Consider the following 72,089-nt stretch of genomic DNA (forward strand, 5'->3'; position numbering starts at 1 on the left):
CACCCGCGACTTAACATTACTCATGTAAAAACACCAGGCAGGCTCCACAAATAACCCAGAGATGCATTTTAAATAAAAGGACACGTTCTACTCATGTAAAAACATGCTGATTCCTGGTCCATCCGTGGGCCGGATTTAGAAGATGATTGGGCCGCATCCGGCCCCCGGGCCTTAGTTTGGGGACCCCTGCTTTAAGAGAAACAGCTATGACCCAGGAGGCCAGCTCCTGGAAAAGCTGGCTCAGATGTTTGGCATTGCCTAAAAAAGAAGAAAGAAGACTGATCGCTGAAGAATTGATGCTTTTGAATTATGGTGCTGGAGGAGACTCTTGAGAGTCCCATGGACAGCAAAAGGATCAAACTTATCCATCCTTAAAGAAATCAGCCCTGAGTGCTCACTGGAAGGGCAGATCCTGAAGTTGAGGCTCCAGTACTTTGGCCACCTCATGAGAAGAGAAGACTCCCCGGAAAAGACCCTGATGTTGGGAAAGATGGAGGGCACAAGGAGAAGGGGACGGCAGAGGACGAGATGGTTGGACAGTGTTCTTGAAGCGACTGGCATGAGTTTGGCCAAACTGTGGGAGGCAGTAGAGGATAGGCGTGCCTGGCGTGCTCTGGTCCATGGGGTCACGAAGAGTCGGACACGACTGAACAGCAACAACAAAGTTATGTTAATACTCTGTGCGGACTCCCTCATCAGGGGGAAAAAACCTATTTTACCATTAGCTCAGCTCATAGTGCATTCAACACATAAACAGCAGGGGATAAGATGCAGGCTCCGTTCACATGGCAGTTTATTCCATTTCCACAACTTCCCCATGTTCTGTTCCGCTATTGCATTTCAGCTTTCACAGAGCATATAGCCCCTTCTGGAATGATAATGGAATATGGCAGGAAATTAGTACTCATTTGCTTACAGAAAAGAATCTGTTTGCAAACAATGCTAAACTTGCACGATATTCCACAGCAATCCCACTATAGTTCCAGAAGTGGCTTTTGCATAATTTGAAAGCTCAGCCATATTGTGGAAATTGGCAGGGGAATGTCATGCAGATGGAATTGACTGCCATGCAGCGTTAGACTCTGGCAATCAGATCTTCATGAAAATTCTGCTCAAGAATGCAGGAATACTAGGAGAGAGTCCTCCTCAGACACTTTTAATTTAGGGACACGGGTGGCACTGTGGTTTAAACCAGTGAGTCTAGCGCTTGCCAATCAGAAGGTCGGTGGTTCAAATCCCTGCGATGGGGTGAGCTCCCATTGCTCAGTCCCAGCTCCTGCCAACCTAGCAGTTCAAAAGCACGTCAAAGTGCAAGTAGATAAATAGGTACCGCTCCGGCGGGAAGGTAAACGGATGTAACGGTCAGGCGTCCCTTTACCTAGGTATCTAAAGCCATTTGCACATAACAAAATAAGTATTTTATCAAAGTAAATGTTGAACAGAAATACAATTAAGAAGAAGTATCCAGTTTTTCCCCTGTAATTTTTTGGGGGGCCCCCAAGAGAGTGGGGCCCTAAGCTATAGCTTGTTTAGCTTATACGTAAATCCGGCACTGCATGCATCCCTCTGAGAGACTCTACTCCAGATTTGTAGGGTTTACTCCTTAGCCTTTTCTCCCCCGAAGATGTCCCACAAGGCAGTGGATATGGATTGTTTACTGCTAAAACATTTCTCATGAATGAGTGTAGCCGCATGGGTGAGATTTGATCTCGTGTGTGGAAGCTGCAACTCTTCACAATTGCAGCCAGCTCTGTGCTCGGGGTATTGAGTGCGGCATGCAACATTGAATTACCGGTAGCAAGATTCTCTTTTCGATCCCGGCCTCCCCGAATGTTCCTTTGAGTCCGTGTTCCCTCTGCATCAGGCATCACTGAAGGGCTCCTCTCTTAAATGAGGGTTTATGACATGTATTAGAAACTGATTAGGCCTAATCAAGATCAGTGGCGGCTTTAGACCTGTTGCACTCCTTGACATCAAAGGAGAGACAGGAATATGCTGGGAGGGGAAACTAGGTGTTACCCCGCACAGGAAGGATTTAGACCATGTAAGGTCATATACCCCCTCCCTTTAATGGCACAGGGTATTGTGTATCTAATCTCTCCCATTTGGTCTTGGTAGTTGTTGGGGTTGGAAGTGGAAGTGTTCCCACAGGAGAGCAAACGATTTAGCTGGGATTCCTGCGTTGCCCTTGGCGTCGCTTCCAACTCTACAGTTCTATGATGCTACGAAAGTGATGGCCACAATCCGCGAGGAAGTCCTTAAAAAGCAAAGGAAGCGAACGAACAGGAGCTGCCCAAGAACTTCATGATGGATTGCGTCCAACATGTCATGAGCTGGCAGCAAAAGAATCTAGTAATAGACATCATAGTAGGTATCACAGCTGTGATGTGCTCATAGTGGCATCTTCAGTTAAGGAGTCCTCAGGCTGACTTTGCCCCACTCTTGTGCCATTGATCTGCACGACTGCTGTGTCTGCAAGACTTTTGCATGGCTGGAATGTAGCCTACTGAACAAGGTTAGTATCACATCCATTCCTTGTTCCATCCCTTGTTGCCTCGGGCCCTGCTGTCCGCTGGCATGTAGGCCACATAAGCTTGCCCATGAGATAACATGGTCCTTCATCTCAGAAAGATTCCTCACCAATTTCCAAAACAATTGGGATATCTGGGCAACTTTACAAGAGTGGAAGATCTCTGAGTGACAGACGACTCTTTTACAGGCAAAAATAGGAACCTAATCTATCGTAACGTCTTCAAATGAATTTTTATAGGGTAAACCTAGGCCCTTAAATACCCTAAGGCTGCAGCCCTCTGCAAGGTTGCTGTTGTTGTTTTTTAGTTGTTTAGTCGTGTCCGACTCTTCGTGACCCCATGGACCAGAGCACACCAGGCACTCCTGTCTTCCACTGCCTCCCGCAGTTTGGTCAGACTCATGTTGGTAGCTTTGAGAACACTGTCCAACCATCTCATCCTCTGTTGTCCCCTTCTCCTTGTGCCCTCCAGCTTTCCCAACATCAGGGTCTTTTCCAGGGAGTCTTCTCTTCTCATGAGGTGGCCAAAGTATTGGAGCCTCAACTTCAGGATCTGTCCTTCCAGTGAGCACTCAGGGCTGATTTCCTTCAGAATGGATAGGTTTGATCTTCTTGTAGTCCATGGGACTCTCAAGAGTCTCCTCCAGCACTGCAAAGTTACCTGGGAGTTAATCTCATGACTCCCTTCCCAGAAAACATGGATAAGACTGCATGGAACATTGTATTTTAGGTTCATCTGAATTCCAGGGCAGCCTGGAAATATTTTACTTCTGTCTGTCTTTCCTAAAAACCTCCTCCTCCTCCTCCTCCTCCTCCTCCTCCTCCTCCTCCTCCTCCTCCTTCTTCTTCTTCTATGAAGAAATACATTTCCTTGTGCTGGAAACTCCATGAATACAAATGTTTGGAATTGGCTCAACTGTCTCCAGTGACATAATTAGAAGGCTTTTGATATGCCAGATTGGCTGATCTCTGTTACTTCCCTCTGGTGCTGGGGAGTGTCAGCAAAAGGATTAGCCTCAAGCTACTTCCTGACACTCTGCTAAATCTCCCTTGCTTTGTTCTCCATCCAAGAAGTGGAAGGGAGTAGGAAAGGAAAGTAACTAAAGTAGATACTGAAGCTCGCCTGGATCCTTAAGTCCACAACTCGCCTTTCCATAACAAGACAAAGATCCGCTTACTGTCGATTGCAATTCTGTCACTGAGGTTGTTGTAATGTGAGAGAGCTGGATTTGGAGCATTTTAATGTGAACCCATCTAATTTGTACTTCCCGAAATAACATGCAAAATGCAGCTGTTCTACTGCTCCCCGCACCTCAAAAATTATTTTAATAGAACAAGTAAAAAAAAAAAAAAAGGTCCGTCACTTTCAGAATACAGCAACAAAAGTCATAATACATTTCATATTAGAGTTCAAAAGTCATTAGGAGAAACATCTCTCGAGAGCGAGGCAGAGGATAAAGGTGGTCTCGGATCCTGGTTGCCCTCAGTAGCAAAACAAATTAAAAGGTAAACCAGTTAAGACCAGTTGCAGACGACTCTGGGGCTGCAGCACTCATCTTGCTTTACTGGCCGAGGGAGCCAGCGTTTGTCCGCAGACAGCTTCCGAGTCATGGGACCAGCATAGCTAAGCCACTTCTGGCAAACCAGAGCAGCGCATGGAAATGCCGTTTACCTTCCCGCCAGAGTGGTACCTATTTATCTACTTGCACTTTGATGTGCTTTTGAACTGCTAGGTGGGCAGGAGCTGGGACGGAGCAATGGGAGCTCACCGTGTAATGGGGATTCGAACCGTTGACCTTCTGATCGGCAAGCCCAAGAGGCTCAGTGGTTTAGACCACAGCGCCACCCATGTGCCTAAATTAAAAGGTAAGGTAAAGATAAAGGGACCCCTGACCAATAGGTCCAGTCGCGGACGACTCTGGGGTTGCGACGCTCATCTTGCTTTACTGGCCGAGGGAGCCGGCATATAGCTTCCGGGTCATGTGGCCAGCATGACTAGGCCGCTTCTGGCGAACCAGAGCAGCGCACGGAAATGCCGCTTACCTTCCCGCCGGAGCGGTTCCTATTTATCTACTTGCACTTTGACATGCTTTCGAACTGCTAGGTGGGCAGGTGCAGGGACCGAGCAACCGGAGCTCAACCCGTCGCGGGGATTCGAACCGCCGACCTTGTGATCAGCAAGCCCTAGGTTCTATGGTTTAGGCCACAGCGCCACCCGATACCTATTAGCTCCATAAATTACCACATAGCATATATTCAACACAAAACAGTGACCATTTGTTGTTGACAAAGGACAGCTGGACATATCAAGGGCCCCATTACCTTCAGAAGAAGAAGAAGAAGAAGAGTTTGGATTTGATATCCCGCTTTTCACTACCCGAAGGAGTCTCAAAGCGGCTCACATTCTCTTTTCCCTTCCTCCCCCACAACAAACACTCTGTGAGGTGAGTGGGGCTGAGAGACTTCAGAGAAGTGTGACTAGCCCAAGGTCACCCAGCAGCTGCATGTGGAGGAGCGGAGACGCGAACCCGGTTCCGCAGATAATGAGTCTACCACTCTTAACCACTACACCACACTGGCTCAGGAACTTAGGGCCTCATCAAACCTCAATCCAGCACTGGTTGCGTGGTGTCTTGTATGTCTCCTTCTGGCAAGTCCTGTAGCCAATATGAAATACGCAAAACTCAACACATATCTATAAGTATTTCCTCAAAGACCTCTGCGGAACTTTGCTGTATACACCACATTTATGAGCATTCATTGCACAATCACTCATATGATTTATAAATTACCACATAGCATATGGAACTTTGCACTTTAAGAACTGATTATATTTGGAAAGTATGCTATAGGCTATGCCTTTGAGGAGATACTTATAGATATGTGTTAGTTACGCTATTTTCAGTCGATTTGTTTGGCATAATATATATTTTTATAGTTCACATTTCCGAGTTTTTCACGGTTTCGTGTATTTCATATTGGGTTATTACTTCCGTGGTTGTTTGTTGGTTTTTGTGCAAGTCCTGTAGACAAGCTGGTGCCAAACGTCTCGTTTCCTTTGGACCACATCAGCAAGGCTCATATCGTCTGGGCAGCCCAGGACCTCCAGACACACACTGCCCAAGCTTGTGCCCCAAGGAGGTCACTTTGGTGCGGCAAACACAGCAAAACTAACAGGGGATGCAGCAGTTACAATATTGTAAATCACTTTGAGGTGCTCCATAGGAAGCAATCAATAAATTAAGTAAGTTGTTGTTGTTACATAGAAGCTTACATGCTGTTTTGTGGCATTATAAAGTATTGCATTTTTCTAATAGGCCACTGTGATTCTTCCCCCCCCCCCCCGGCCAACACCTCACATGTCGTATAGGTTCTTTCCCTCAATGAAATCATGTAGGAAGCCCACAGCACACACTGGTCTCTGTCAGCCACAGTTCTGCCTGCTGGAATGCAAAGAAGTGGTACCTTGGTTCTCAAACTTAATCCGTTCCGGAAGTCTGTTCCAAAACCAAAGCGTTCCAAAACCAAGGCGCGCTTTCCCATAGAAAGTAATGCAAAATGGATTAATCCGTTCCAGACTTTTAAAAACAGCAATTTAACATGAATTGTATTATCTAACAAGGCCATTGGTCCATAAAATGAAAGCAATAATCAATGTACTGTACTATAAAATAAACAAGACAGTATTGTAGATGATAAAAATAAAAATTATTATTATTTTCTTACCTGCGCAGTCATTGTTTGGATGGGGGGGGGCTTTTATCCATTTCCGCAGTAACACAACCAACCAATCAGTAGCTGAACTGGGTTCCACGCAGTCACAAAAACAAATTAACCGAAAAAGCCTCAGAAACAAAAACGCCAAATAAATAGCAAAAACAAAAGCGCCAAACTTAATCCGTTCTGGAAGTCCGTTTGACTTCCAAAATGTTCAAAAACCAAGGCGCAGCTTCTGATTGGTGCAGGCGCCCCAGAAACAATAGTCGACAGCCGCATCAGACGTTCGGCTTCCGGAAAACATTCGAAAACCGGAACACTTACTTCCGGGGTTTTTGGTGTTTGGGAACAAAGTTGCCACTGTATTGAAGCAATATCATCTGTTCGTTAGAAATGCCATCTGTTGTTCTCTTGGTTTCCACATAGTACAACCCAGTATTTTCTGTGTTGTCACTTAATTCATGACAATCTTTAACATTAAAATGCAAACACTGCTGCAACCTGAAAAGTGCGGACTGGCAACACATTGTCGAAACTTTTCAGGGCTACTGTACCTTTGCTTAGAAACTTCCTCCTTGCTGCTACTACCTCTAATTGTTTCCTATTAGTGTTATTTAAATTTTTAAACATAAAGGAATTTTTAAATGGGAAAAAATAAAGAAGAAGAAAGAGTAATTAAAAAGAAGATGAAGCAGATTTTGGACCCTGTTGAAGGGGGATGATTAGCAGGCAGATAGGTACAACTCACAGGGTACATTTTACCGGAAGTTCTAGTCCTTGTGAAATAAACATGCAAGAGCACAATGCCTCTTAGGAACCTGTAGATGCAGCATAACCTTCAGCCTTTGTAGTTCAGCAATCAGTTACTTAGCCACAGAAAGAAACAGCACCATCTAATGGCTAGTTTAGCCCATGCCTTGAAAATCTGGCGACTCTGAGCTTTGGATGTTTTAACCAAAATCAAAGTTTTATTCACGTCAGTTTGATGACAAATAGAGAAGAGGCTGGGCTTGTAAATGTCAAAAGCAGGGAAGTTCCCCCCTCCTCAAAAAAGTATTACATCACATGTGTGATGGGGCAAAACTCATCATGAAGTTCCCATGCACAATAACTATTCAAGACTAACACTTTGCCTTCGTGTTTCGTTCCCATTCATACACACACCATACACACACACACACACATTGTTATTAAAGATTTCTTGCTTTACAAAAGTATGTGCAATGTCTCTTTTTTCAAGTTACGTTTTCTAGTGTTACATTAAGAAGAAAGGGGGGCAAGAGGTGGAGGGGGGCATCGTGAATGGGGTCGGGTGGCAATGCTTCTATTCTACTCAGTGTATGTGTGGGGTTTTTGTGTCAGCGTTGCTTGTGCAGGTTCTCTTTGCTGTTTGCTTGTATTCCTTTGGTGGTGTGAGAGGTTGTGGGTTGGCCACGGGCAGGCATAGGCAAACTCGGCCCTCCAGATATTTTGGGACTACAACTCCCATCATCCCTAGCTAACAGGACCAGTGGTCATGGATGATGGGAGTTGTAGTCCCAAAACATCTGGAGGGCCGAGTTTGCCTATGCCTGGCCTTGAGTGTGGTTGGCTGTCTTTGATTGGCTGTAGTGAACTTTGTTTCCGTGTGTGAGTGGTGTGTGTGTTTGGGTCAGGTTAGCCAGATTGATTCAAATGCTGTTGGTGGGTTCTTGTTGTTGTCTTGTTGGGCTGTGCATGTGATAAAGGGTTGTTGTTGTTGTCCAGTCGTTCAGTCGTGTTGGGCTGTGCATGTGATAAAGAGTTGTTGTTGTTGTTCAGTCGTTCAGTCTTCGTGACCCCATGGACCTGAGCACGCCAGGCACCCCTATCCTCCGCTGCCTCCCGCAGTTTGGCCAAACTCATGCCAGTCGCTTCGAGAACACAGTCCAACCATCTCGTCCTCTGTCGTCCCCTTCTCCTTGTGCCCTCAATCTTTCCCATCATCAGGGTGTTTTCTAGGGAGTCTTCTCTTCTCATGAGGTGTCCAAAGTACTGGAGCCTCAACTTCAGGATCTGCCCTTCCAGTGAGCACTCAGGGCTGATTTCCTTCAGAATGGATAAGTGATAAAGGGTAACCACTCACAACACAAAGATTTCATAACCCACCTACTATCAGCAGCCAGAAGAGTCATAGCCAGACACTGGAGAGACCTGTCAGGAGCATGCATAGTATGGGAAACAGCCTTACTGGAAAAACTAACCAACAAAATGAAACTGGCACGGGGACCAATAGAAGAAGATGCCTTCACCCCAGTTCTCATTCATTTAGATGGAGACAAAGTCTCAGGGGAATTTGTTCGTTGTTGTTCAGTCGTTCAGTCGTGTCCGACTCTTCGTGACCCCATGGACCAGAGCACGCCAGGCACGCCTATCCTTCACTGCCTCTCGCAGTTTGGCCAAACTCATGTTAGTAGCTTCGAGAACACTGTCCAACCATCTCATCCTCTGTCGTCCCCTTCTCCTTGTGCCCTCCATCTTTCCCAACATCAGGGTCTTTTCTAGGGAGTCTTCTCTTCCTAGGGGAATTTACCCCACGTTAAATTGGTGCCATTTGGATTTTTCACTTCAGGCACCAAAATGTCTCATGTTCATTTGATCAGGACACTTCTCAAGCTTGCTGTTGGTTTTTTTTATTATTTCTCAATACTGGCTACCTGTCAGAACAAGGTATTACTGCCTGGACCAGTAAGACAATCTAGTTTGTTGTTGTTGTTGTTGTTGTTGTTGTTGTTGTTGTTATAAAATTTATTTGCACATTTAACAAGAAAGGGGGAAGAGAAAAAGAACGAAATGAAAATGAAAAAGAGAGAGAATAGTAAAGAAAAACAAAAATGAATATACACAAATATTAATAATAACAGTAGGCCACTATACAGCGGATACAGTGATCAGTACACCAATCTTAAATGAAACATATAAGTTAATATAAGTCCTCCATATGTCCAGACATGTAATCACACAAAACCGATGTCTGTATGAAGCACCTTTGAGGTGGGGTTCTCAAGTCATTGTGTAATAGAGATTGCCTTCAGGATTAAGAAGCATATAAAACATTTTCATAGATGGTGTATTACAATTTTTCATACATTGTATATACTGTAGATTTTCCCATGTATAAGACTATATTTTTCCCATTTTTTAAAAAGTTTAAAACGAAATGTTTAAAATAATTATTTCCTAATTTGGGGCTCAAAAAAAAGAGGTCGTCTTATACATGGGGGCATCTTATACATGGAAAAATACGGTATATTGCGAATCCGGTTTCAAAGATGGAAAGTACATTTTCACCATACATATAAGACGTAGTTCAGCTGCTTCCTTGGGGTGTCTAGACATGCAGGCTGCAATCTTTACCTGGCAGTAATCCTCAATGAATTCAACAGGCCTTAATTCAGGTTTGGGTTGTGCTGTCAGTCTCTGAGTGCCTCTTAAATTTTGAGTTATTGTTGTGACATATTTGTATCCATTTAGGGCAGGCGTCCCCAAACTAAGGCCAGGGGGCCGGATGCAGCCCAATCTCCTTCTCAATCCGGCCCGTTGACGGTCCAGGAATCGGTGTGTTTTTACATGAGTAGAATGTGTGCTTTTATTTAAAATGCATCTCTGGGTTATTTGTGGGGCCTGCCTGGTGAGTTTACATGAGTAGAATGTGTGCTTTTATTTAAAATGAATCTCTGGGTTATTTGTGGGGCATAGGAATTCGTTCATTGTTTTTTTTCAAAATATAGTCCGGCCCCCCACACGGTCTGAGGGACAGTGGACCGGCCCCCTGCTGAAAAAGTTTGCTGACCCCTGATTTAGGTCTTAGGGCAGCTTGCAAATATGTAAACATTTCTAGAATGTATTGAAACACTGCAAATATCACCTTCAGACCTCCCCAAGTGCCTCTATATTCCAGGGACAGCCTTGGATTTACAGAAGCCATCCCGGTTTCTGATTTGATCCCGGAATATCTCGTTTATCCTTACGACGTCCCTATTTTCATCAGAAAAATGTTGGAGGGTATGAGGTTATTCGACCCCCCCCCCCAAACCAAGGAGATAAGTATACAACCTTTAGAAGACATCTGAAGGCAGCCCTATATAGGGAAGTTTCATAATGTTTCATGTTTTGTTACGGTTTTTATATATGTTGGGAACTTTGCAGAGTGGCTGGAGCAACCCAGTCAGATGGTTGTGGAATAATAATAATAATAATAATAATAATAATGGAATAAGGCATCCCTATTTTCATCAGAGATGAAAGCTTTGCTTTTAAAACTGTTATGTACTGAGTTGAATAGGATCCAAACTGCAGCAGGCTGATTGGTCCTAGAACAATAGGATTGAGATTGCAGCAGTCTGACTGGTCCCAGAACAATAGGATTGAGATTGCAGCAGTCTGACTGGTCCCAGAACAATAGGATTGAGATTGCAGCAGTCTGATTGGTCCGCAGGAGCCACCCAATCCAGCTCCAGGTGGAAGTGAATCTGCACTCTGATTGGCATACAGGAGTATCCCGGAATTAGCCAATCACGTGGGGCCCATTGTGTAAATAGTGTATATAAAGCAAACGTTTTGGGGGAACTACAGTCCTCACTACTATGAGCTGAATAAAGAGCATGAAATTCACACTCGACTCCGAGTATCTTTCAAAAACAGTGCAGACTTTGCAAATATTATACAATATATAGCAGGAGAGAGAGAGATATGAGTTGGAAACAGGACTGGCACTCATAGTTCTGTTGTGAACACGAGTGTCCTATTTTTACCTTTCATGTGTTGGGAAGTTTGGCTTGTTTTCTTGGAAGAGAAAAAGAGAGAGACTATAATTCTATAAATAGAAACTTGTTTTGGGCTAATGAAGCACACACCTTTTCTGAAAGTGAAAATGACAGCCAAGTGAAAGCAGTAACACATAGGCATTGTGGTTACTCTGTGCCAATAATGTAACCTGTTCCAATACGCAGAGACACCCAAGAAGCAATTTATTTTGCTTACCTTAATAGCAACTTCCCTGTTAAGGCTCTGGGGCTCCTGAACAACTGTGCTGGGATCACGAGCACACAAGCATGCATTTCCAACAGTTGTGAATGTACAAATACACATGTCATCAGTGCCAGATTTACGTATAAGCTAAACAAGCTATAGCTTAGGGCCCCACTCCCTTGGGGCCCCCAAACTGGATGTACATTTCCAAAATATAAGATTAAAAACAAATAAAATAAAACCTACATACAGCAACAGTGTTTTGTGTTGTGCAAGCTCCTATGATGTCAGTAATGGTAAGCCTGCTAGCCTGCTCCCTAAAATATCAGTGGTTTGCTCATTTCTATATACAGTGGAACCTTGGTTCTCAAACTCTGTAAATTGTGTTTCTTAAGGAACTTTTGTTATTGCCAAATGCCAATGTGTTTGCATTATCAACTTTGTTATGAAGAAAAAAATCATTTTGAGTTAGAGCTTCATAATTATTTCACTATCAACATACTTCTTCTTAATTGTATTTCAGTCCAGCAATTACTTTGATAAAATACATATTTTGTTATGTGCAAATGACTTTAGATACCTATTAGGTCCCTAAATTACCATATAGCATATATGCAACAACAAAAAACCAGCGACAATTTGTTGTTGACAAAGGACAGCTGGACATATAAAGGGCCCCATTACCTTCAGGAGCTTAGGGCCTCGTCAAACCCAAATCCGGATCTGCGTGTCATGTACCGTAGTTGAAGTTTTACAGGAACGACGGGAAAACTTCATTATTGAGAAGGAAGGACGATGATTATTTAATGAGAGTTTTAAGCAGTTTAGGGTTCCCAAGAGATGCTGCCAGTGGACCAGAGCTATTAAAGGGGGATTCTATTTTATCCCAGGAAAAGGGACTCACCCACATTTCTGTTTATCCCATGTTTTCATTTGTTTATCCCATGATTTCTGAGCATGGGTCTTGAGAGGTTTTCCATTTTGCCCTACCGCTTTCCCCAGGAAAACCCACTGTTTACCACCAAATATGAACAAACGTGAATCTTCAGAAAACACGTTTGACGTTTGCTCTCATTCGATGGGTTTTCCCAGGGAAAGTGGTGGGGGGAAATGAAAAAAGAAAAAGAAAAGCCTTTGTATAGAAATCAGTAGTGTGGGTGAGGGCAAAGTCAGATTTCCTAACCAAGACGTTGTTTCAGATTTGCTCCCACGAAACCGCATTCTGGGGAGACTCAAAAGCAAGAATTTGGATCTGGATAAGTGAATTGCCAGAAATCGGCGGGCAGGAACAAACAACAGGACTCACACAGCATGGAACATCCCTTGTCCGCAGGTAGATTTTCCAAAGCCAAAAGAAATGTACTTGTAATGTAATAATTTAAGGGATATATATATCTCCCATCTTTCTAGAAACAAATTTAAGGCACCTTACATAAATTAAGAACAGGGGAATAATTATAAATCCAGCAGCAATAAATAGAACACCATAACTAATAGCTTAAAACTACAGAAAAGAGCAGCGTAAGAACCGAAAATATCATTCGCAATCTGATGTGCCCACAGCTGTTGCCGCCCCGACCCACCCTGTTTTTTTTCAAAAGTGCTAATTAGCCAGCTGCAAGTCAATTACTTGCTTAGTTATTAGCAGGTATCTCGTTTCTAAAACCACCAAGGAATATTGCAGCTGGATTATGCAACAGCCTCTGTTTTGGGGAATCTGCAGCCATAGGGTACACACCTCACAATAGCATGCATTCCCCACCCCCAGGGCCGGCCCATTCATGAGGTAAGGTGAGGCGACCACCTCAGGTAGCAGGATCCACAGGGGCAGCAGATCTGACCTCCAAGGAATGCATCACTGCCGTTGCCAGCGCCACAGTTCCACGACAGCTGCAGCAAACTGCTTGGGGGCCAGATCTGCCATCTCCTTGGCAGTCGCCACCACCTCTGAGTCTACAGTGGCCTCTCAGTGAATAGGAGGCACTGCTGAGCTCCTCCCTCAAGTGGTGTAGCGTGGGTTGCCAGTGCCCGGGGCAAGGCGCAAAAGGGGGGTGGCATCACCATGGAGAAGGGGGCTAGTACGTCACTGTGGGTCCACCTCCTAGATGCCTGCTCTCCTGGGAGGTGCTGGACGTGGACTCCAACTGCCCAACTGGAGCCCCTCCAGAGAGCAGTCCCTCACCCTGCACCTGCCAATCTCGCGGCACCTTTGGGAGCACTGTGGCCCAGTGGCGTAGCTTGGGTTGCGCCTTTAATAAATCTGCCCCTGGGGCAACTCCCCACCCCCTGTGGCCTCCGTACACTACACCACTTCATCCTGCTTCAAGGGAAGAAATGGCAGGGGTTGCCCTCTGGGGGTTTCCTGGGCTCTGTGCCCACTCGACTTGCTTCAGAGCACCCCCCCCCCGTGACAACTGATTCCCCCTTCACCTGTTGGGTAAGGTTGATTTGATACTCCCCATTTTGTTCCCGATGTAAATCTTCGCTCACCCCTTCTTCCTTGGGAGAGGCCATTTTGTGATTTGCCTCAGGTGCCAAAATGTCTTGGACCGGCCCTGCCCACCCCAATAAAGCGTCATCCTCTCTTTCACACCTTGTGAATTAGGGTGGATGTTATTCATACAGGACAGGGAGCAAAAGAGAGCCGTAAGAAGGTTCCCAGCAGATTATCTAGTCCAGGAACTGAAGGCCTGGGCCACCCCCTGCCAGATGTTGAGGGACTACAACTCCCATCAGCCCCAGCAAGAATAGCCAATTGCTAAGGATTATGGGAGGTGTAGTTACCAGCACCCAGGAGATCAGAGGTTCCCAATTTTTGTTGTTCCATCCAGTGGAAATTAGAAGTATCAGTGAAAATAACATTTCACTTTATTTATCTATTCCAGGCACAGGCAAATTCGGCCCTCCAGATGTTTTGGGACTACAATTCCCATCATCCCTGACCACTGGTCCTGTTAGCTAGGGATGATGGGAGTTGTAGTCCCAAAACATCCGGAGGGCCGAGTTTGCCTGTGCCTGATCTAGTCTTTTCTCTATAAACCACTCAGAGATGATTGTAGTTAAGCAGTGTATAAGTTTAAATAAATAAGTATGTATTTATTAAATGATACATAATATTTCATTTCAGAAATATTTTTTTCTAAATCTCAAAGCAGTGTACAGTCTACCAAAACAAACAAACCAACAAACCAACATTGAAACAACAATACAACCTAAAACTAAGAAAGCAGCATAAAACCATTGAAACTAGTTGTGTAATCATATATATATCTGGGGGTACAATTTAACTTCCTTTACAGTTGAGTTAGTAATGAGCTATCAAAATTATACCGAGATGCTGCACACCTGTGTTTCTAATTTATTGATTCCAGTGTTTCCCAAACTTGGGTCTCAAACTGTTGTTGGACTACAACTCCCATCATCCCTAGTTAGCAGGACCAGTGGTCAGGGATGATGGGGGTTGTAGTCCAAAAACAGCTGGAGACCCAAATTAGGGAAACACTGTTTTAAACTTTTAAATGTGAATTTCATACACACACACACACACACACATACATGTGGGATTTTCACACACACACACACACACACACACACACACACATATATATATATATATGCTCTTGCTTTAACCAATACGTGGAGAACCTTGCAACTGAGAAACAGCCTTGGGAACAGATATAAAATGTAAATTCTGACACTCCATTTATTATTATAAGTCAAAACTGAAGGTTGGTTTAAAGAAAGTTATGTGGCCCATTGATTTATTGATGCTATTATTTCTCACCATAATGATGTTTCGTAACCCAGACGCCTTCATTATTCCTACCCTTTCGGACCGTCAAAGGGTTTTTTTAAACATAAATCTTAACACCTGCGTATTATCTCTAGATTTTTTTGAGAGAGAGGGGGGCCTCACTTGGGTGTTAGTAAGAGACTATATATAGCATCCAATGTCTTCAAAGAGTTCTGGGAACAATTAATTAAGAGCTGGCAATTAAAGGGCATTAAAATGTGCCCTTACAAGCATGGGAACGGAGCGATTCATTTGAAGTTTTACAAGATGTTCCCGGGCAGGGATATGTCTTCATCTAATATGAAATCTCCCCCCCCTTCACATCTTTTAGAAGTGGTTTGGGTAGCAGCTACCTGGTCAGCAGCACTTGCAATCCTGCTACCTTTCCTGACATGTATTCGGATGCTGCTGTGTGTCGAGAGCACAGGAAATAAAGTTTGAAGCTCACAGCCAGGAGCAGAGGCGAAAGCTGGAGGTTTAATGAAGCTGGGATGGTGTGTCTGGGGCAGCTCAGCCAAGCAGCAAATGCAAACACATTATCACCTGAAAACTCGCTCCAATTTCACACCAATTAACTAGGAATGAGAGGGGAGGGTCACTGCTGCTGCCCACTGAATAGTTGCCCAATAGTGCAGGAATGACTCACGGACAGATCTCCTCCTAAGACTGACAGGTGAAGTTTTGATAGGTCCCAAGAGAGGTTGTTGTTGCTTTACTTAAGCAACTGAGCGTAAGTACCTGAAGCCAGTGGCGGACCTACCGTATTTTTCGGTCCAAAGGGTGCACCGGACCATAGGGCGCACCCCGTTTTTAGAGGAGGAAACAAGGGGAAAAAATATTTTTCTGGTTTTCCTCCTCTAAAAGCCCTGGGGTGTTTTGGGGTTTTTTTTTGAGGATCAGCTAAAAGTTTTGCAGCTTTTTTTGCAAAGGGGGAAAAGCAAAGAGGAAAAGCCCCGTTTTTTATGGGGTTCAACTCACATTTCTGCAGCTTCTAAAGGAAAGGGAGCCTTTTCTACAGTTTCCAGACAGATAATCTAATCAGCCAGTCACACTCCCTCCCTCCTGCAGCCAATCGGAAGCCGTGGAAGCCCCATTGGACGTTCGGCTTCCAAAAATAGTTCCCAAACCGGAGCAGTCACTTCTGGGTTTGCGGCGTTCGGGAGCCAAAACGTTCGAGAACTAAGCTGTTCGAAAACCAAGGTACGACTGTATATAAAAACATAACAAAACATGAAACGTTTTAAAACTTCCCCTATACAGGGGTGCCGGAACACTCTAGCTATCCCTATGCGAAGGGTATTCCATTAAAGGACTCCAGGGACTCAATGGTTTGGTCAACCCTGAGAGGGGGACATCTGGGTGGGGGACTAGCCTGACCCCGGCTTTCCACTGTTCCAGGTGTCTTCCCTAGGCTGACCTATGCTGGTGCCCTGGGTCAGCGCTACCTGCAACGGTGCAGGGAGCTAGTCGAACCAGAGCCTATGCAGCCACTCACATGCTGTAATCAATAAAGTTGTGGCCTAAATTCTGCCAAAAACCAAACCAAAATTTGAGTCTTGTCTGAATTTATTTAAGGGGGAGGTTGAAGGTCTAAACACGCAAATAACACAGCTTATTTAAGAGCTGTTGGCCAGAAGATCAGGGTCTGTCTCATAAGCAATCTAAGGCTGCAAGTCTAAGCCCGTTTACCTGGGAGTAAGCCTCATGGAACTCGAAGGGCCTTACTTCTTATCTGAAGAAGTGGGCATGCACACGAAAGCTCATACCAAGAACAAACTTAGTTGGTCTCTAAGGTGCTACTGGAAGGAATTTTTTTATTTTTTATTTTGTTTTGGCCTTACTTCTGAGTAGGGACGAATCCCCCCCAAATTCAGTTTCTCATTTCCCCTCCCCCAGTCTTAAATTCACATTACATACACATATTTGCAAGCGGTCCCCCTGCATACAATGCATTTTTATATGGTTCTCTTCACTAATGTGTGCTTCTTCTTTTCTTTTTGCACACTTTCCCCTAATGTCGACATTTTATTTTTTTGGATGCATCATTTGTATTGAGAACTGCATTCCCAAACCCAGAGACGTTTGGATTCCGAGCGATGGCTGCGTTTTGGTTTGCGTATTTTGTGGGAAATGGGTAGACTTGCATTACAATCCGAACTGAGCCAAATTCCTCCTATTCCGTCCCTGCTCCTGAGTAGGCATGTTGAGAACTGCGCTGCGAGTGTCTGTGTGGCACAGTTCATCACACAGCATTTATAGCCTTACCTGGCTAGTTCTTGCATAGGAAGGGATTTAAGGTGAAAGGCCAGTTTGGCGGGGCAGAATAAAAAGGAAGGACTGGATTATTCTGGTCTAGTGAATCGAATTAAAGCGGGACTTCCACGGAGCATTCAGAGCTGGGAGCGAAGGAGGCCATAATTAAAACCACTGGCCCTCAGAGTAACCAGAGAAGCTATGTGGAAGGAAATTGTACCATGACCTTGCCGAAATAATGACCGGGAGAACTGAAGCACAGCGGACAGCGGCAGGAACCTTCTGACCAAGGGAAGATTGTCACAGAGGGACATGTCACCTTGGCTAATACAATGCCTTTCAGAGGGTCAAAGAAACCGCTTAGGATTTCCTAATGCGGGCCAAGGACTTGAGACAAAAGCTACTGGAAGATGGTTCCACACTAAAACATTATCCTCTCCCTCCACCCACCCACCCACCCCCGGTCTCCAGTACAGAGGGTTTTTCTTCATTCAGTTTCCATGGGGCCCCAGAGCTTTGGCACCCACATTTTGAAGTTGCCTTCCTTGCAAGATCATGCACAGCTCATAAAACGGAAAGGTAAAGGTAAAGGGGACTCCTGACCATTAGGTCCAGTCGCGGACGACTCTGGGGTTGTGGCGCTCGTCTCGCTTTACTGGCTGAGGGAGCTGGCGTACAGCTTCCGGGTCATGTGGCCAGCATGACTAAGCCGCTTCTGGAGAACCAGAGCAGCGCACGGAAATGCCGTTTACCTTCCCACTGGAGTGGTACCTATTTATCTACTTGCACTTTTGACGTGCTTTCGAACTGCTAGGTGGGCAGGAGCTGGGACCGAGCAACGGGAGCTCACCCCATGGCAGGGATTTGAACTGCCGACCTTCTGATCGACAAGCCCTAGGCTCTGTGGTTTAACCCACAGCGCCACCCGCGTTGTGGCAGGGTGAGAACAGGCAGGAGAGAGAACCTTATCATCTTAGAGAACTTACTGAATGCGTTGACACTGAGTGCACATTGATTTAGCATAGGGACACATCTTCTGATACATTAAGGGTGTTTCAGTGGCAGTGGTGTTTCAGCTTAAAGTTCCGAGGGTTGCAGGACGGCAAAACGGTTTGCATTCAGGAAAACTGCTGCTGGACTGTTACAAGGCTAAAAACTACAAACAGTTTAGAGATTTCATTTCTGTTATGTACTGGCTCTTACAGTTTACACTAGCCTCACCTGACGTGGGGTGCATCTACCCACAGGGGGAGAAATGCTATAAATAAGTCAGAAATTAAATCGTTATAGCAAACGGGGGGGGGGGGGGACCCTATGTAAAATGGATATAGACAGGTTTTGTGCTCACTGGTGCCACCTGGTGTTGCATGTTTATAACTATTCAAATATCTGGTTGTTGTTGTTTTTACTACTGTAGCTGAGTCCCTGGTTCCTGGTGGTTTGTTTGTTTGTTTGTTTGTTTGTTTGTTTGTTTGTTTGTTTGTTTGTTTTACTAAGGTAAGATCACATTCAAGGGATGCGGGTGGCGCTGTGGTCTAAACCACTGAGCCTACGGCTTGCCGATCAGAAGGTCGGGGGTTCGAATCCCCACAACAGGGTGAGCTCCCGTTGCTCGGTCCCTGCTCCTGCCAACCTAGCAGTTCGAAAGCACAAAGAGCAAGTAGATAAATAGGTTCCGATCCAGCGGGAAGGTGAACAGCATTTCCGTGTGCTGCTCTGGTTCGCCAGAAGCAGCTTAGTCATGCTGGCCACATGACCCGGAAGCTGTACGCCGGCTCCCTCGGCCAGTAAAGCGAGATGAGCGCTGCAACCCCAGAGTCATCCGCAACTGGACCTAATGGTCAGGGGTCCCTTTACCTTAACCGTCCAGGGGTCCTTTACCTTTTACCTAAAGCGTGCCGTTACATTTCCCCCTCACTTTGCAAAGCTCACCATTCTGCAGTGCAGCGCTGCACCTTATCCACCTCCCGAAACTGACCCCATTACAATTTTATGTTCTCTGTAATGGGGGTTAAACCTAGACAGCATCTTAAAAAGCAAAGACATCACCCTGCCGACAAAGGTCCATATAGTTAAAGCTATGGTTTTCCCAGGAGTAATGTACGGAAGTGAGAGCTGGACCATAAAGAAGGCTGATCGCCGAAGAATTGATGCTTTTGAATTATGGTGCTGGAGGAGACTCTTGAGAGTCCCATGGACTGCAAGAAGATCAAACCTATCCATTCTTAAAGAAATCAGCCCTGAGTGCTCACTGAAAGGACAGATCCTGAAGTTGAGGCTCCAGTACTTTGGCCACCTCATGAGAAGAGAAGACTCCCCAGAAAAGACCCTGATGTTGGGAAAGATGGAGGGCACAAGGAGAAGGGGGCGACAGAGGATGAGATGGTTGGACAGTGTTCTTGAAGCGACTGGCATGAGTTTGGCCAAACTGCGGGAGGCAGTGGAGGATAGGGGTGCCTGGCGTGCTCTGGTCCATGGGGTCACGAAGAGTCGGACATGACTAGACGACTAAACAACAACAACAACAACTGTACACAAAGTAGCAGCCATATTTGGAGAGTACGGTGCTCTTTTAGGGCAAATAAATGGAGGCAATCTTCTTACATTTAATAAGCCAGCTATTTAAGTTTGTCTTCTAAGCCAACAGAACAAGGAGATCGCATCCTGTGTATGGAGCCCACAGGGTAGGCAGTTCAAGGTAAAAGTATTGAGACAAGTGGGTACTAAGCAAAAGGAAATAAGTTCCGAGAAATTCTTAGTTAGTGGTTTACACGGGGAAGATGTTACAGTGAGTCAACGGTGGAGTGATCCAATACAGTTAGAATGCACTTTGCTAAATCAAGTACAAAAGATTACTTAGTTGACTTTAAAAAATAATTATTCATCCCAAATTGGGAGGGGGAGGGAGAATAAATCAAATGGCCAGGCTTTGTTCTTGCAATTTGCTGCAAGGCATTCCTAAACGTGTTAATGAGAATGAAGCACCTTGCTGTTGTCTTTTAAATGGAGCTCTTTCAGGCTGTAATTAAATACAGACACTGAGCCCTACCTGTCTGAGGAAGGCAGTAGCAGGTAGGCTTTGGAGCGATTTTACAAAGTGTTGGGTGGGGGACGACACCCCACCACACAAAGGGCGCATGTACATAAAGAGAAGTCGTAAGGCTAACCCCCTGAGGAACAATCCAGACCATCTGCCTTGCAGGACATCTTTGGGAAAAGAAAAGGCTAACTCTACACAAATCTGGAGTGGCGTCCTGTACGCCTCCTTCCGGCAACTCCTGCAGCCAAGCTAGTGTCGAACGTCTTGCTGTGCTTTCCTTTGGACCGCATTAGTGAGGATGAGAGGGAGGAAGGGGGGGACCATCAGTCCTCACAACTGCTTCAGGGGCGCAAGACCCCCTCGAAAGACTTGCTGAGACCACTAGGCCAGAGCTGTGCTTTATTTCCTTGAAGAGTTAACTTCACTGGTTTCGGGTGGTGTAGAGCAGGCATCCCCAAACTCGGCCCTCCAGATGTTTTGGGACTACAACTCCCATCATCCCTAGCTAACAGGAGCAGTGGTCAGGGATGATGGGAATTGTAGTCCCAAAACATCTGGAGGGCTGAGTTTGGGGGGGTGTGCCTGGTGTAGAGTTTTATTGCTATGCTATGGGGACGCGGGTGGCGCTGTGGTCTAAACCACAGAGCCTAGGGCTTGCCGATCAGAAGGTCGGCGGTTTGAATCCCCGCGACGGGGTGAGCTCCTGTTGTTCGGTCCCAGCTCCTGCCAACCTGGCAGTTTGAAAGCACGTCAAAGTGCAAGTAGATAAATAGGTACCACTCTGGCGGGAAGGTAAACGGTGTTTCTATGCGCTGCTCTGGTTCGCCAGAAGCGGCTTAGTCATGCTGGCCACTTGACCCGGAAGCTGTACACCGGCTCCCTCAGCCAGTAACACAATATGAGCGCCACAACCTCAGAGTCAGACATGACTGGACCTGATGGTCAGGGGTCTCTTTACCTATATGCCTGAATCCAACCCCAACAGATGGAGGGCCAAGCAGGGACCAAACCCCACTGCAAAAATAACTGCCAGGGCTGCCGGCCGACTGAGGAGGGGTCTCCATACGACTCCTCCCACAATTTTTGTGCTCCACTCCCCTTGACTGTGCCATTGGCAGGTGCCAACCTGGCCAACCCCTAGGTACACCCCTATTATGGAACAACTCTCATAGTCCCTGACCATTAGTCATGCTGGCTGGGAGTCATGATGGAAGTTGTAGTCCAACACAGCTAGAGGGCACCATGTTAGCTACCCCTGGCACGGAGCATGGAAAATCTTAATAAGCAACTGGTTACTTTACTTCATTTTTTTGAAGGAAAAAAAAGAGAGAATTGTTTGTTGTTCATTTGAGGAAAAGCCCGGGAAACACAGCAAGGATTAAGTAGCACAAGGGAAGCAGATGGTGGCAACCAAACGGTTGAAGCGTTTGGATCTGTTTCAAGAGAGGTGCCTTACCACATTCCTCAGGATCAGGGCCTTCCAAAATAGGGAGGAAGAGGGGAATTCCTGTCCTCTGCCCCACCTACCAGAGGAACTGTGAAAAAAGGCCACAGAGCACATACAAGAAAAGGGGGCTTCAGCCCAAACGAGCCCCTTTATTCTTCCCTATCCTATAAAATCCCAAGTTATTCACTTCATAGCACTTGCTTCTAACCTGCCGAATGCTACTAAGAGCCTACAATTAATCCTCTGACTACAGAATGCTTTTGATGTGAAAGGGGATTATAGATCTATATCTATATTTCTTACATTTCTGCATAAGCGTGCTTTTTCTACAGATCTATAACTCGCAGAGGCAGCGGGTATATTGACAATTTGTCTTAATATACAGTGGGATATAGGGAAGGATTACTAAAAGCTGGAAGTCCTCAGGCAGGGAAAATTCCCATTCTTTCTCTGGGAGTTTCCCTCCCAAGGGACTAATGCAGGATTCGATCCAAAGCTCTCGTTTTTTGGTCGCTTACCAGGGATTCAGGCCTGCCCACAGCGACAGAGCCCTGTCAACTGAGGAGACTCTGTTCGCGCAGGGCAGCAGTGAAGCCGAGCACAGCTGGCTAATGCGCCCCGTGAATTACGCATGTACCCTAAATGCTCCCCAGAAGGCTCCTGAAAGGGTTTTGTGGCCACAGATGCTCCCCTCAGTGGGCTTGCCAGCCTGGTACAACGTTTGTGGGCATGGCGCCAGAAATAGCTTGTGCACGTGCGCACAGGCCTCCGCAGACCCAAAAGTGTGCCGGAAATGACGCTTGCACATGTGCACAAGCTATTTCTGGCGCCGCGCCAACCCGGAGATGGGCAACCACTTCGCACCACGCCGGTAAGAGCGGGCGGCGGAGGTCGGCGGGGGCCGCACAATTGGCTCACGCGGGGCCGCATCCTGCCCGAGGGCCTTAGTTTGGACGTGTCTGCTTTAGATGATAAGGTGTACGTAGTTCAAAATGTTGCAAGCCATTTCGGAGCCTTTCTCCTCTCTTTGCTGAATGGGTTCCTTGGGTTCCGAGGCCGTTGTTGATGGCATCCATCTGCCTCGAGAGACAATAGAGAGTGCCTCCGGCGTGAAGTCAAACCACTGCGTTTGCAGCACCAAAATGACCTTGTGCCTGGGCGGTGTGTCTGGAGGTCCTGGGCTGCCCAGACAACAAGACCCCTCTCTCAGCCTCACTGACGTGGTCCAAAGGAAAGCAGAGCAAGATGTTTGGCACTAGCTTGGCTGCAGCAGTTGCCAGAAGGCTCCATCCAACCATTTTCAGGACTCCACTCCGGATTTGTGTGGGGTTTACTTCTTAGCCTTTTCTTCCAAAGATACCCTGCAAGGCAGCACAGGTTTTGGATCAGAGTTTTCCTTCTCCTAGAGCAGCCATAGGCAAACTCGGCCTTCCAGATGTTTTGGGACTACAACTCCCACCATCCCTGGCTAACAGGACCAGTGGTCAGGGATGATGGGAGTTGTAGTCCCCAAACATCTGGAGGGCCGAGTTTGCCTATGCCTGTCTTAGAGGGGATACCTTCCCAGGTGGGTGAGCCCCATCTGCCTCCCTTTCCCCTCTACTTCATGTGCAGAAACTGTCTTCTTGACGGTTGGATCCGAAAGCAAAGCGGTAGGACTGGGGTGCATTACCTCGAAAGAAAAGCTCAAGAGTTCTGGGCTTTCCACTTCAGAGGGGGAAATGTGACAAAGCAGGTATGATTGTTGTTGTTGTTCAGTCGTTCAGTCGTGTCCGACTCTTCGTGACCCCATGGACCAGAGCACGCCAGGCACACCTATCCTTCACTGCCTCTCGCACTCATCTTCCAGCGTCATATCTTTTATATGCCTGTTGTCTTTGTCCATGGAGTTTTCTTGGCAGGGATACTGGAGTGGCTTGAGGATTTGTAAAATCATGCCTGATGAAGAGAATGTGGATTCAGAGAAGTTTTCATAATATTCTCTTCGTAATACTAGTACTCTGGCTATAGATTTTTGGACAGCCTTGGGGGAGAGAGAGAGAGAGAGAGAGAGAGAGAGAGAGAGAGAGAGAGAGAGAGAGAGAGAATATACTTCCTCATGGACAATCCCTTCTTCCAGTAAACAAATAAAGAATACAGTGGTACCTCGGGTTAAGAACTTAATTCGTTCCGGAGGTCCGTTCTTAACCTGAAACTGTTCTTAACCTTAGCTAATGGGGACTCCCATTGCCGCCGTGCCACCACCACACGATTTCTGTTCTCACCCTGAGGTAATAATAATAATAAAACTTTATTACGGTCATAGACCAGCAAAAGAGAAAATAAAATGATAGTTCATCCTGAGGTAAAATTCTTAACCCGAGGTACTATTTCCGGGTTAGCGGAGTCTGTAACCTGAAGCGCCTGTAACCCGAGGTACCACTGTACAAGAAATAAACATTGGCTGGGAATAATTGGAAAGGTGACAAAGTTCCCCCTGCCATTCTCTGCACCTCTTTCAAAAGTTCGCCTTTGTCCTTTGTGACAGTTCACACTTCCTCTTTTCTTTTCTCCCCAAATAAGATTCAAAGAAGGGTAAAATAAACATTAAACATCAACCAAAATTCAAAAGCAAAGCCAACTCCAATTCAACTGTTGAGTCAGTGCCTTGGACAAAATCAGATGGAAAGCCATGAATGGGACTCATCACACTTAGAGAACCTTAGGGACAGCTGTCATCGAAAAACACAAATGTAATAGCTCAGTTCAAACACACTTGCCGGTCACTTGATGAGTGTATCAGGAAGTCTTGGCCTGAAATGTTGAAGGAGCCATCATTGATCAATCACTACAGGACTTTTCTATCATCTCAAGCTCTAGGGGAGTGAGATAGATGGGCCTGCAAGATCTCTGCTCTGCTGAAAGACCAGCAACATTTTGACTTCTCCTCTCCTTGAAATCTTCCCACCTGGCCATTAGAAGAGTTCCATAACCAAGAAATAGCGACCCGGAAACTGCAATTAATCCAGAATGTGGCAGCTAGACTGGTGACTGGGAGTGACCACTCAGGACCACCGGGTCCTGGGAGATCTACATTGGATCCCAGTACGTTTCCGAGCACAATTCAAAGTGTTGGTGCTGACCTTTAAATGGCCCTAAATGGCCTCGGTCCTGTATACCTGAAGGAGCGTCTCCACCCCATCGTTCAGCCCGGACACTGAGATCCAGCACCGAGGGCCTTCTGGCAGTTCCTTCATTGCGAGAAGTGAGGTTACAGGGAACCAGACAGCTATCCTATTTTTAAAAGACACCTGAAGGCAGCCCTGTTTAGGGAAGTTTTTAATATTTAATGCTGTATTGTTTTTAGCACTCGATTGGGAGCCGCCCAGAGTGGCTGGGGAAGCTCAGCCAGATGGGCGGGGTACAAATAAATTATTATTATTATTATTATTATTATTATTATTATTATTATTATTAGCTTGCATTTTTTCCTCCTCCCTCGCAATCCCTCTTCCCTTCGTGTCGGGTCTTTGAGATGGTAAACTGGAGGGCAGGAACTGACTTCTTATCGACACCTGCAAGCTGCTCTGGGAGCTTCCATTTAAGGCATTTATATATTTATTCATTTAAATTGTTAAATAAACAACAATCTGACTTTTAGAAGACATTGTTGGAAGTCACCCAGAGTGGCTGGGGTAATCCAGTCAGATGGGCAGCATATATAATAGCAGCAGCAGCAGCAGCAGCAATAATGTCAGTTCACCACATTTCAGCATCCATTTGTGATTACTGTATTATATTTTTACGCCCTTGTGAAACTTGGCAGCATCCAATGTGCATTTCTCTTGATAGACACGTTTTTGTATGCAATTTTGCTAATATAGATATTTCTCAAGCAATTTTCACCAACCCGGTGCATTATTATTATTATTATTATTATTATTATTATTATTATTATACATTGTTTTCTCTAATATGTGTATTTTCATGCACCCTTCCATCCGATACATTCATTTTTGTATTTTGTTTTACTGGAACTGTGCCACAAAATCTGAAGAAGCGCAGTTGTCAAAGGAGGGCAGCATTTCAATCCATATATTGTTTTGCAAACTGCATATTAGGTTGGCTGGTATTAAAATGTGAACAGAACCAAATTCCTTGCTGACCATGCAAGAAGCAGAATGTATTGCAGAGACTTGGCTCGGTATTTTTACTTGCTTATACAGATAATTCATTCCGACCCAAGGAAGTGAGTGTTCTTGAATCATTTCAATTAGGATCAGAAGAGCTTTTAAACATAATCAAAGCTGAGGTTCCTCTGCCCCCTTGTGGCAGTATGCCACCCTAACATCTATGCTAAAAGGTAAAGGGACCCCTGACCATTAGGTCCAGTCGTGTCCGACTCTGGGTTTGCGGCACTCATCTCGCATTACTGGCCGAGGGAGCCGGCGTACAGCTTCCGGGTCATGTGGCCAGCATGACTAAGCCACTTCTGATGAACCAGAGCAGCGCACGGAAACACCGTTTACCTTCCCGCCGGAGCGGTACCTATTTATCTACTTGCACTTTGACGTGCTTTCAAACTGCTAGGTGGGCAGGAGCAGGGACCGAACAACGGGAGCTCACTCCGTCGCGGGTATTCGAACCGCCAACCTTGTGATCAGCAAGCCCTAGGCTCTGTGGTTTAACCCACAGCACCACCTGAGTCCCTACAACATCTATGCTACCCTTGCGCTCTTAAATGCACAAACATCTATCCTACCCTTGTGCTTTTAAGGTTTTGCTGCTGTTTCTGAAACTGTACCAGGCTGTGCAGAAGAGAAACCATCAGTTTATCCCAATGGCTGACACAAAGCTCGCTATGTGACCTTGGTCTCGTCGCACTCTCTTAGTCTAATCTACCTCAGGAGTGGAATCCTTAAGACGTTTGGATGGCGCCTTGTACACCTCCTTCCGTCAACTCCTGCAGCCAAACTGGTGCCAAACGTCTTGCTCTGCTTTACTTTGGACCCCATCAGCGAGGCCAAGAGAGGGGTCTTGTCATCTGGGCAGCCGAGGACCTCCAGACATGCTGCCCAGGTATGCGCCCTGGGGAGATCACTTCCGTGCTGCTAATGCAGCAGAAACAATACGGGACGCAATGGTTACAAGCTACCACAACCACAGCAGGCACTCTGATTCTCCAGCAGTTTGACCTCCCCCCCCACCCGAAGTGCACTCCATTGTCTCTCAAGTCAGACGGATGCCAACAATTGCTCATCACTTTTAGGAGGTGATAGGCCCAGTATACCCGCAGGAGCATCTCCACCCACATCGTTCAGCCCCCAGACCCTGAGGTCCAGCGCTGAGGGCCTTCTGGTTGTTCCCTCACTGTGAGAAGTGAGGTTACAGGGAACCAGGCGGAGGGCCTTCTCGGTGGTGGCGGCCGCCCTGTGGAATGACCTCTCATCAGATGTCAAAGAGAAAAACAACTATCTGACATTTAGAAGAAATCTGAAGGCAGCACTGTTAGGGAGGTTTGTAATGTTTGATGTTTTATTCTGTTTTTAATCTGTTGGGAGCTGCCCAGAGTGGTTAGGGAAACCCAGCCAGATGGGCAGGGTATAAATAAATTATTATTATTATTAGTAGTAGTAGTAGTAGTAGTAGTAAAATGATGGTAGAGGCGTCCACCCTGTAGAACGCCCTCCTGTCAGATGTCAAGGAAATAAACTATCTGACTTTTAGAAGACATCTGAAGGCAGCCCTGTTTAGAGAAGTTTTTTAATGTTTGGTGTTTTTAATATTCTGTTGGGAGCCGCCCATAGTGGCCGAGGAAACCCAGCCAGATGGGCAGGGTATATATTTATTATTCCTGTTGTTGTTGTTGACGACAATGATGATTCTGCATGAACTGTGAAACAACTATGCTTTATTCATTAGGAATAGGAATAGGAATAATTTATTATTGGCCAAGTACATTTTCCGACATACTTGGAATTTGTTTCGGCTACATTGCAATGTAAACATACAGACACTGTTCCTCTCACAATACAAAGAAGCAAAGAAACCCCACCCATAATTTACCTCCCCTTCAGCTATACAACTACGGATTTAACAATTTGATGGCACAAAGGAAAAAACTATTCTTGTGCCTTGGCCGATTTTGTATATGAAGTCCTATAGCGACGTCCAGATGGAAGTAAATCAAGCAGATGATGACCGGGATGTAAAGGATCTGCTACAATTCTCTCTGCTCTCTTCCTAACTCGGGTAGCATAAATTGTCTCTATTGAAGGCAAGCTAACACCAATTACCCTTTCTGCAATTCTTACAGCTCGTTGGAGCCTTTTCTTGTCTCTCTTGGAGGCTGTACCGTACCAAGCTGTTATAGAATTACAGAGAACAGTTTCAATGATGCCTCTGTAGAATTGGATCAACACTTCCTGGGGCAATTTAAATTTCCTTAGTTGAAGCAGGAAATACAACCTCTGGTGGACCTTTTTAATAATACTATTGATGTTGTTTGACCAATTTAAGTTATAAGAAATTATAGATTTAGCAAAATTAGCAAAAGCAGCACCAACTCTCTTATCACATGCCTTGCATAGCAGTAGGAGGTTTGATGGCGCAAGCAACTAGGGGACTCATTGCAAACGTTCAGCTTGGCGTAGGATTTCTTTGTTTCGCAACTGCTTCTATTTGCTGCCGCAGTAGCTTTGCCCAGTCATCGCCTCTCTTCAGGGCGCAGGATCTGGTCTCCATGTCTTTCAGCTTCTTTATCTCAGGTGAGACGTCGAGGGTGAGGTCGGCTTTAAGAACGGCATTTTCAAACTTCACAGGGGAAGCAGGAGCCAAGCAGCATCTGGGACTGGAGTGGAAGAAAAGAGGAAATGAGCACATCCGTGCAACAAACCTCTAAACGTCTCTGAAATCTGGACAGGACTGAATGGGTTCCGTCTCAAAGAATGCTCTTGCCACAGCAAATTTGTTGATCTTCAAATCCTTGTGCGTCTCTTCACATATTGTGCCCTAAACAGCTTTGGCCCTGTATACCTGAGGAGCGTCTCCATCCCCATCGTTCAGCCCGGACACTGAGATCCACCTCCAAGGGCCTTCTGGTGGTCCCCTCACTGTGAGATGTGAAGCTGCAGGGAACCAGGCAGAGGGCCTTCTCGGTAGTGGCGCCCGCCCTGTGGAACGCCCTCCCATCAGATGTCAAGGAAATGAATAACTACAAGGTAAATTTGAAGTATTATCTCCCAGGCTGCAGATGGCGGAGTGGAGTGGACAAAGGCTCAGAGAGAGTAGGCTGCCCGAGTTTGCGGCAAAGGCAAGATCTGAACTAGGGGCTTCCCAGTTCACAGCTCAGTGTCTTAGCGACTCTGCTACCCCAGCTCATGATGTGCGTGAGAGAGCGTGTATGGTCTCTGCCAACAGTTTTGTCCCCACTTGTTCACATTTTGCATTCTTCAGGTGTACTTCAAGATGGTGCTGAGATTGCTGCCTTGTCCCAGACAGCATATAGGTTGAACATCATTTTTATCAACATCATTTTATATTCCCAGGATGGCTATTACAGGTGAAACTCGAAAAATTAGAATATCGTGGAAAGGTTCACTTCTTTCAGTAATTCAACTTAAAAGGTGAATTAACAATTGCAACTTTGGGGTTTTCATCAGCTGTACTCCATAATCATCACAATTATAACAAGCAAAGGCTTGACTTTTCTCGCTTTGCGTGTCATGAGTCTATCTCATATATTAAACTCCAGTAGCTAATGAAAACAATTGCTTACATAAATGGACTTTTCCACGATATTCTAATTTTTTGAGTTTCACCTGTATGTCTCTCAAGGGGTGGGAGTAGGATTAACCAGGCTTTTTGTTTTTTATTTTATTTTACAAGATTTATATACCATGTGATGGTAAGAAAACCTCTAAGCTGTTTACAGAAATATAAAATATTAAACATTAAAAATCTAAATTAAAAAGTTAAAGACAGATACTTAAAATCATTCAAAATCAACAGCTACAAAAAAGAAGAAGGGATAAAACACATGTAACTTCTGCATTTCACATGTACACTAGTAAGAAACAAAAAGCACAGGCTGTTGTTGTTAACACTATTATTTTATTAATCTTATTATAGCTGCAATATAATTTATTTATGCAATTAAAAAATAAGAAATATTTTTTTAAAAAAAAATTGCCATGTTCATTTGCATGCTTTAGTATATTATAATAGTACTAACAATATTCTATAATGTATATACAGTGGTACCTCGGGTTACAGACACTTCAGGTTACAGATTCCCCTAACCCAGAAATCGTACCTCAGGTTAAGAACTTTACCTCAGGGTGAGAACAGAAATTGCGCCATGGCGGCAGCGGGAGGCCCCATTAGCTAAAGTGGTACCTCAGGTTAAGAACAGTCTCAGGTTAAGAACGGACCTCCGGAATGAATTAAGTACGTAACCAGAGGTACCACTGTAATACTATAAAAAGAAAGCTAATAAAGCATGCAGAGAAATTCATGCTTACGTGCTTGGATGGCAACTGGAGTGCTTATAATGGTAGCAAACAGCAGTAGCTGAATGAGGACAGAGGAGATAGCGGTTGTCCTCCCAGCAGCGCCTCATGGTTTGGACAATTTCTTCATCAGAGACTGAGCAAGACTGCAGACCTTCGGAAAGCTGCAACCAGACAGAGGACTCAGAAAACTGCAACCAGACTCAGAGGATACAGCTGCAAATATAACGCTTTAAGCACGTTTTTCTCCACAGTGTTTTTTTTATATATGTGTAGATCCCACCAGAGAAACTGTAGACATCACCTGCCCTATGAACATCGCAACTGGTTGATCGGCACATTTGCATCCTGCCATCCCTAAACGGCCTTGGCCCAGTATACCTGAAGGAGCGTCTCCACCCCCATCATTCAGTCCGGACACTGAGGTCCAATGCCAAGGGCCTTCTGGCGGTTACCTCACTGCGAGAAGCAAAGCTACAAGGAACCAGGCAGAGGGCCTTCTCGGTAGTGGCGCCCGCCCTGTGGAACGCCCTCCCATCTCATGTCAAAGAGATAAACAACTACCTTACATTCAGAAGATATCTGAAGGCAGCCCTGTTCAGGGAAGTTTTTAATGTGTGATATTTTCATGTACAGTGGGACCTCGACTTATGACGTTAATGCATTCCGAAGGGGCCCTCGTAAGTCGAAATTTTCGTAACTCGAAGGGCGCTATCTCCGGACGGAAAAAAACTTTGTAAGTCGAGAAAACCGCATTAAAAACCTTGTAAGTCGAGGTATCGTGCCGCCGCTTTCCCTTCGTAGGTCGTAAAATTCGGAAGCGGCGGCCATTTTTTTCTTCCAGAAGTCATTCGGAAGTCGAAAACGACGTATGTCGAGGAGCTCGTAAGTCAAGGTGCACTTTTTTCCTCCTAAAAAGTAAATATCTGTGCGTCTTATGGAGCGAATGGTGGTCCCTGAAGCTGAATTGCCCAGGGGCCAAAAGAGGATCATGCTTTTTATTTTACAAAGAGAAAAGGGGGTGTTGAAAGGACCCCGCTCAGCAGCTGATCAGCAAGAGATCGGGAGAGAGATAAGAGTCCCGGCTCCCTTTCAGCCCCACCCTCTTGCCCAGGCCTCCTTTGTTGAATGTGCTGCAGAGGGAGGTTATTTGTTTCCCTAGCGACATGTGACTGGCTGATTAGATTATCTGTCTAGAAACTGTAGGAAAGGCTTCCTTTCCTTTAGAAGCTGCAGAAATGTGAGTTGAACCCCATAAAATGGGGGTTTTCCTCTTTGCTTTTCCCCCTTTGCAAAAAAAGCTGCAAAACTTTTAGCTGATCCTCAAAAAACAGGGCTTTTCCCTTTGCAAAAAAGCTGCAAATGTTTAGCTGATCCTCAAAAAACCAGGGCTTTTCCCTTTGCAAAAAATGCTGCAAAACCTTTAGCTGATCCTCAAAAAAAAACCAGGGCTTTTCCCTTTGCAAAAAAGCTGCAAAACCTTTAGCTGATCCTTAAAAAAACAGGGCTTTTAGAGGAGGAAAACCAGAAAAATATTTTTTTTCTTGTTTCCTCCTCTAAAAACGAGGTGCGCCCTATGGTCTGGTGTGCCCTATGGGGAGAAAAATAGGGGATATTATCCCTAAGCACCGCAATGATCTCCCCACCAATACCTCCCCTCTCCCTTCCAGGAAGCGATTCTTCTGACGTGAGGTCCGTTGCACACAGCAGCCGCAAACTAAAAGCAAGCGGAAGAATCACAGGCAAATCATAGCTAACCTTCTTTTGCAACTGGGACGGGAGCTGGACTTTTTTAGCGGAGTAAAATTCTTCCATCACACTTCGGACCAAGTTGCTGTCTGAGCCAGAGAACAGCCAAAAGATCCTCTCCATGTTGTAAGGCTCCTAGCAAAGGGAAAGATGGCACAAGCCATTTTTCTAGAGGGAGGCTTATGTTCAGAAGCAAGCAAGGATTTAGATACGGGGAAAGATAGGCAGGAGCCAAAGGAAATGGATTGCAGGGGAAAATGCACCCACCAACAAATCTCATTACACAGTCACATTCCAGAAAGTCCATAGGGTTATGGCTCTAAATCAGGGAGAGAGATCAGATTTTTCAGGACTACAGTTCCCATAATCCCTGACCACTGGATATGGCTGGGGGGAGTTGGAGTCCAACAACACCTGGAGACATAGCTGTCGACTTTTCCCTTTTTTAAAGGGAAATTCCCGTATTCCGAATAGGATTCCTCGCAAGGGAAAAGTTGACAGCTATGCCCGGAGAGCCACGGCTTCTCCATCCCTTCTTTAAATAGTTCAAGGGAACGGTCTTAGGTTCTTTAGGCAGCTGAGTCACTCTGCAAGGAGTTCCAGTGTGGTGTAGTGGTTAAGAGCGGTAGACTCGTAATCTGGTGAACCGGGTTCGCGTCCCCTCTCCTCCACATGCAGCTGCTGGGTGACCTTGGGCTAGTCACACTTCTCAGAAGTCTCTCAGCCCCACTCACTTCACAGAGTGTTTGTTGTGGGGGAGGAAGGGAAAAGGAGAATGTTAGCCGCTTTGAGACTCCTTCGGGTAGTGATAAAGCGGGATATCAAATCCAAACTCTTCTTCTTCCTTTACCAACCAGGCCTTCATCCAGGAAGAACATCCCAACAGACTTCCCCAAACTGACTCCCTGTGTTTCCCTCTCTACCTTTTCCATTGAGAAAGGGAGGAAATTGGCTGTCAAACTGGCAGGCAAACTCAGGCACCGGTTCTTGCCCAGTAGTTCCTGCAAAACGGCAGCTGGAATGGAAGCCATATGTAGCTGGTTCCTAAGCAGAGCCACAGCCCCATTTCTCCCTCTGCGTCAGCCTGATGGAATAGCTGATGATGACGGACAACTGAGGGAGAGAGGAGGCCGATGGAGCCGATCTCTCAGCAAGGCTGATGGAATGGTCCATCAATGGAGCGAGCATGACTGGGGGAGGCTCAGGGAGCTACGATGAGCTGGTCCTCACATTTCTACCATACTAAACAGCACGTTCGTCTCCAGGTGAATTACCTGAATATCCATTGCTGAAGCCAGTGTTGACTTCACAGACTTGGACAGTGAGAGATCGCCCTGTTGGATAGCTCTGTGTACCACATCGTTGTCATTTACCACTGCCACGAGATCAATGGGGAGACCCATCTTCTGTGCAAGACACCCAGCTGGACCAAAGAAAGAAACCATCAGTAATTTGTACCACAGATCTCCTTACGTAAACCAGATGCACGATATGGTACCGAAATCATTTCAACTATTCTATTTGATCTTATTGTCAAAATAGGAATGAATACAGTTGTGATTGGTGATACAGCGGTATCTTGGTTCCAAAACGCCAAAAACCCAGAAGTGTTCCGGTTTTCAAACATTTTTTGGAAGCCGAACGTCCGGTGAGTCTGTTGGCTATTGTTTCTGGGGCACCTGCACCAATCAGAAGCTGCGCCTTGGTTTTCGAACATTTCGGAAGTCCAACAGATTTCCGGAACAGATTAAGTTTGGCGCTTTTGTTTTTGCTATTTATTTGGCGTTTCTGTTTCTGAGGCTTTTTCGGTTAATTTTTTGTGACTGCGTGGAACCCAGTTCAGCTACTGATTGGTTGGTTGTGTGACTGCAGAAATGTATAAAAGCCCCACATCCAAACAATGACTATTATCAGTGCAGGCAAGGAAAAAAATAAGTTTTATTTTTATAATCTACAATATTGTCTTATTTATTTTATAGTACAGTACATTGATTATTGCTTTCATTTTATGGATCAATGGCCTTGTTAGATAATAAAATTCATGTTGAACTGCTGTTTTAGGCGCTGTTTTTAAAAGTCTGGAACGGATTAATCCGTTTTGCATTACTTTCTATGGGAAAGCAAGCCTTGGTTTTGGAACGCTTTGGTTTTGGAACGGACTTCCGGAACGGATTAAGTTTGAGAACCAAGGTACCACTTCTTTGCATTCCAGCAGGCAGAACTGTGGCTGGTAGAGACCAGTGTGAGGGAAAGAACCCAGAACGGATTAAGTTTGAGCACCAAGGTGCCACTATAGAACTGCAGAAATATGTAAAGCACGCACTCTGCTCTGCTTATGTAATTTATGCAAGTCCCATAATTTAGTTATTCTGGTTGCATAAACTGGCTGTATTCCAGGTGCCCAATCCCAGGTCTATGACAATTCACATAGGGGCTCAGTCAATGCCTGCGGCTCAGCGAGCCACGATGAACTAGGAGAAATATTCAGCAAACCTCAGAAATTTGGCCAGATTGTTTAGGAGGAGGAGGAGAAGGAGTTTGGATTTGATATCCCGCTTTATCACTACCCGAAGGAGTCTCAAAGCGGCTAACATTCTCCTTTCCCTTCCTCCCCCACAACAAACACTCTGTGAGGTGAGTGGGCCTGGGAGACTTCAGAGAAGTGTGACTAGCCCAAGGTCACCCAGCAGCTGCATGTGGAGGAGCGGAGACACAAACCCAGTTCACCACATTACAAGTCCACCGCTCTTAACCACTACACCACACTGTGTAGTGGTTAAGAGGTACAGTGGTACCTCTGGTTGTGAATGGGATCCGTTCCGGAGCCTCGTTCGCAACATGTGCAGAAAAACATCAAGCGCCGCATCTGCGCGGCGCGATTCAGCGCTCCTGCACATGCACAAAGTGCTGAACCCAGAACTAACCCGTTCCGGTACTTCCTGGTCCAGCGCATTCATATCCCGTGACGAACGCAACCCGCAGCTAACAAATCCAGAGGTATGACTGTACTAGGTTTGCACTAAAGCAGCAAAATAAATAGTTGTCTTTGACGTGCTGCTCGTTTTACAGCTCCTACCATCTCCAATGATGCAACTTTCAGACAGGTCCAGCCCAATTCACCATAACTCAAAGAAGCATTTTGGGGTTGTTGTTGTTGTTGTTGTTTTTGCTAACCTGTGAGATTTCCTCCTCCCCCAGTTGGAACAACCACTTCCACAACTGGCAGCGGAGTGGAATCCATCGATGGAGCACACCGGAAGTAGGCGTAGAAAAAATGAGCAATCTGCACCAGAATTCTGGACCAGTTGATCGAATTCAGACTCATCAGGTTGTGTCTTCTTGAAAAATCCTCGTCCGCAAACAGTTCTTTGATGGGCTCATCAATTTCATCACTGTTGCCTTCAGCTGGAGGGAGAAGCAGGGAATGAAGAGGAAGGCATGAAGAGTGCTACATCAGTCCTGTCGCAGAATGTGCCTTGTCGGAACACGCCTGGTGTCCCTGGAGCCGAATTCCCAGGGGCCAAAAGAGGATCGTGCTTTTTATTTTACAAAGAGAAAAGGGGGTGTTGAAAGGACCCCGCTCAGCAGCTGATCAGCAAGAGATCGGGAGAAAGATAAGAGTCCCCGGCTCCCTTTTAGCCTCGCCCCCTTGCCCAGGCCTCCATTGTTGAATGTGCTGCAGAGTGAGGTTGTTTGTTTCCCCAGCTACATGTGAATGGCTGATTAGATTATCTGTCTGGAAACTGTAGAAAAGATTCCCTTTCCTTAAGAAGCTGCAGAAAAGTGAGTTGAACCCCATAAAAACGGGGCTTTTCCTCTTTGCTTTTCCCCCTTTGCAAAAGAAGCTTTGCTTTTCCCCCTTTGCAAAAAAGCTGCACAAATCTGAGCTGATCCTAAAAAAAAACAGGACTTTTCCTTTTGCAAAAAAGCTGCAAAACTTTGAGCTGATCCTCAAAAGAAACCAGGGCTTTTCCCTTTACAAAAAGCTGCAAAACGTTTAGCTGATCTGATCCTCAAAAAATAGGGCTTTTCCCTTTGCAAAAAAAGCTGCAAAACTTTTAGCTGATCCTCAAAAAAACAGGGCTTTTAGAGGAGGAAAACCAGAAAAAATATTTTTTATCTTGTTTCCTCCTCTAAAAATGAGGTGCGCCCTATGGAGCGAAAAATACAGTAATTATCCTTCCTCTTTCCACTTGTATGAGAATGCAAATACCTGTTTCAGCAGAGAGAGGAATCACTATCCATGTGCAGTTTATCTCTAGAAGCTATTTGGCACAAGGCTGCATAACCAATGCAATTTTTCTAGAGAAAGGGGTGCCAAAACTCACCGTGAATGCCTCCCTTGTTCTCTTAGAATGGCAATGGCGCCCACCTGAGAGGGGCTGGAACTGAGCTCTGGTGAGTTCCGGCTGAAAAGAAATCTCTGTGCATAGCCTTCTAGAATAATTATGATATCCCAGGATGCTTAGAGTCGACAGAGTGACAAAGTTACAAAAGTCCATAGTCCAAAATAGAGTGAGCTCCCTGTTTGGAGAGCTCTCAGACATCCTACCCTATTGCAGGTAAGAAGATTGTGAATAATACCGTATTTTCTGGCGTATAAGATGACTGGGCATATAAGACGACCCCCAACTTTTCCAGATAAAATATAGAGTTTGAGATATACCTGCCCACAGATTCTCCACCCGGCGTGTAAGACGACCCCCGACTTCTGAGAAGATTTTCCTGGATTAAAAAGTAGTCTTATACGCCAGAATATACAGTAGTAGTAATAATACTAATACTAATGATAATAATAATAATTCATTTATACCCCGCCCATCTGGCTGGGTTTCCCCAGCCACTCTGGGCAGCTTTTTTCCCCCTAAAAAAAAATGTTTGAGGGTACTCTCAATTTTCCTACTCATATTGAAATACTGCCCCTCAATGAGGCCGAACTTAGATTCACAAAATGTTTAGGGGTATGCGTACCCCTGCGTGACCCCCTCCCCCCCCCACACACAAAAAGCACTGCTCACCACTCCTGACCACTAGGCAACGAATCCACAATGACCGAACCCAGAAGCATTCTGAAGTTGAAAATGAAGTTGCTCACTGATAAACACGTGGACGTTGTCTTCAATCACTGTTGTCATCTGCCTCTCTTGAACCTGACTGCAGAGGCCGCGTGGCAACAGAACAAATATGTCCACGTTCTTTTCGCCCCGGACGCTTTCGATGGCTGAACTCCCAGTATCCCCTGAAGTCCCTGTTTTAAAAAAAATAACCAAGGCTCTTAAAGACTTGCTGGGAGTCGCCCTCTAGGCCAGTGGCCTTCGAGCTTTTTACTCCCAGGAAACCCCATCAATAACGCTGGATCCACTTTTAGGTTCCCACTCCCATGGTATGACTATTTTCCATCTTTCATTTCGACTCTCTGGAACCCTATCTGCATAACCTAGCAATTCTAAAATATAGGCGCGCTTTTACTCTCGCGGGATTGAATGTATTGCCCTCAGCTGTACTTGAGGGATGATTCCTGTCAGGAAACCCCCCCTCCCCACGGCAGGTAGCACCCCGGGATTGTTTGCAGTACAGGGAACCACCCCTTTTGTACAGCAGTTCGTCATCCCCCTCCTCAGGAGGAAGCGACCATTCCTCCAGTGGGGAGGAGGAGTTGGAGGCAGGAAGTCGGTGCAGGGGCTGTGAAGGGATTGCAGAGCCTGAGCACCAAGGGGGAAGCGGGGAACAGGGACAGTTTCCCGCGCCCCGAGTTCGCAGACAGGAAAGACGTGGAAGGGGGAGGCGGGGGTTTAGAATCCCGCGCCTCTTTTGCTGGACCAAGAACCGGAAGGGTTCATTCCCGGACTCTGCGGAGGGATGAGATGGACGTTTGAACTTTTGCTCCACTGTAAATATCTTCACAATAAAGAACTTAGTTCTTAGACGGTCTGCGTTCGGCTGATTACTCATGAGCAACCACTGAACGTCCTGACAATTCCAATAGATTCCACACGAAAAATGCTTATGTCCCTGTGGAGATGGCAGTACCGAATCGGTGGCGCACGTCCTTCTGGCTTGCACTCTTTACAAAGACTTGAGGGATGAGATTATCACCCCTCTTTAACTGTCCTTTCCACGTCACCCAGCCACTGCCACAGTGTCCTTTCTCTTGGCAGATCAAGATGAGCAGGTGACAGCAAAGGTTGCAAGGTTTTTAGCTGGGGCAATCGGAATAAGATCCACTATTTGACTATTGATTCAAAACCCTAAAATGTATGTTATATAATTGACTTTTTTATTCCTACTCTTTGTATATTGTATTGTTGTTTTATTGCTATGGCCGGCGGCTGATGCAAATTCATTCATTCATTCATTCATTCATTCATTCATTCCCACTCCTCTGAGCATAAGAAGATTCTATCCAGTCCGGCATCCTGTTCTCACAATGGCCTATGGAAAGGCTGCAAGCAGGACCTGAGAGCAACAGCAATCTCTCCACTTGTGATTCCAACCATTGTTGTTGTTCAGTCATTCAGTCGTGTCCGACTCTTCGTGACCCCATGGACCAGAGCACGCCAGGCACGCCTATCCTTCACTGCCTCTCGCAGTTTGGCCAAACTCATGTTAGTAGCTTCGAGAACGCTGTCCAACCATCTCATCCTCTGTCGTCCCCTTCTCCTTGTGCCCTCCATCTTTCCCAACATCAGGGTCTTTTCTAGGGAGTCTTCTCTTCTCATGAGGTGGCCAAAGTACTGGAGCCTCAACTTCAGCATCTGTCCTTCTAGTGAGCACTCAGGGCTGATATCTTTGAGAATGGATAGGTTTGATCTTCTTGCAGTCCATGGGACTCGGGATCCAAAATACATATTGCTTCGGACAGTGGAGCTTTGTGGCAAGGATCGCCTTATCCTCCATGAACTTGTCTAATCCTCTTTAAAGGTAAAGGTAAAGGGACCCCTGACCATTAGGTCCAGACGCGAACAACTCTGGGGTTGCAGCGCTCATCTCGCTTCACTGGCCGAGGGAGCCGACATTTGTCTGCAGACAGTTTTCCGGGTCATGTGGCCAGCATGACTAAGCCGCTTCTGGCGGACAAACGCCGGCTCCCTCGGCCTATAGAGCGAGATGAGAGCCGCAACCCCAGAGTCGTCCGCGACTGGACCTAACGGTCAGGGGTCTCTTTACCTTTACCTTCTTACCAGGGTGGATTTGATTTAAATCATGATTTAAATCACTAGTCAGTAAGACTTGATTTAAATCATTTTTTTACAGAAAGACTCATCCTTGCTGTTATAATCTTAATATGTACAACCAGATGAAGGTTTCATTTTTGGAACAATAAATTTTCAAAGTAGTTTTCACAGTTATATCAAAAATTACTGATTTGGTTATACTATTAGAAATGCATAGACAGATAATTATGAAATTATTGTGAGGTTTAATAAGTTAACTGTTTATATTTGGACAACTTTTCTGCTGTGCTTTATTGGAAGGAGAAAAACAATCATTTCCTTAGTGACAATTTAAGCAATTTATGTAACTAAAACAGTAACATTATAGCATATGTATCCATGCTTGTTAACTGATGTGGTTAAATGGTTTAAAAAAACAAACAAACTTAAGACTGAAAAACTTAAAACATGAAAAACTTAAAACAAATCCTTATTTCCCGATGAATAGCCTTTGGACTATAAAGTAACTTAAATAGAAAACTATCTTTAGAAAGATTTTTCCTCCCAAAGCATTTTGTATTTTAAAAATCAAATTTAAATTTAAAAAATCTGATTTTTTTTTAAAAAAATTAAATCATTGATTTTTATCTGCCCTGTTTCTTACTCTCTACTCTGTCGAGGTGCCCAAAATATGCAGCCTGTGGCAGTGGGTTATAGAACACACGAGAATGGGCCTAAATGCAAATACATTCTGAATATGAATGTATGTATTCAGGAAAGAATAATTGAATATTTGAATATTTGTAATTTTGCTCGCAAGGATACAGGATAACATTATAAAGAACAACAATAGTAAGTATATAATTAGATAACACAACAGAAAAAGATAATATAAGTCATAATAAGATCGCACATGGGTGGGGGAGGGAGGGGGGACTGTTAATATGTAATATGTATGAAATATGTATGTATGTCATTTGCAGCATGTAACAGAGGTGGTGAATTTTATATCTGTTATATGCACATTAAAAATAAAATTAATAATAAAAAATATGCAAATACGAATACTTCCAGGCCAGGGAAAAAGACGTAACAAACGCATCTTGAGCAAAGGCAGCACATTATTATTAAAAAACGAGCAGAAATCCATTAGTCCTAGCTGCGAACATACCCACTAGAATTGTGACATGCTTCTTCCTCTTCTTCAGGAAGTATTGCAGGAACTGCCCTGTGCAGGACAAGGAGAGGTCTTTGAAAGCGTACGTTACGCCGTGCCACATCTCCAAAACGTTCAAGCCCTTCTCCAGTCTTGACAGGTGGACAATATCTTTGTGCCTGAATCTGCTGAATGCTCTGTCAATCAGGTCTGACGGAAGACGACAAGTCAAAAGACATCATTAGCTTGGAACCATTAAAAAAAATAGCACAGCAGTATATTGGCCCTTCAAACATATTAACATGGCGGTCAAGTCAAGTTTTACCTCAATAAGGCTGGACTCCAGAATAAGGGCAAGAATATTTGATTTAGGGGAAAATGCAAGGCCAGGGGTCCACAAATTTGGGCTAATCTTTGTGGTCAGACAAAAGAGGTGTAGTAATAATAATAATAATAATAATAATAATAATAATAATAATAATTTATTATTTATACCCCGTCTATCTGGCTGGGTTTCCCCAACCACTCTGGGCAGCTTCCAACAGAATATTAAAATGCAGTAGTCTATTAAACATTAAAAGCTTCCCTAAACAGGGCTGCCTTCAGATGTCTTCTAAAAGTCGGGTAGTTGTTTTTCTCTTTGGCATCTGGTGGGAGGGTGTTCCAGGGCGGGTGCCACTACCGAGAAGGCCCTCTGCCTGGTTCCCTGTGGCGAGCAGAACCCTGCTTCATCCCTAAGGGCTGGGGTCTTGAATCCCAATCCCCAATACTATTTGGCTTGTCAGAGATGTTCTTTCCTGCTGGTGCCAATAGAACAGGCACAGGCAAACTCGGCCCTCCCGATGTTTTGGGACTACAACTCCCATCATCCCTAGCTAACAAGGACCAGTGGTCAGGGATGATGGGAGCTGTAGTCCCAAAACATCTGGAGGGCCGAGTTTGCCTATGCCCGCAATAGAAGTTTTGTTGGGAACGCAGCACAGAAGGAAAGGGTTAACTCTGCCCCCTGGCTGCTGCTTGTTGCAGTCTTGATCTTGATTCCCACCATGACTGCTACAGTCAAACCTCAGATGTCCGTTCCGGAAGCCCGCCCAGCTTCCGAAATGTTCGACAACCGAGACGCGGCTTTCGATTGGCTGCAGGAGCCTCCTCCACTCAAGCGGAAGCCGCGTCAGACGGCTTCTGGAAAACATTCGAAAACTGGAACACTTACTTCCGGGGTTTCAGCGTTTGGGAGCCGAAACGTACGGTAATGGAGGCATTTGGGAGCTGAGGATTGACTATATTTCCAGTTTAAAAGACCAAGAACCCAAGTTTAGCACCCTGTGTGGTTCAGCCCCATCTGCTTCTCTGGGCCTTGTCTCCTCTCGCTGAAATTTCAAACTGCCCTGAATGTTAGGGACCAGGGATTTTGCTGCAGAATGGACACTGATAAAGTTGTATAAATCTCAGTAAGAATAATCAACACTATCAGCACATCTACCGCTGCTGTCGAGTCTCCCGAAATCAATTACATTATATGAAAGGGAGCAAATAACATTTCCCCCACGAAATAAATCTAACATAGTTTTTAAGGCTGTCAAATCTCGATAGCTGATCTGGATTCATTTACCATTTAGTTCCGCTTCCGGAATAAGTTCGGGCGAAATGAAGAGAGAGCACAACTGCTTCACCAGTTCTGGGTAAGAGAAGCTGCTCCATTTTTGAAGTGTGGCAGAGTCCAAGGCCGGGATTTTTTGAGGCATGAAAAGACCACCATCGCTTGCATAGCCCGATAAAAGAGCACCTTCGAAATCAACACTTCCAGCTCCTCCTCGGGTGCTGACATACCTCATCTTTCTGTTCCTGGTTCCTGAAACACACATAGCAATTACAGCAAATTATCTTCAGACCTGAGGATCTTCAGGCTATTGATACATCTCATAACTTTTGCCCTCCTGTGACCAGTATCTCTAGCAACCAGAAAGAAACCAGATTTGGCAATCCTGAACCAAAAACAACCAACCAACCAACCAATCAACCAATCAAATACCTTTATTGGCATCACAGTATAAAACATTTCAATTAACTGGAATAATTAAAAAGACAAGGGTGAAGCTATCAAGAGTTAGAAAGTCACACTATGGTTGTGTGCATTTCATAGAATCATAGAGTTGGAAGAGACCACAAGGGCCATCCAGTCCAACCCCCTGCCAAGCAGGAAACACCATCAAAGCATTCCTGACAGATGGCTGTCAAGCCTCCGCTTAAAGACCTCCAAAGAAGGAGACTCCACCACGCTCCTTGGTAGCAAATTCCACTGCCGAACAGCTCTCACTGTCAGGAAATTCTTCCTAATGTTTAGGTGGAATCTTCTTTCTTGTAGTTTGAATCCATTGCCCCGTGTCCGCTTCTCTGGACCAGCAAAAAACAACCTTTCACCCTCCTCTATATGACATCCTTTTATATATTTGAACATGGCTATCATATCACCCCTTAACCTTCTCTTCTCCAGGCTAAACATACCCAGCTCCCTAAGCCGTTCCTCATAAGGCATCGTTTCCAAGCCTTTGACCATTTTGGTTGCCCTCTTCTGGACACGTTCCAGCTTGTCAGTATCCTTCTTGAACTGTGGTGCCCAGAACTGGACACAGTATTCCAGGTGAGGTCTGACCAGAGCAGAATATAGTGGTACTATTACCCCCCTTGATCTAGATGTTATACTCCTATTGATGCAGCCCAGAATTGCATTTGCTTTTTTAGCTGCTGCATCACACTGTTGACTCATGTTTGTGGTCTACCAAGACTCCTAGATCCTTTTCACATGTACTGCTCTCAAGCCAGGTGTCACCCATCCTGTATTTGTGCCTTTCATCCCCCCCCCCCCAAAGTGTAGTACTTTACATTTCTCCCTGTTAAAATTCATCTTGTTTGCTTTGGCCCAGTTCTCTAATCTGTCAAGGTCATTTTGAAGTGTGATCCTGTCCTCTGGGGTATTAGCCACCCCTCCCAATTTGGTGTCATCTGCAAACTTGATTTGAATATCCAGGCATAGGCAAACGCAGCCCTCCAGATGTTTTGGGACTACAACTCCCATCATCCCTAGCTAACAGGACCAGTGGTCAGGGATGATAGGAATTGTAGTCTCAAAACATCTGGAGGGCTCAGTTTGCCTATGCCTGTGCTTTAGTTGTTGTTCAGTCGTTCAGTCGTGTCCGACTCTTCGTGACCCCATGGACCAGAACACGCCAGGCACGCCTATCTTTCACTGCCTCCCGCAGTTTGGCCAAACTCATGCTAGTCGCTTCACCCTGCCTATTTCCCCGAAAGGATAGTTCGTTGGGAACCCTTTTGGGTAAGATTGTGGCTAAAAAGGAAGCTACTAAAGCAGTAATATCTTTGTCCCGATCTGCCATTTGGCTTCTTCTCGGAGTTGTGGGCCAGAAGTCCAACATTTTGCTCAGCATCAGTTGGCGAGGTCTGCTGTGTAAAGGGCAATCGAAGAGAATGTGGTTCATTGAATCAGGTACTTCCTGACTGCAGGCACACAAAGGGGCTTGAAATGGCATGTGTGATAATCTGCCAGGGCTAGATTTAGGTTTGATGAGGCCCTAAGCTGCTGAAGGTAATGGGGCCCTTTATATGTCCAGCTGTCCTTTGTCAACAACAATTTGTTGCTGTTTTTCATGTTGAATATATGCTATATGGTCATTTATGGACCTAATAAGTATCTAAAGCCATCTGGATACAACACAATACAGTGGTGCCTCGCAAGACGAAATTAATTCGTTCCGCGAGTGTTGTCGTATAGCGGAAATTTGGTCTTGCGAAGCACAATCGGAGGAAGCGTGGTTTTATGGGGGGGGGAGGAATCACAAAACGTTTTCGTTTTGCGAGTCACGGCCATAGGAAAATTCGTCTTGCGAGTCACCCTTTCGTTAGCGAATGCCTTTCGTCTAGCGAGTTCTTCGTCTAGTGAGGCATTCGTCTTGCGAGGTACCACTGTATGTATTTTATCAAAGTAATTCTTGAACTGAAATACAATTAAGAAGTAGAAATGAGCAAACCAGTGATATTTTAGGGAGCAGGCTAGCAGGCAGGGCCCATTACTGACACCATAGGAGCTTACACAACTCAAAGCACTGTTGCTGTATGTAGGTTTTATTTTATTTGTTTTTTATCTTATATTTTGGAAATGTACATCCATTTTTCCCCCTTTGAATTTTTTGGGGGCTCCCAAGAGAGTGGGCCCTTGTTTAGCTTATACTGTACGTAAATCCGGCACTGGAATCTGCCTTTGATCACTGTGGAGGGGAAAGCATTTAGTCCAGCAAGGATTAAAGCTCTTTGATGATGATGATGATGATGATGATGATGATGATTTTTTTTGTTTTTTATTTATTTATTTATTATTTATTTCATTATTATTATTATTATTATCATCATTTATACCCCGGCCATCTGGGCAGCTTCCAACAAAATATTAAAATACAATAATGGGAAGGGAGTAGTAGATCCTTAGATATTTGGCACAGGCTGAACAAAAATTATTCATGGAGTGCCTTGGTGAAAGTCTCAATTTATAGCAAACTGGAGGTGGTGGAGGGAAATGTTTCAAATTTGAAGGAAGAGGGTCCATGGCATTTACTGAAAACTGCCAGCTACAGCAATCCAGCACTCATGCTCACTTGTTTTGCTTGTAATGCCAGAACTCCAGAACCTCGATTTTTGCTGCTTTCCAGCAAAGTGGCAACAGCGTCCAATTAGCCCGGCTTGAGTTGCAGACTGCAGCTGATCTCAAGAATGAGGTTCAAAGTTCAGCAGCGCTGAACAACTGGCCTCATCGGGGCGGCACGATGAGCACCGGATAAAATCCTGCACTTTGGCCTTGCCTGGAATCAGCGTTGTTGTTTTCGGGGCTGCAAGTCGTTCTTTGCGCAAATTGGTAGAAAATGTACAACCGACGCTGAAACAGAAGACGTTTGCCAAGAGTCTTAGGGGACGGACACGGTTACAGAGTTATCTGTGCTGCATTTGCTACATTTGCCTTTTTGTCAGATTTTTAATCTATTTATTCATTTACCTATTTCTTGCATTTATACCCCATCATTTCCTGAAAAGAGCTTGGGGTGGTATACATAGTTCTCCCTCTCCTAATTTAATCCCCACAAGAACCCTGCGAGGCAGTCAGGGTTTGATGAGGCCCTAAGATACTGGAGGTAATGGGGCCCTTTATATGTCCAGCTGTCCTTTGTCAACAACAAATTGTCGCTGTTTTTTGTGTTGAATATATGCCATATGGCAATTTATGGACCTAATAGGTATCTAAAGCCATTTGCACATAACAAAATATGTATTTTATCAAAGTAATTGTTGAACTTATTTTATATTTTGGAAATGTACATCGTTTTTTTCCCCTTTAATTTTTTGGGGGGCCTAAGCTATATAGCTTGTTTAGCTTACACGTAAATCCGGCACTGGAGGCAGTAACTAGCTCCCAAGATTGTCCAGCAAGTTTCATGGCTGCGCGAGGATTCGAACCCGGGTCTCTCAGCTCTTGGTCCTGCGCTCCAGCCACTACACCAAACTGGTTGTGTGTGTTTACAAACGGATTACAGGCATGACACAACTGGAAAATGAGCATCCCCGGGTACCAGACCTTTTGTACTGCTGCATTATGGGTAGGAGGGAGAGTCGCTGCAGGAGAAGGGCCTGGGAAGGGAGAAGCCAAAGGGCTTCAGCTGAGTCAATGGAGTGGAGTGGCCTTCACTTGTGTCCCCTTTCCCTCTGATGTTACCTGGTGTGGTTAGTGTTGAGGCTCCGATCAAAGGCTTTGCAGCTGGAAAAAAGGGGGGGTGGAGTCAAATATAAACATTTTTTTCCATCTTACTGCAGGTTTCATTTCATTTCCCAAAACAAAATTTTATTTTACAGTTTATTATTGTTTATATTCCGAATTGGATACACACAGCATATGACGAATGGGCATTGCCAGGATTTTTGTTGGGTGGGGGGGGGCAGAATCTCAGTTACCTATGTATTTGTATTGATTTTTATTGATTTTGGTGGGGGGGGCAGCTGTCCCTCCCTTCTCCCACCTTGGCTACACCCATGATACGGGGCCACCCAAATCTTTAAGGCCTCCAAAGGTCTCAATCCGGCCCTGAACACTCTGCACCTGCTCAGGAGCACTCTCGCCCCAATTCTGCGATCACAACGGGATGCAGAACAAGAATGCCAGAGCCGAGTCCCCACGGTGAGCCGCAAGTTAATTCCCAAGACACGCGTGTTGCGCTGCTACGAACCCACCCAGGTTTCCGATGCGGGCGCGCAACGGGCCACTCGGCACGAAGCGCGCAAAAGCGCGCAGAACTTTTGAGACTCCCTGTCGCGTGGGAACGCACTTGGGGGTCAAGCCAACTCCGTTTCCTACCAGCTGCACGGAGATCCTTCTCCTTGATCCGGGGAGGCGAGGCTCGTTGCAAAAGCAACCGACGGGCCGGAGATCTTCCTCTGCTGGGCAGATCCCAAAGGAAGCAACCCCTAGAGGTAAGCGAGCGCAGAGCCTTTCCCATTCCCTGACACTTCAGGTTCTCGATTAAAATCCCCCCACGATGAAGCATATCTGGATAGAAGGAACAAAATAAAAAATAAAAAAAATCCTTCCAGTATCACCTTAGAGACCAACTAAGTTTGTTCTTGGTATGAGCTTTCGTGTGCATGCACACTTCTTCAGACATCTGAAGACACATCTGAAGAAGTGTGCATGCACACACGAAAGCTCATACCAAGAACAAACTTAGTTGGTCTCTAAGGTGCTACTGGAAGGATTTTTTATTTTTTATTTTGTTTTGACTATGGCAGACCAACACGGCTACCTACCTGTAACTGGATAGAAGGAGAGGGTCTTGAAACAATAAGCATTCCAAATGAAAATAAAAGAGTGTTTCTTTATGCAATAACAGCCAGCAGCCAGAATCTTAATAGCAAAATATTGGGAAATAACGAGCTGACACCAACACAAGAAGAATGGCAGTTAAAGTTGTGCCAGTACATTGAACTCGCCAAAATGACAGAGTTACTGGTAATAAGAGATAAAGTTTTTTTAAAAAAAAATGGGACTGCTTCTAAAATTACCTGATTTCCAACAACAACACTTGGCCGTGCCTAGACTAATTTCACAGAAAGGGATTTCTTCTTCTGCTACTGTATTGCTAAATAATTGAAAACAGGTTATTTAAATGTAATACAGTAGATGAGTTGAACCGCAAAGACAGGCATAGGCAAACTCGGCCCTCCAGATGTTTTGGGACTACGAATCCCATCATCCGTAGCTAACAGGACCAGTGGTCGGGGATGATGGGAATTGTAGTCCCAAAACATCTGGAGGGCCGAGTTTGCCTGTGCGAAAGAGATAGAGGGAAGTCAACAAATTTATAAGGGACTCAAACTAGTAAAGTGGGAAAGAAAGGAAGTGGCTGTAAGGAAATGGAAAAGAGAAAGAATTAAGGCACCTTCCTTCTGGGAAATTAGTGTATAGAATATTCAAGTTATGGTTTGTACTCCTTTAAAAAAAAAAGTTATACATGACCCAAAAAATTGTTTGTTTTTGTTTTGTTGTTTTTCTTTTATCTTTTTCTCTTGTTATTTTTTGATTTTTTAAAATATTATTGCAATTTGGCTTTTGTATGTTTGCTTTGTAAGTTTTGAAAAAGAAATGAAGATTTTAAAAAAAGGAAAGGCTCTGAATTAATCTCTCCTCTTTTTAACTGTGATGCCTCCCATTCATTGGTGGTGGCTGACGACGACCAAGAAATACTTTATAGCTTTATCCCTGCCACGGCGGTAATTAATGTATATCGATGGGGAATTTTTAGAGGATTTCGTTGTGTTGGTTGTTGCTCTGTCTTTTATATTGGAATTGTAGAGTCCCATGGACTGCAAAAAGATCAAACTTACCCATCCTTAAAGAAATCAGCCCTGAGTGCTCACTGGAAGGACAGATCCTGAAGTTGAGGCTCCAGTACTTTGGCCACCTCATGAGAAGAGAAGACTCCCTGGAAAAGACCCTGATGTTGGGAAAGATGGAGGGCACAAGGAGAAGGGGACGACAGAGGATGAGATGGTTGGACAGTGTTCTTGAAGCTACTAACATGAGTTTGGCCAAACTGCGGGAGGCAGTGAAGGATAGGCGTGCCTGGCGTGCTCTGGTCCATGGGGTCACGAAGAGTCGGACACGACTGAATGACTGAACAACAACAAGAGTTGGAAGGAAGGGACCCTGAGGTCCAACCCCTTCGCAACGCGGGAATACGCAGCTGTCGCATATGGGATCAAACCTGCAACGTTGATGCTGTCAGCACACCACTCTCCGAAGCAACGTATTATGATGTGTGCGGAAATAGCTTCAGTTTGGTTCTGCCTTTTCTGTCTTTTGTTTATCGCTTCTGGGGACTTTTGTTATGTTTCCTAGCATCATAGAGGAGTTGGAAGGGACCCCGAGGTTCATTGAGTACAACCCCCTGTAATGCAGGAATCTCAAAGCATCCAAGACAGATGGCCATCCAACGTCTGCTTTAAAACTTCCAAGGAAGGAGAGTCCACAACCTCCGGATGGAGGCTGTTCCACTGTCAAACAGCTCTTAGCCTCAGAATGTTCTTCCCGATGTTTACTCAGAATTGCCTTTCTTGTAACTTGAACCCATTGGTTTTGGTCCTATTCTCCAGAGCAGGAGAAAACAAGCCTGTTCCATCTTCCATGTCATATCCCTTGAGATATTTGAAGGTGGCTATCATATCTGGTCTCAATCTCCTCTTATCCAGGCTCAGAGGTGTAGTGAGCCACTTTGCCGACCGCAGCGGCAAACTTGAAGGCACCCCTTCCGGGGGGCAGTGCGCCGCTCCCTAGCGCATGCGCCCTGACGTCACGACGTGTGCGCAGCCTCCTGGGTGGACTGCGCTTGTGTGGATATGTGCAGTCCACCCAAGATGGCGGGCACGATCGGCCCGCACCCCTTCCGTGCGGTGCGGCAACCTTTAAGGCTGCAGCGCACGAACAGCAGCACAGACACTGTGCTGCTGTTCGTGCGTTGCAGCCTTTTAAAAGTTGCCGCGCCGCCGGTGCCGATTGTGGGGGTGGGACCTGCCCCCAGAATGTCACCCTCCCCAGGGCGTTACCCAGGACAGACTGCCCCCCCGCCCCCTTGCTCTGCCCCTGGCCAGGCTAAACATATCCAACTTCCTCAACTGTTCCTCATCAGGCTTGGTTTCCAGGCCCTTGATCATCTTGGCCATCCTTCCAGCGCCCCGGCGTGCTGCCTCTCTGCCTCTGGGGCCACCTCCCTCCTGCGCTGGCCGCCCCTCGAGAGGGGGGGCGAGCGGGGGATGAGGGGCGTGGCGCTGGAGCGGCGCGGGGCTCTGCGCGCCCTTCCAGTGCTCCAGCTGGGGCTCCCCGCGCGGGATGGGAGGCGAGGGCGGCCGGCTTGCAGCCTGCCCGGGAGAGGCATGGGCAGCAGCAGCGGTGCCCGCCCACCCGTGTGGGTCGGTTGAGGAGGGGGTGTATGGTATGCCGGCGGGCTCACGGGGCGCCCCTGGGGGGGCCGGTACCCAGGTGCACCGCGCCAGTAGCCCCTATGGATAAGACGGGGCTGTTCAAGCGTTACCTTAAGTTAAGGAATCTCATGGAGGAACACAGAAAACTGCCTTATACTGTGTCAGGTTATGGGTTTATCTAGCTCAGCACTGCCTCTATTGATGGGCAGCAGAGCGCCAGGATGTGAGGCAGGCAATCTCTCTGCGCTCTCCCTGGAAATGAAGGTGATTGAACCTGGATTATTCTTCAGAATATGCGCTCTGTCTATTAAATGGTGGGTGGACAGTGGGTGGGTGGACAGTGATTCTCCAAGAAGCTCTCTTTATTCTCAGGCTGGAAGTGAACTGAACTGAAGGGCTGAGCCAGCCTGCTTATATAGTACTCAGTAACATGCAACAGTAACAACTCTCTCTCTAGCTACCCAATCCGTGAGCGGCACTCTCAATCCTTCATTTGCATGTGCGGACCTGAGTGAGAACTGCAGCCACGGTAGGCAGAGTGAAACTAGGTGTATAAACAACACCCCTAGTGGCCTAGGGTGAGAACTTCAATACACAAAACTGTCGCTGAGCCACACCCTTTCTCCTGAACAGATTCTTCTTCTTATCCGCTTCCTTCCTATTATATTTTAAAGGGGGGGGGGAAAGTATCTCAAAAGCAGTTAACGGCACGTTATACAGCGCTGAAAGAAAATTATGTGAGAATGATGTATCGATGGTATTCAACTCCTAGCAAATTAGCAAAAAGTGTACAAAACAGGCTCAAATGTATGCTGGAAATGTAAGGAAAAAGAAGGCACATTTTATCATATGTGGTGGAAATGTAAGGTAGTAAAAGGCGGCCGATCTGCCTAAGACGGCCCTGTGCTTGAATGTGAATAAAGACTTCTAGGCACCTCCTGATGTCATCACAATCCATTTTGCGAGCTAATAAAGTCAAAGTGCCCTGTGGGACAGGAAGCCGTTGGACAAATTGGGAAAGGATATACATTTGAGACCTTTGTACTGTTGCCTTAACTGGCAACTTTTCATAAGAGGCTGTAAACCGAGACACCTCATCAGCACTGTTTGTTCTGAGACCAAAGGACAAGAGCCAAGAGGAGGCCAATTTGCAGAGCCAAAGGTCACACCCGAAATGACTCTGCAGTGCTGCTCGTGCAAGTCGGTTTGGGCCCCCAGAAAGTTGTAGGGACAAGGGTACTGGGTGCCAGTGGGGTGCAGGTTGGTGGCCATTGGCTGGAGAGAGCCCAGGGGAACTGTGGGATTTTTCCAGCACTTGCTTTATTAACAAATATACAATTGGAGAGTAAAGTCATTACAGTGGACGCTCGGGTTGCGAATGTGATCCGTGCAGGAAGCACATTCGCAAACCGCAGCACTGCGTCTGCGCACGTGCGGGTCACGATTCGGCGCTTCTGCGCATGCGCAAAGCACAATTTATCGCTTCTGTGCATGTGCGAGCACCGAAACCCGGAAGTAACTCGTTCTGGTACTTCCGGGTTCGGCGCGGTGCGCAACCCGAAAACACACAACCTGAAGCGTCTGTAAGCCGAGGTATGACCGTATTGACATTTGCTAAGGATTGGGAATTTATTGTGGACTTTTTGTGTGAAAGAGAAAATGATCTTGTAATATCTGGATTTGAAGACTGAAAAGATAGAACGGTTCGATCTTAAGGAATGAATATCATATGTAGTCATATGTAGCTGCAGGACAGAGAACCAGAAGACCTTTTATTTTATTTTCCTTTCCTTTCCTTTCCTTTCCTTTTTTCTTGTGTTCTCTTTCTTTAGGTTTCTCCTTTCCTTGCCTTTTCTTCCTTCTGACTTTGTTCTCTTATAGACTAAGCAGCTGTTTTATCCAAGTATATTATAAAAAAGATAATTTGTAATGGGTATGGATTTGTGTATATCTTTGAGTAAGTATCAATATATATAGTGGTACCTCAGTTTACGAACTTAATCTGTTCCGGAAGTCCGTTCTTTAACCGAAACTGTTCTTAATCCGAGGCGCGCTTTCCCTAATGAGGCCTCCCGCTGCCGGTGCCCTTCCACCGTTCGGATTCCGTTGTTAGACCGAGGTAAAGTTTGCAAACCGGGACACTATTTCCGGTTTTGCGGAGTTTGTAAACCAAATCGTTCTTAAACCGGACTGTTCTTAAACCAAGGTACCACTGTATATATATTTGAGAGAGAGAGGGTGACAAAGAGGCACTCTTTCAAGGCAATTTCCTACAAGGCAGCAGATCCACAACTCCAACAGCTGCTACCCCCAGAGAGACCCTGCACCCCCCAGAATGCTTCCAAACAACTCACAGACTGAATCTGCCTCTTCCAAGGCATGCCCAGCAGAGTGAGGTGGCCAGAGCTGTCTCTTCCATGAGGCAGAGCGAAGTAACCGCCTCAGGCGTCAAATTCTGAGGGGCGTAAAGTGCCTGGAAACATGTGCCATGTGGCCTGTCCTGCAGCCTCTAAATTAGCTTGCTGTCCTAAGGGTGTGGAAATATATAAGGGTGTGAAATAAATAAAAATACTTTATAAATAAAATAAAATAAAAAATTCTTTCCAGTAGCACCTTAGAGACCAACTAAGTTTGTTCTTGGTATGAGCTTTCGTGTCACGAAAGCTCATACCAAGAACAAACTTAGTTGGTCTCTAAGGTGCTACTGGAAAGAATTTTTTATTTTGTTTTGTTTTTACTTTATAAATGCAATGGTACTGTTATAAGAAAAAATCTGGCCTTATTCCCTTATGGGGCACACAAGAGCCCTTGTACAGTCCTTTGCAGGTCCTTCATCGGTAGGAATAAAAAACAGAGGCCAACCAGAGAATAATTAGAAGCAAAGCAGCTAGTAAGCTTGGTCTTTATTGTTCCGTTGCAACAGGGTCCCTTCCTCACACACAGATAAGCAGGGAAGAAGACCCCAAACCAAGGGCTGCCTGTCCTTAAAAACACATTTCAAAAAATCCCCCTCGGAGTCCAGCCCCCACCCCCCAGAAGCATCATCCATACACCACAGAAGAGCTGCAGCCCAATGCCCACCCCCCCAGATACATCACACCTACATCACACAAGGTGTTATCTGATTGCCTTCTCAGTAGCCTGGCCATTCCTTTGAGATGGTTGTTGTTCAGTCGTTCAGTCATGTCCGACTCTTCGTGACCCCATGGACCAGAGCACGCCAGGCACGCCTATCCTTCACTGTCTCTCGCAGTTTGGCCAAACTCATGTTAGTAGCTTCGAGAACACTGTCCAACCATCTCATCCTCTGTCGTCCCCTTCTCCTTGTGCCCTCCATCTTCCCCAACATCAGGGTCTTTTCTAGGGAGTCTTCTCTTCTCATGAGGTGGCCAAAGTACTGGAGCCTCAACTTCAGGATCTGTCCTTCTAGTGAGCACTCAGGGCTGATTTCTTTAAGAATGGATAGGTTTGATCTTCTTACATTCCATGGGACTCTCAAGAGTCTCTTCCAGCACCATAATTCAAAAGCATCAATTCTTCGGCGATCAGCCTTCTTTATGGTCCAGCTCTCACTTCCGTACATTACTACTGGGGAAAACCATAGCTTTAACTATACGGACCTTTGTCGGCAAGGTGATGTCTTTGCTTTTTAAGATGCTGTCTAGGTTTGTCATTGCTTTTCTCCCAAGATGGTAATCTTCTTTAATTCCTGGGACAATTAAATCCCTCCCCTTTCCTTCCTTGCAGAGACCCATTCGGTAAACATTTGGTCAGTTTTGAGAGTCAAAATGGTGTCAAACCTGTCTCCCTGTGCTGCTTCAAACATGTGGCCTTGTTTGATTGGAACACTTACAAACATTTATTATATATATATAAGACCTTAATTTCTTACAACAGTACATATACAGTCTGCAGTCACACAAGGAGTGTCTGTGATCAGTTGCAAGAGCTATCGTAAACTGCCATTGACTGCAGTAACCTAATCTAATCTAATCTGCACAACCAGGCGCCCGCCGGATTTCTTTATAGTTATTACCGGTACTACATGGCTTAGCAGTCGGTTGATTAAACAAAACCATTATCCTGAATTATCACCATAACCTCGTAACAATGTAGCTGCAATGTACTGTAGAGCACTGTCCTGGATTGGTGTTCAGAAAGATAACTTGGTACAGAAAACGACGGCCAAGTTACAACTCTGCAGACTGGTCAAGGGCAGAAAATAATAATAAAATTATTATTTTGTAACAAATGCCACCTGGAGGAGTTTTGCAGGCGCCATCCTTTACAACCGGGCTTGTCCCCAGAGCAACATGAGAGAGCTGAATCAACAGAGAGAGAAGGAGGCAGCAGGGCCCACACACTCCTGGTTCGCATCAGGGTTGTTCACACGTTATACTGAACACTGGTGCAAACTGCCTCTGCGCATGTACAGGTGTTTGTGTGGAAGGCTGCACATCTGTGGTTTTGCGCAGCTCAACCACTTTGTGCACACAAGCACACAGATCGTGACTCTTTGAATGATGGAACCTGTGAACACCCCTGTGTGTGTGTGTAGAAGAAGAAGAAGAAGAAGAAGAAGAAGAAGAGTTTGGATTTGATACCCCGCTTTTCACTACCCGAAGGAGTCTCAAAGCGGCTAACATTCTCCTTTCCCTTCCTCCTCCCCAACAAACACTCTGTGAGGTGAGTGGGGCTGAGAAACTTCAGAGAAGTGTGACTAGCCCAAGGTCACCCAGCAGCTGCATGTGGAGGAGCGGGGAAGCGAACCCGGTTCCCCAGATTACGAGTCTACCACTCTTAACCACTACACCACACTGTACACAAACACACACTGTTGCAGGAATTTATGTATAGGTGGGTGGTTGCCTCTCCGGCAGATATCATGCACATGCACCCCACTACCAAAAATCAGCACAATCACTTTTGTGACTTTTGTGATTTGTCCCCACAAAACACTTCATCAGTGTTTCTTCCTATCTGTTCAAAGGGCCTCTGCTGCGCAGTACCAAATGTAACAATTCACTGATAAATGCATCTATGTACTGGCTCACTGGGAAAACTTCAGAAATTCATATAGACATGTGAGCTCAGCTACTTGGCAGCCCCTCTGCCTGACTGATAATCCCTGGCACCCTGATACCTGAGTGCCAGACAGGTAGCCATTCCAGTAATAACAAACCCGGATGAAGACAAAAGGGTGTGATTAACTTGGCTGGGAAACAGGGAAATGTAAACATCTATTTTGTTTCACTTGATGGGTGTGTGGTGGAGGGCAAGGGGAGGCATGGGGCAGGGTCTAGGGTGCTCAGATTACTGCCACCAGACCTCCCCTTTCATGATGTAACCATGATGTATTAGTGATGTAGTTGGGGGGGGTGTAACATGGGGATTGTTGTTGTTGCTGTTTAGTCATTTAGTCATGTCCGACTCTTCGTGACCCCATGGACCAGAGCATGCCAGGCACTCCTGTCTTCCACTGCCTCCCGCAGTTTGGTCAAACTCAAGTTGGTAGCTTCGAGAACACTGTCCAACCATCTCGTCCTCTGTCGTCCCCTTCTCCCTGTGCCCTCCATCTTTCCCAACATCAGGGTCTTTTCCAGGGAGCCTTCTCTTCTCACGAGGTGGCCAAAGTATTGGAGCCTCAGCTTCAGGATCTGTCCTTCCAGTGAGCACTCAGGGCTGATTTCCTTCAGAATGGATAGGTTTGATCTTCTTGCATTCCATGGGACTCTCAAGAGTCTCCTCCAGCACCGTAATTCAAAAGCATCAATTCTTTGGCGATCAGCCTTCCTTATGGTCCAGCTCTCACTTCCATACTGGGAAAACCATAGCTTTAACAACATGGGGATTAGCAGTTAATAAAAGTTTGGGTACACACACACACACACACTGTGGAACCCCAGTTTTTTTCCAGACCACTATGGTTAAGACAGTCATTTAGCCAAGCTCCAAGAACAGAGGAGAAAGCAAACACCTTCTTTGCTTCTAAGCCTTATTGGGGAGAAGACTTTTGCTTGCTTGTGTCAGGACACATAAATACATATTGCACTCTGAAGATCTGGACCACAGTGATCCGCAAATGCTGAGACCAGGTTCCCAATCCCTACCATTAGAAGGTGCCCCGAGGGGATTTCGGTTGACTCGACCATCTCCTTGGTCCGACCAGCCTGGACTGCAGTGCAACAATGGAAATTGTAGAAGTGACTCAGCAAAGACAGGGCAGGAATAACGGACCAAACTGGTTTTGCAGTGGTTTTGTTTTGCTTCAAGCAACCCATCAGGAACACTTTGGGGGAATAGGGCAGACCATTTTGGTCTCCAACACTCACTACAATGATGTATTTAAGAAAATGGTGAGTCTATTTAACCTTGCATGTGGAAAAGAAGGGTTTTACTGTTTCCCAACAGGGTAGGCCAGTTTTGCAAGAGGCTCTCGGGTGGACTGCGACAACACTTATGCTATGTTCCCTCTAATCTCTAGTGGAAGTGAAACTGCAAAGCAAATGTTTATGAGGGGAGGCAGAGAGAGCACTCTGCTTATCTGACACCAGAACCCAAGGTAGTTTAATAATAATAATAATAATAATAATAATAATAATAATAATAATAATCTTTTTAAATTAAAAAACCCCACCCATCTGGCTGAGTTGCCCCAGCCACTCTGGGTGGCTTCCAACAAACATAAAAACAATAAAACATCAAACATTAATACAGTGGTACCTCTGGTTACGTACTTAATTCGTTCCGGAGGTCCGTTCTTAACCTGAAACTGTTCTTAACCTGAAGCACCACTTTAGCTAATGGGGCCTCCCGCTGCTGCTGTGCCGCCAGAGCACGATTTCTGTTCTCATCCTGAAGCAAAGTTCTTAACCTGAAGCGTTATTTCTGGGTTAGCGGAGTCTGTAACCTGAAGCGTATGTAACCTAAAGCGTTTGTAACCCAAGGTACCACTGTAGTAACAATCAGAGCCTACATTAAAAAAAACCCACAATAACTTTAAAATAAACAACTTATAGAGAATTAAGCAATATGTATACAATAACCCACTAGAACCCAATAGTAAACAGTAAAATTAAGCATCAGCAAATAATAATTTAACAATTTACACTTATCAATTACAATAAATAATTACTAATCTATAATCAATAAAATAACAGCAAATCCCAATGTATAAAATACCAGAAAGCATACAAAACCATGTAAAAGCCTCAAACTGAGAAACAAGAAGAGGAGTTTGGATTTGATATCCCGCTTTATTCCTACCCTAAGGAGTCTCAAAGCGGCTCACAATCTCCTTTCCCTTCCTCCCCCACAACAAACACTCTGTGAGGTGAGTGAGGCTGAGAGACTTCAGAGAAGGGTGACCAGCCCAAGGTCACCCAGCAGCTGCATGTGGAGGAGCGGAGACACGAACCCGATTCACCAGATTACGAGTCCACCGCTCTTAACCACTACACCACACTGGCTGTGCTGCTGCACATGCACCAGGGCATTCCTTCTCTCTCTGCTTCTCCCAGCGGTCATTTCTTTTCTGGTCACTGCTGTGGATACATGCCTGGTTGTCTGTCTCTGGGCTCTATCTCTGCAAGCGATTCCCACATGGCAGGGTTGATGATGCCAGCAGGGGCGTCGCAGAGGGGGCGGGGGGCCCCGGGCAGTGCCCCTGCTGGGGTTGACACATGGGGCGGCGCCCCCGCCCATTGGGCTTTTTAAAAACTTTTTTTAAAAAAATTCTTTTTAGGCTATTTTCGGCACTGCCGGGGTGGAGCCGCAGGGGCGGCCAGCGAGTCGGGGTGTCACCCCTGGGGGCGGGGGTGACACCCCGTCTCGCTGCCCGCCCCTGCGGCTCTGCCCCGGCAGCGCCGAAAATAGCCCCCGCCCTCCAGCGGCTTTTTGCGCCACTGGCTGGCTTGCGGAGCCGGGGCAAGGAGAGGGGTGGGCCAGCGCCTCTCTCCCTGCCCCACTTGCGCTCCCCTGAGGGGGCCCGGGCAGCCGCTTCGGGAGTTTATGCAGCCCGCAGAGGCTCCCAAAGCCCCCGCCTGGCATCCCCCAAGGGGCTAGGAACGCCCCTGGATGCCAGCCTTCATGTCATGTTTCCAGACATCTTTCTAAGGCAGAGTTGGTCTGCTGAGAGGCCTGGTGCCTGAAGACAGCTGCCCGTAGAGCACGTCCTTGAGGATCCTGCCATCTTCCGTTCTGCGGACGTGACCAAGCCAGTGTAGACACCACTGAGACAGGCTTGCGAAGTTGCTGGGAATGTGGGCTTGGGAGAGCAGTGGGTCCTGCTACTGCAATGGGATTTTCTCCTTCTCCTCCCCCTGTGTGCCCTCCCCAAATTTGCTCCAAAGGGTCATGAGAATCCCCACAAGAGTATGGAGGGGGAGAACAGGTGCTATTGTTTCACTTGGCAAGCAGAAATCCTTGGGTTGATGGACCGGTTACCTTTGCATGACATTGAATTCCACCCGTGTATTTATGTAAAATCATTTATATCCTGTTCTTCCTCTCTAAAAAGATCAGAATGGCATACAATAAAAGGAGCAAACACCAGTTAAATGAAACGGACTATACACACACACACACACACACAGGTGAAACTCGAAAAAATTAGAATACTGTGCAAAGGTTCATTTCTTTCAGTAATTCAACTTAAAAGGTGAAACTAATATATAAGATAGACTCATGACATGCAAAGCGAGATATGTCAAGCCTTTATTTGTTTTAATTGTGATGATTATGGCGTACAGCTGATGAGAGCCCCAAATTAACAATTTCAACTTTGGGGTTTTCATCAGCTGCGTGCCATAATCACCACAATTATAGCAAGCAAAGGCTTGACATATCTCGCCTTGCATGTCATGAGTCTATCTCATATATTAAACTCCAGTAGCTAATGAAAACAATTGCTTACATAAATGGACTTTTCCACGATATTCTAATTTTCCGAGTTTTACCTGTATACATATATATATATATATATATATATATATATATATATATATATATATATATACACTAGTGGTTTAAGCCCGTTAAAATAACGGGCGCTAGAACATATGTGGTCAAATTTTTGGGGAGGCAGGATGAGCTCATCCTACCAGGTTCATCCAGGGTCCAGGAGCGTCTCCAGGAAGTCAGGTAAGCCCAAGGGTTGAGTTGGAGGGCCAGGATCAGGATGATTGGGCCCGCTTCATTGGCGGCGGCACGCAAGGACTCAGGGCCCTTCTGCCGCCGCCGCTTGCCATGGGGGGCCTCCCGCTGGGCCTGGGAGGGCGGCGGGAGCCCGGGATCAGGCCACGTCGGTGGCCGAAGTGATGCTGGCAGCGCGGAGGGCCCAGGGCCCTGCCATCACTGCTGATTGTCGTTGGAGCCTCCGGCTGGGCCGCGGGAGCCCGTGATCAGGCCGCTTGGCTCAGGGCTTACTAGCTTACGCAAACATACTAACTTACGCAAACACACTAACTTACGCAAACTTACTAACTTACGCAAACATACTAACTTACGCAAACTTACTGACTTACTTACTAACTTACTCTAACTTACGCAAACTTACTAAAACTTACTAAGCTTACTCAAAGTTACTAAGTTACGCAAACTTACTAACTTACTTACTAACTTACTCAAACTTACTAACTTACGCAAACATACTAACTTACGCAAACTTACTAACTTACGCAAACTTACTAACTTACGCAAACTTACTGACTTACTTACTAACTTACTCTAACTTACTTACTCAAACTTACTAACATACTCAAACTTACTAACTTACGCAAACTTACTAACTTACACAAACATACTAACTTACGCAAACTTACTAACTTACGCAAACATACTAGTTTACGCAAACATACTAACTTACGCAAACTTACTAACTTACGCAAACATACTAACTTACGCAAACTTACGCAAACATACTAACTTACGCAAACATACTAACTTACGCAAACTTACTAACATACGCAAACTTACTAACTTACGCAAACTTACTAACTTACTTACTAACTTACTCAAACTTACTAACTTACGCGAACATACTAAATTACGCAAACTTACTAACTTACGCAAACTTACTGACTTACTTACTAACTTACTCTAACTTACTAACTTACTCAAACTTACTAACATACTCAAACTTACTAACTTACGCAAACTTACTAACTTACGCAAACATACTAACTTACGCAAACTTACTGACTTACTTACTAACTTACTCTAACTTACGCAAACTTACTAAAACTTACTAAGCTTACTCAAAGTTACTAAGTTACGCAAACTTACTAACTTACTTACTAACTTACTCAAACATACTAACTTACGCAAACATACTAACTTACGCAAACTTACTAACTTACGCAAACTTACTGACTTACTTACTAACTTACTCTAACTTACTAACTTACTCAAACTTACTAACATACTCAAACTTACTAACTTACGCAAACTTACTAACTTACGCAAACATACTAACTTACGCAAACTTACGCAAACATACTAACTTACGTAAACATACTAACTTACGCAAACATACTAACATACGCAAACTTACTAACATACGCAAACTTACTAACTTACGCAAACTTACTAACTTACTTACTAACTTACTCAAACTGACTAACTTACGCAAACATACTAACTTACGCAAACATACTAACTTACGCAAACTTACTAACATACGCAAACTTACTAACGTACGCAAACTTACTAACTTACTAACTTACTCTAACTTACTAACTTACTCAAACTTACTAACATACTCAAACTTACTAACTTACGCAAACTTACTAACTTACGAAAACATACTAACTTACGCAAACTTACTAACTTACGCAAACATACTAACTTACGCAAACTTACTAACTTAGGCAAACATACTAACTTACGCAAACATTCTAACTTACGCAAACATACTAACTTACGTAAACATACTAACTAGTAAGCTTACTAACTTACTCAAACTTATTAGCTTACTCAAAGTTACTAAGTTACGCAAACTTACTAACTTACTTACTAACTTACTCAAACTTACTAACTTACGCAAACTTACTAACTTACGCAAACATACTAACTTACGCAAACTTACTAACTTACGCAAACATACTAACTTACGCAAACTTACTAACTTACGCAAACTTATTAACTTACGCAAACATACTAGCTTACGCAAACATACTAACTTACGCAAACATACTAACTTACGCAAACATACTAACCAGTAAGCTTACTAACTTACTCAAACTTACTAAAACTTACTAGCTTACTCAAAGTTACTAAGTTACACAAACTTACTAACTTACTTACTAACTTACTCAAACATACTAACTTACGCAAACTTACTAACTTACGCAAACATACTAACTTACGCAAAAATACTAACTTACGCAAACTTACTAACACGCAAACTTACTAACTTACGCAAACTTACTGACTTACTTACTAACTTACTCTAACTTACTAACTTACTCAAACTTACTCACATACTCAAACTTACTAACTTACGCAAACTTACTAACTTACACAAACATACTAACTTACGCAAACTTACTAACTTACGCAAACATACTAGTTTACGCAAACATACTAACTTACGCAAACTTACTAACTTACGCAAACATACTAGTTTACGCAAACATACTAACTTACGCAAACATACTAACTTACGCAAACTTACGCAAACATACTAACTTACGCAAACATACTAACATACGCAAACTTACTAACTTACGCAAACTTACTAACTTACTTACTAACTTACTCAAACTTACTAACTTACGCGAACATACTAACTTACGCAAACATACTAACTTACACAAACATACTAACTTACTCAAACTTACTAACATACGCAAACATACTAACTTACGCAAACTTACTAACTTACTTAGTAACTTACTCAAACTTACTAACTTACTCAAACTTACTAACATACTCAAACTTACTAACTTACGGAAACTTACTAACATACGCAAACTTACTAACGTACGCAAACTTACTAACTTACGCAAACTTACTAACTTACGCAAACTTACTAACTTACTTAAACATACTAACTTACGCAAACATACTAACTTACGCAAACATACTAACTTACTCAAACTTACTAACATACACAAACTTACTAACTTACGCAAACTTACTAACTTACTTACTAACTTACTCTAACTTACTAACTTACTCTAACTTACTAACTTACGCAAACTTACTAACTTACGAAAACATACTAACTTACGAAAACATACGCAAACATACTTACTCAAACTTACTAACTTACGCAAACATACTAACTTACGCAAACATACTAACTTACTCAAACTTACACAAACTTACTAACTTACGCAAACTTACTAACTTACTTACTAACTTACTCTAACTTACTAACTTACGCAAACTTACTAACTTACGAAAACATACTAACTTACGAAAACATACTAACTTACGCAAACTTACTAACTTACGAAAACATACTAACTTACTCAAACATACTAACTTACGCAAACATACTAACTTACGCAAACATACTAACTTACGCAAACATACTAACTTATGCAAACATACTAACTTACGCAAACTTACTATCTAAAACTTACCGTATTTTTCGCTCCATAGTACAAACCAGTACAGACCAGTAAGCACCAGTACAAACCAGTACGCACCAGTAAGCACCAGTACAAACCAGTACGCACCAGCAAGTAATAGGAAGCAAGAGGAAATCCAACCAGTACAAACCAGTAAGCACCAGTACAAACCAGTACAGACCAGTAAGCACCAGCAAGAGGAAAGCAAACCAGTAAGCACCAGTAGGTAATAGGAAGCAAGAAGAAAGCAAACCAGTAAGCACCAGCAAGAGGAAAAGTAACAGAAAGCCCCAAATGGCTGAAAAACTCAATTTCCCAGGATCCTCAGCCCTCCCAAAGGAACTACTGTGCAAGGGGCCTGGGCGGGGCAGGAAGGGAGCTAGCTCCCTTATCTCCCTCCCCGATCTCCTGCAACCAGCTGTTGAGCTGGGTTCCTTTCAACACTCTCTTTCCCTCTTGTTAGCCTTTAGCTCTTTCTAAAACAGGAAAAGCAGGATCTGCCTTTCCCCCCTGGGCAATTTGGCTCCAGGGACCATGCATTCGCTCCATAAGACGCACAGACATTTCCCCTTACTTTTCAGGAGGGAAAAAGTGAGTCTTATGGAGCAAAAAATAAGGTAAATTGACTACGTTAGTCACAGAAGCTTCTCTTACAAGTCCAGGCGTCATGCTCCCCAGTCCCAAACCCAGATGACCACTAAGACCGGTTTGGATCGAAACAGGCCAGCACTTTATTGAATACAGATGAAAGAGGTACAGAATGGCTTGGGCATGGGACAATCGAAATACTTCCGGCCCACCCACCGGAAGTGATGCGTAGGTCAATCCAGGTGAGGGTTCCTAAGACTTACATCAAATAGGGTGATCCCCACAGGGACTGCCGTCTGGGGGAGTGTCTTTGGTCCTGCCCCACCCCCCAGGGCACACAGACATGGCCACTCCCCCTGGATCCCTTTAACGGGGTACCCCAGTGTTTGGAGGGGCAGGTGGAGACTACAACCTCCCCTCTATCCAAGACAAAGGATTGCCCCAATGCCCAACCCAGTTGTGACAATTGCTATGAGTTAGGCGAAACCAGCAGGTTGGAGCCAATTTGCCCGGTGGACAAATTCCTGTTGTTGTTGTTCAGTCATTCAGTCGTGTCCGACTCTTCGTGACCCCATGGACCAGAGCACGCCAGGCACGCCTATCCTTCACTGCCTCTCGCAGTTCGGCCAAACTCATGTTAGTAGCTTCAAGAACACTGTCCAAGCATCTCATCCTCTGTCGTCCCCTTCTCCTTGTGCCCTCCATCTTTCCCAACATCAGGGTCTTTTCTAGGGAGTCTTCTCTTCTCATGAGGTGGCCAAAGTATTGGAGCCTCAGCTTCAGGATCTGTCCTTCTAGTGAGCACTCAGGGCTGAATTCTTTGAGAATGGATAGGTTTGGTCTTCTTGCAGTCCATGGGACTCTCAAGAGTCTCCTCCAGCACCATAATTCAAAAGCATCAATTCCTACCCGGCCCCATAAAACGGCGACCACCGTAGCCACAGCAAAGTCCTTAACTACCACCTTGAACCAAGGGTGGATGGGTGGGCAGCCTGACAATGGAAAAGCAGGTAGGGCGCCAGGTGAGGGCTGTTTAAATGGCCAGGGAGTGGACCCAAGGGAAACCTTCCCTGCTCTGTCAGCTCTGCCCCCTGGCACAGCTGTTATAGGCATTTTAAGGTCTTAGATATATAAGAAATGTTCATAGGTGTACCAAGCAAACACGTACATGAGTGTATAGGCCACATGTCTGAGAGGACAGTCCTGAAACCATTTTGACTCCTAAAACTGACCAAATGTTTCTCTGCAAGGAGGGAGGGGGTGAGGGAACCTTCCCATTGTCTCAGGAATTAAGTGATTACCACCTCAAAGGAATGGCCAAACTACCAGGAAAGGCAATCGGATAAGGCATTATCATATAACCTGGCAGACAGGAGATAAACAACGCACTCAGATTTCTGTTGTAGACCGCCTCTTCTGTGATGTAAGTATGTTGTATCTGGGGGGTGGTCTTGAGCTCCAGGGCAAGGAATTTCAAAATGTCTATATAAGGGCAGGCACACTTTTGTTCTGGGTCCTCCTCCAATTTCCTGTGTGTGAGGGGAGTACCCTGTTGCAACAGCTTTACTAAAAAAAATCAGGCTTACTAGCTGCTTTGCTTCTCAATATTCTCTGGTTGGCCTCTGTTATTTTCTCCTACCGATAGAGAACCTACAAAAGGCAGATTTTGTTTATAACGCAGCCCATGTCCAAGCCTGCATCCCCATTCACGAAACCAGAATGCAGGCCAGGATCTGGCTCCTGATAGGCAGTGGGGGCTTACACCCCCACCACCTATCAAGAAGGGGCACTTAGGCTGCCATTACCTCATCGGGGGCCCAGCGGAGTCTCTGCTGTCCTGCAATGCCACCACACTGAAAGGGTGAGTGGACTTGCTCCCAGGAACAGGTAGAGCTTTGTATCCTCCAACCATGGGACTTTTCCATGAGGTTTGTCCCCAAGTTTATTTTACCTTCTGTTTGCTGAGAAGCCACCTTGGAATATTAGGAATTAGTCGCTTTGTCCCATGCAGCACTGATCATAGAATCATAGAGTTGGAAGAGACCACAAGGGCCATCCAGTCCAACCCCTGCCAAGCAGGAAACACCATCAAAGCATTCCTGACAGATGGCTGTCAAGCCTCCGCTTAAAGACCTCCAAAGAAGGAGACTCTACCACACTCCTTGGTAGCAAATTCCACTGCCGAACAGCTCTCACTGTCAGGAAGTTCTTCCTAATGTTTAGCTGGAATCTTCTTTCTTGTAGTTTGAATCCATTGCTCCGTGTCCGCTTCTCTGGAGCAGCAGAAAACAACCTTTCACCCTCCTCTATATGACATCCTTTTATATATTTGAACATGGCTATCATATCACCCCTTAACCTTCTCTTCTCCAGGCTAAACATACCCAGCTCCCTAAGCCGTTCCTCATAAGGCATTGTTTCCAGGCCTTTGACCATTTTGGTTGCCCTCTTCTGGACATGTTCCAGCTTGTCAGTATCCTTCTTGAACTGTGGTGCCCAGAACTGGACACAGTATTCCAGGTGAGGTCTGACCAGAGCAGAATATAGTGGTACTATTACTTCCCTTGATCTAGATGCTATACTCCTATTGATGCAGCCCAGAATTGCATTGGCTTTTTTAGCTGCTGCATCACACTGTTGACTCATGTCAAGTTTGATGAGTTTCCAGAAGCAGGCCTGCCTTGAATACCAGTAGGTCTTCAAGGTTTTGAATGGCAGCTGGAATAACTTCTCATCAGATTTTAAACAAACAAAACAAAACAAAAAACCCCGAAGGTGTGCTTTAAAAGCTTGAACGTTTAGCCAATGCAAATAGATTGAGAGGGGATGAACTGTATATTCAGCCAGTGATTCCATCTAGTAAAAAGCTTTATACCGTTGGATTTGTGGAATAGAATAATGACGATTATTTGTAAAGCCTCGAGGGGGATCATGTTAGAGTGACATTTGCAGTAAATGACAAGAGGCAAATAGCTTCTTTGATGCCTGGGGAAATTACCAGTTTCTGGCTGGAATTCCCGCCCAAGCCTAAACTAGTCTCCAAATGGATTCAGCTAAGTCTTCTTAAATGCCTAAGAAGTTCAGTAATGCTTCCACTTATTTAGCTTTTGTAAGATGCAAAATAAATTTTTTAAAAAGAGGCCTATTTGGGGGGGGGGGGGGGACCAGACGGCAAGAGACACTTGAGTGGGTGGGTGGGGAAATCCCCACATTTCCTAATGGTATAACAGGTCTATTGATCCCAATTTCTCTCTGCCTTTAATTTTCAGTGCTGAGAGGGTGGACTATTTATTGTCTCCAGGCAAAACTCTGAAGGCACAAAGTACGTTCTGTCTACTTCAGGCTGTTTACATTTAGATGGGAAATAGATGGTCCACCAAATGACAGGGCTCATGGGTTCACAGAGCAACGGGAGCTCACTCTGTCGCGGGGATTCGAACCGCCAAACTTCCGATTGGCAAGCCCAAGAGGTTTGGTGGTTTAGACCACAACGCTACCCACATCCTTTGACGAATCCCTGCGACGGGGTGAGCTCCCGTTGCTCGGTCCCAGCTCCTGCCAACCTAGCAGTTTGAAATCACACCAGTGCAAGCAGATAAATAGGTACTGCTGCGGTGGGAAGGTAAAGGGCATTACCATCTGCTCTGGTTTCCGTCATGGTGTCCTGTTGTGCCAGAAGTGGTTTAGTCCTGCTGGCCACATGACCCGGAAAGCTGTCTGTGGATCTAGGAGTCTTGGTAGACCACAAACGTGACATGAGTCAACAGTGTGATGCAGCAGCTAAAAAAGCCAATGCAATTCTGGGCTGCATCAATAGGGTTAGGGTTAGTGTAGCGTCTAGATCAAGGGAAGTAATAGTACCACTATATTCTGCTCTGGTCAGACCTCACCTGGAATACTGTGTCCAGTTCTGGGCACCATAGTTCAAGAAGGATACTGACAAGCTGGAACATGTGCAGAAGAGGGCAACCAAAATGGTCAAAGGCCTGGAAACAATGCCTTATGAGGAATGGCTTAGGGAGCTGGGTATGTTTAGCCTGGAGAAGAGAAGGTTAAGGGGTGATCTGATAGCCATGTTCAAATATATAAAAGGATGTCATATAGAGGAGGGTGAAAGGTTGTTTTCTGCTGCTCCAGAGAAGCGGACACGGGGCAATGGATTCAAACTACAAGAAAGAAGATTCCACCTAAACATTAGGAAGAACTTCCTGACAGTAAGAGCTGTTCGACAGTGGAATTTGCTGCCAAGGAGTGTGGTGGAGTCTCCTTCTTTGGAGGTCTTTAAGCAGAGGCTTGACAGCCATCTGTCAGGAATGCTTTGATGGTGTTTCCTGCTTGGCAGGGGGTTGGACTGGATGGCCCTTGTGGTCTCTTCCAACTCTAGGATTCTATGACAAAGGCCGGCTCCCTCGGCCTGAAAGCAAGATGAGCACCGCAACCCCAGAGTCACCTTTGACTGGACTTAACCGTCCAGGGGTCCTTTACTTTACCTTTACAGAAGTGGCTTCAGATGAAATATGGCTGGAGGGGACGGAACTCAACTGCAGTGTATCAGAGGTGATCTGGCCATTCCTGCGCTGCTTTTCTGAAAGACGCCTGACCTCTTCTTCCCCATACATAACCGGTTCTACTTGTCTATCCTTACTGAGTTGCCAGCAAGCAGAGCTTCAGGGAAGGTTAAGAAGGAGAAAGAGGAAAAGGTTCTAGGAGCATAAAAACTAGAAGCTGGGTTTCCTTGGGTCCACGGCAGTGACTAGAGAAAACTATTTTTAAAGTATGTGACTGTTTGCCCTGGTGATATACGTTGCTCTGTCGCAACCTCGTTGTGCAATAGGTGGAAGAAGAGGGGCAATTTTGCTTCTTTGCCTCAGAGGATTATTAGAGCAGATGTACACCACAGACGTACAGTGATTTGACATTTATATATTCTCAACAGATGTAGGAATCCGAAAGCACGTCAAAGTGCAAAGTAGATAAATAGGTACTGCTCTGGCGGGAAGGTAAACGGTGTTTCCGTGCGCTGCTCTGGTTTGCCAGAAGCGGCTTAGTCATGCTGGCCACATGACCCGGAAGCTGTACGCCGGCTCCCTCGGCCAGTAACGCGAGATGAGCATCGCAACCCTAGAGTCGGACAGAACTGGACCTAATGACCAGGGGTCCCTTTACCGTTACCTAAATTAGCCTTTGCCAATTTAGCGCCATCCGGATATTTGGGGTTACCACTCCCATCAGTGCCAGCCAGGGGCTGATGGGAGTTGTAGTCCAAGAAGAAGGAGGAGGAGGAGGAGGAGGAGGAGGGAACGGGTGGCAGCCGGCTTGGTAGTGGGGGGGTGGCGCCGAGTGTCACCCTCCCCCCAGGCTGGCACCCGAGGCACTTCGCCCCCCTCGCCCCCCCTCGGTACGCCACTGGTGAGGGGTCCCTTTACCTTTACCTTTAAGTGGGGAGCAGGGCTTATGGACCTGTAACAGATAATTCCTAGCACCCCTACCAAATCACAAATCCCAGGATTCAAATAGTATGAAATACAATGAAACAAACGGTATTAAATAAAATGAAAGCCATGCAGCTAAACCACTATAAAAATGGCAGACATACTCACAGCAGGGCAAATGATTGTTTGACTTTACCTTCATACCAAGTTTAAGGCAGCAGACCAATTAAAAGTCTGCTGTAGAGGAAAAAAATCCAACTTCAGTGTTAATACTGATAAATTAATTTGAAATTTATTATGTATTGTGTGTTTTCGTTTTGCATTTTCATGCTGCGAACCGTCCTGTGATCTTCGGATGAAGGGTAATAATAATAATAATAATAATAATCCAGTGGAAAAACACTATGGGTGATTTTCTGTTATATTTTTTATTTGAACATGAAAGGAGATATTTCAAGTTATCATGTTATTAGCAGCAATCTTAAGGATAGAAGAGATAGATTTGATCGAATGAGTTGTGAAGATCTGTGAGGGGGAGTATAAGTAAAGTGAATTTAAGTGGATTAAGTTTATGGATTAAGAGGATTGAGATCAAGATGTAGATTAAGATAAGAAATCGATAAGAATAAATGAAGAAGAATTATGACGAGGTATTATTATGATGATGTATTTTTAGTAAAATGTTGAAGATATAATTGATTGTAATTATACAACTGAATTTAATTTCTTTTTTCTTTTTTAGGAGAAATGGTTATAAAATAGATTAAGGATATAAACTCGAAGGTGAAAAGGCAGGGGAAGTCAATAGTCAAGATATGGAAATAGAAATTTTTTTTTTTTCTAGAAAGATGCAATAAGAAAACTTGACATTGTTTGTATTTGTTTTATTTGTTTTGCATTTGTTTAATTGTAGGTGTGGGTGTGGGTATATGTTGTTATAGAAAAATGCCAATAAATTCTTATTAAAAAAAAAAAAGGAAAAACACTATGGGTGATATCCGATTAAGCTGTAGTCGGGGTGGACCCACAGAAATGAATGGAAAGTTCATTGACCAGTGAATCTGAGTTTACTCGTAATGCTTATTGCAGCAATTTCCTCCTTCGATCTTTCGCAAGCATTTTGCAAGCATTTCCAACATTTGTAGCACTGCTACAGAATGCAGATTGATCTTCAACGTCACTTGGCATATTTTTGCCCCAACTTTTGCAAATGTTTCTTATTATATGTATCCCATCTGCAGAAAACAGAGGCTTTCTGAGTGACACGGCAAGTGGAACTTCTCAAATACACTTAGTTCAGGTGATTCCGTGATATTGCCTATCACTTAGGTGCAAAGTTGATGCTTCAGCAAAAGGGGGAAGGAGTGAAATCGCTTAACCTCTGACCAAGTTTCAAGGCAAGGGAGGGTTATAAAAAGAGGAGCTGGCATCCGAAGGAGCTGCCTTCTCTCCTCTTCTGTCCAAAGAGCCCATCGCCATTATGAGCTTCAACGGAAAGTTTGAACTCCAAACCCATGAGAATTTTGAGCCCTTCATGAAAGCCATTGGTAAGCTGGTCAAAGGAGGTGGTTAACTTGTTTGTGCTCCCCGCCTCGCCATTGTCTTTTTATTTTTGTCTTTTAAAAAGGGATTTGAAATCCAGCAGTAAGCAGTAAAGAATGGGGGGGGGGTGGGGGGTGGAAATGTTATGGCGCTTTTGTCTCAAATGTAATTTGTGTAGATCGGATTCTTATGTTGTCCTTTTTTATTCCTTACTTTCCCGCTGGTATTAAAAATTCAATCCTTTAAGTTCCTGGGCTCTATAATTTCTTATAACTTAAATTGGTCAAGCAACATCAATAGTATCATTTAAAAGGTCCACCAGAGGCTGTATTTCCTGCGTCAACTAAGGAAATTTAAATTGTCCCAGGAAGTGTTGATCCAATTCTACAGAGGCATCATTGAAACTGTTCTCTGTAATTCTATAACAGCTTGGTACGGTACAGCCTCCAAGAGAGACAAGAAAAGGCTCCAACGAGCTGTAAGAATTGCAGAAAGGGTAATTGGTGTTAGCTTGCCTTCAATAGAGACAATTTATGCTACCCGAGTTAGGAAGAGAGCAGAGAGAATTTTAGCAGATCCTTTACATCCCGGTCATCATCTGCTTGATTTACTTCCATCTGGACCTCGCTACAGGACTTCATATACAAAATCGGCCAGGCACAAGAATAGTTTTTCCCCTTGTGCCATTAAATTGTTAAATTCGTAGTTGTATAGCTTAAGGGGAGGTAAAATATGGGTGGGGTTTCTTTGCTTCTTTGTATTGTGAGAGGAACAGTGTCTGTATGTTTATATTGCAATGTAGCCGAAACAAATTCCAAGTATGCTGGAAAATGTACTTGGCCAATAATAAATTATTCCTATTCCTATTCCTATTCCTAAAATGAACGAATATGTCTTTTGGTCTCATACAGAGCGTAGTGACAATAACCTGCCTTAAAATTTGTGGCAATCTTCATGCCACAAAAGCAGTATTAACCTGATGCACTATCCGGTTCCAAGCCTGAAGAGGTTGTGTCTGATAGAGTGTAGTAAGGTAAACTTAAAGGGACCCCTGACCATTAGGTCCAGTCATGTCCGACTCTGGGGTTGCGGCACTCATCTCGCGTTAATGGCCGAGGGAGCCGGCGTACAGCTTCCGAGTCATGTGGCCGGCATGACTAAGCCGCTTCTGACGAACCAGAGCAGCGCACGGAAATGCCGTCTACCTTCCCACCGGAGCAGTACCTATTTATCTACTTGCACTTTGATGTGCTTTCGAACTGCTAGGTTGGCAGGAGCAGGGACCAAACAACGGAAGCTCACCCCGTCACGGGGATTCGAACCGCCGTACTTCTGATCAGCAAGCCCTAGGCTCAGTGGTTTAACCCACAGCGTCACCTGCGTTAGTGTAGCTAAGCGTATTTTCAAAAAGGAGGGTTGTAGCAGGTCTCGCTTCAGTCAGATTTCTAATGTGAATATAAAATCTGCATTCTCCCAGAGCGCTCACTTGCATTACAAAAATGTTTCTCCGTAGCTTTTTCTTTCATTTGAAGAACCATCTGAAAGACTCACAAACCATGTAATCCGATCTGTGTGACTTAGAAGTGAGTCGTATCGTGATCCAAAGGAGGTGGCCATAGGATTGCAACCTTCATGTGAAAATGTTCTGAGAGTTTGAGAGCTGCAAAGTCCCCACCCAATTTCCATTATTATTATTATTATTATTATTATTATTATTATTATTATTATTATTTTCAATTTATATACTGTCCTTTATCAAAAGATCTCAGGGCCATTTAATGATCTATTACGTCATTTGACATGGCTGTTGATTTACTCCTGCCCAGGCCTTTCAGATGAGATGATTGAAAAGGGCAAGGACCTCAAAAGCATCTCTGAAATTGTTCAGAATGGCAAGAAGTTCAAAGTCACGGTGACAACCGGAAGCAAGGTGTTGACTAATGAGTTTACAATCGGAGAAGAGGCTGAACTGCAGACGCCAACAGGAGAGAAGGTCAAGGTAGAGTCTTTTTCCATTTATATATGGCAGCAATGGGGAACCTGCGGCCCTCCAGATCTTGCTGAATGGCAGTTCCCATTGGCCAGGCTTGCTGTGGCTGAT

At 45.1% G+C, this 72,089-nt stretch overlaps 2 protein-coding genes across 3 annotated transcripts in view; one reads left to right on the plus strand and one right to left on the minus strand.

Annotated features, from left to right (window-relative positions):
* Nucleotides 1-28,246: 28,246 nt before the first annotated feature.
* Nucleotides 28,247-46,824, minus strand: THNSL2 (threonine synthase like 2). Of its 2 annotated transcripts, none has more exons than XM_033170696.1 (9): nt 46,730-46,824; nt 41,930-42,169; nt 40,333-40,527; nt 37,103-37,255; nt 35,182-35,412; nt 33,282-33,430; nt 32,017-32,142; nt 30,271-30,422; nt 28,247-28,598 (listed from the first exon to the last, which is right to left on the minus strand). In XM_033170696.1, exons 2-9 carry the CDS (start codon nt 42,150-42,152, stop codon nt 28,388-28,390), a joined length of 1,440 nt encoding a protein of 479 aa, XP_033026587.1. In that variant the 5' UTR covers nt 42,153-42,169; nt 46,730-46,824; the 3' UTR covers nt 28,247-28,387. The 2 variants fall into 2 exon arrangements, with proteins under 2 accessions (XP_033026587.1, XP_033026588.1); XM_033170697.1 differs by having other exon boundaries at nt 28,248-28,598; nt 40,333-40,389.
* Nucleotides 46,825-69,849: 23,025 nt separating this feature from the next.
* The window catches only part of FABP1 (fatty acid binding protein 1), a 6,463-nt gene continuing 4,223 nt past the window's right edge, over nt 69,850-72,089 (plus strand). Inside the window, exons 1-2 of the mRNA XM_033169679.1 lie at nt 69,850-69,993; nt 71,815-71,987. Of these exons, the coding sequence (XP_033025570.1) occupies nt 69,927-69,993; nt 71,815-71,987 (240 nt within the window). The 5' untranslated portion in view covers nt 69,850-69,926. The remainder of the gene's footprint in view (nt 69,994-71,814; nt 71,988-72,089) is intronic.

Source organism: Lacerta agilis, chromosome 14 (assembly GCF_009819535.1).
Source record: "Lacerta agilis isolate rLacAgi1 chromosome 14, rLacAgi1.pri, whole genome shotgun sequence".
Classification (NCBI taxonomy): Eukaryota; Metazoa; Chordata; class Lepidosauria; order Squamata; family Lacertidae; genus Lacerta; species Lacerta agilis.

Bases quoted from the DNA above. Each gene is read 5' to 3' on its own strand.
- THNSL2 (XM_033170696.1), bottom strand. From the start codon at position 42,152: ATGAGGTATGTCAGCACCCGAGGAGGAGCTGGAAGTGTTGATTTCGAA. The intron at 40,528-41,929 runs GTAAATGAATCC...GTCTTCCGTCAG, and splicing joins TCCGGAAGCGGAACTAAATG to ACCTGATTGACAGAGCATTC. The intron at 30,423-32,016 runs GTTAGCTATGAT...GTCTGGTTGCAG, and splicing joins CGTCCCAGTTGCAAAAGAAG to CTTTCCGAAGGTCTGCAGTC.